The sequence below is a fragment of the Arachis stenosperma genome, chromosome 10, assembly GCF_014773155.1.
Source record: "Arachis stenosperma cultivar V10309 chromosome 10, arast.V10309.gnm1.PFL2, whole genome shotgun sequence".
Lineage (NCBI taxonomy): Eukaryota > Viridiplantae > Streptophyta > Magnoliopsida > Fabales > Fabaceae > Arachis > Arachis stenosperma.
In genome coordinates, this window is record NC_080386.1 from 37,971,536 (window position 1) to 38,043,624 (window position 72,089).

General features: G+C 35.9%; 1 protein-coding gene, 1 non-coding gene and 1 pseudogene across 2 annotated transcripts; 1 reads left to right on the forward strand and 2 right to left on the reverse strand.

Annotated features, from left to right (window-relative positions):
- Nucleotides 1-6,552: 6,552 nt before the first annotated feature.
- On the reverse strand, nucleotides 6,553-6,675 carry LOC130959331 (small nucleolar RNA snoR2/U65; annotated as a pseudogene).
- Nucleotides 6,676-23,102: 16,427 nt separating this feature from the next.
- On the reverse strand, nucleotides 23,103-23,210 carry LOC130958327 (small nucleolar RNA R71). Its single transcript, XR_009077455.1, has one exon. It is a non-coding gene; the product is annotated as a small nucleolar RNA R71 (small nucleolar RNA).
- Nucleotides 23,211-28,696: 5,486 nt separating this feature from the next.
- LOC130956985 (uncharacterized) lies at nucleotides 28,697-29,215 on the forward strand. Its single transcript, XM_057883900.1, has one exon. It carries the CDS (start codon nucleotides 28,697-28,699, stop codon nucleotides 29,213-29,215), a length of 519 nt encoding a protein of 172 aa, XP_057739883.1.
- The last annotated feature ends 42,874 nt before the right edge of the window (nucleotides 29,216-72,089 follow it).

Here is a 72,089-nt window from a genome sequence, read left to right on the forward strand (position 1 = left end):
AGAATCTAGCCACGGCTCGCGGAGTTTAAGCCGACTAGCTATATATAGACAAAAAAACAGACAGTAAAAATAGCTTATACAATTTTTGTTCTCTCAAATACAAGCCTCTAGGTAAAGCAAAATACAAAAGTGAGAGACATATACAAAATAAATTGAAAAGACTCAAATAGGTATCCGGATCCTCCGCTTCTGTCACCAACTAAACAACTCACCAAGGTGGGTTGCAACCTGTATCTGAAAAACACAACAGAAATATAGTATGAGAACCGGAGGTTCTCAGTATGGTAACAGTAGTTATAACCACCGCAAAAATGATCCACAACAAAATTTTGATTTGCACCAGTTATCCTAGCAGTTTGGAGAAGCCGCCGTTAAAGTTTTAGCAGCGCCTGATTTTGAAACAATTTAAAAACCACCGCTATTCGACTCTAAACCCATCGCAATCTGCCGGAATTCTTGTCATGGGTGTATGTATATTTCACTATAGTAAACAATGGATTTTAATTTCATGTTATTTATTATAACATAAAATATATTCAAGGGTTTAGTACAATTTTAGTCCCTAAAGTAGAGATAAAAAAATTTTTGTCCCCAGTCTTTTTTTTGAATACAAAATCGTCCCTAACAAAAAATTATAGAATTAAAAAAAAAAGAACATAAAGGCCATTAATGAAGGAAAAAGGGACCACAAAGAAGCCATTAATGGAGCACCAACAATAACAATATACAATATTCAAATTTAAGAACAACAATAGCATCATTCATTGCATTCTAATATTTTAAATTTAACAACAACATAGAAAGCAGGAAGAGGATGAGATCTGAAACCGTTTTCGGAGGAGAAGCTCGTCCATGAGTAGGCATGGTGGAGACGGCGTCGTAGAGAAGATAGAGTCGCTATCGCCACTGCTCCTTGCTGTCGCCGTTATTCATCGCGTGTTCGCCGTTATTTCTGCATTTGTTTTTGCTTCTGTTTCTTCTATTTTTATTGATGAAGAAAAAGAAGAAAAAGAAGAAAAAGAGATGTTGTGATTAAGATGAAGAAAAAGAAGATAAGGGTATTTTGGTCCAAAGGACGATTTTAAAACTACGTTGAACCTTAGGGACAATTGTGTAAGCAAAAAAGGTTGGAGACAAAAAAAAATTTCAGCTTATACTTTAGGGACCAAAATCATACTTAACCCTATATTTAATGTGTCATTATAAATTTGGTTGAATTTTTATAGAAGTTGAACAATTTATTTAATTTTTTTATAATTTGGTAGTTTGAGTTGAATAAGTCTTTATTATTTATATGATTTTAAATCAAAGATTTTAGTTTTATGGATTTATCAATTCTTCTTATGTGGATGAACTTTTGAGATATAGCTTGTTTTTTACGATATTATAATACGTCTTTTCTTTGATAGAATAAGTATAACTAGGATGCTGAAGAACACAGTGATACCTGCAAAAGACATCCTGAAACTCAAGTCAGTAAGTACTTAAGAAGTATAAGAATTTTATGACTATAGAATGTTAGTGGATAGTTTATAGATATATAAACATCATAAAATTAGTCATAGTTGAGATATTAAAGATACCTTTTATAGCCATAGGATTGATGAATGATATTAATGTTATGACTGTTTGGTCATTAAGATGGAACTAATGGTCATTAAACTCGTTGGTTACAAAGTCAGAATAAAGATAAATAAAGCTAAATTATAACTATTAATGTATAATAAAAATCGAGTTATAAAGTAACATATCACAACCCTCAAGTTTTGTTTGTCAATCATATGATCCTGACTAAGTTTAAAACATAAAAAGATTATAGCTTAGTTAAAAGATAGCATGAATAATAATAAGATGGTGAGCCCCCAAATTTAATCGGGTTATTATATCGGTACTTATTCAAAAAATAATTGAGTAGTAAGACTTATTCGATCAATACAATTGTGTGGGGGATATTTTACTGCTCGAGAATAATTTTTTATGATATGCATATATCATTTGATTATATGCGAACTAAAAAGTTCGAAGGTGTTTATCCGTTGACAAAATTAATTGTATGATTCGAGGATATATTGATCAATTGTCTTGATAATTTTTCCAACCAACAATAACTTATTAATAAATTTCTCTCTCAAAATAATTAATTATTAAAAAATTATTTTAGATTTCTTATGATATATGATAATATGAATTGAGATAATGAATATGTACAAAGTTGCAGCATATATTGAATAACGTATCATGTAAAATTAAAAGAGTTCAAACTAATATGGATGTCATATAAAATGCCAAATCGATGTACATTTGATGTGAATTAGTTCATTTGTTAATATTTAAATTTTGTTTTGCGAAACTTATATTAATTTAATAATAAAATAATAAAATAATTAGTTATTTAATGATATAATAGTTTAGCCGTTACAACACGAGGAATATTTACATGTTTGTACATATTTTATATTTAACCTTTTACATTAATCATATAGCTAGTAACATAAAATTTAATAACATGAAATGAATGGTGCAACCGTTTTATATTGTTAGAGAATGAAGAATATACGGTTAATATAATTTATTAAATGACATAGAGCTATTATGAAATTTTCGGACAATTCAAATTTGAAATTCAAGTTCATATAAAAATACATTTAAATTTATAAATGTCGTAGAAAAAAAATTAAATATTAATAATAAAATAAATAATTGAAATTGAATTAATATAATGTTGAGCAATTTCTTAGTGCCTCTTCTAAACAAGGTTTGCTTCATGATAATGCAATACTGAATTTGTCATTTTTAAGACCTCAGTAATGACTTTGTTGGCCGTATTTATGATTATCTTGTTGTAAGCATGAAATCTTGAGTTATGCATATATAAATTTATCTGATGTTGTTAGTATTAAAAGAATAATCAACAAAAAATATTTCATTAACTCAAGAAATGGAAATATTTAAATTGAACTTCAGTGAAAAACTCCCTGATCATCATATGGTGTCTATAATTTTGTAAAGGTTTCTTTTTGTTATACTATTGAAGCTCTCAAATTTGATAATAAGATTATTATACCATATATAGAAATTGATAATAAGATTATAACGTCATATAGAAATTATATGTTTGGAACTTGTCTAGGTGTGATAAATAAGTTCATATATGAGTTGAAATTGAAAAGCTGTTAGAGAGATAACTAGTAAGTAATGTTCATATTTTTTCTTTTGAAGTTGTAATTTATCAAATTTTAAAATTAATTTTTAAAATTTTTTTATAGATTTTCATATCTTGACTTTTGAGATATTCTAGCGACAATTATATGCAACACAAGAAGTAATTAAGGAACATGAAAGAAAAAAATATTATAGAATATACATTGATTTATTCAAATTTCTAGGAGTTTGAATTGCATGTTTTTGGAGCTTCGAATCTTTAATAAAAAGTATAACAAATTAAAAAATTGTATCAATAATTTTTTGTTAATCTAATTGAACCAATCAATGTTATATGACTCTGTGAAACTTAGTTTTGAGTAAAAGTTGAATAATTAAGAATTTTAGAATACATAAATTGCTAAAACGATATTACTTAAAATTGATTGATGTTTTTGAAATAGATTCAAGAATTTGAAACTAATTCAAATATTTTGAACTTCGGTGGAGCGGAAAATAAATAATTTACCCATTTTAGGTTTGGCACTAAATATTTTTGTATGGATGAACTTTTAAGATATAGTTCATCTCTTGCGATGATGTAATACACCTTTTTTTTATGTAGTGAATATAACTCAGACGTCAAAGAACACGGTGGGTGGGTACCTGCAAAGATATTCTGACACTCAAGTTCAATAAATATTTAAGAGGTATAAAAATTCTATAGATATAGAATGTTAGTGATAGTTTATAGACATATAGCTGTCATAAAACTAATCCTATGTGTATATCCCTAGTTGAGATATAAGTACTTTTTAAGGTATAGGATTGCTGAATGAAATTGATGTTATGATTATTTGGTCATTAAGATAGAAATGATGTCATTAAACTCGTCGGTTATAAAGTTAGAATTAAGATAAATAAAATCGAGTTATAGTGTAACAGATTATCAATATTTTTGCTTTTTCATATAGTGTTTTAAAAGTTAAGGTTTATGATCCAGTAGTTTAAGATATAACTAAAAGGAAAAATGACTCTAAAAGATCGTTAGAAAGATTTAATTATTAAAATGGACCTTTAATATCAAAATTATTAATAAGGATTAATGTTTATAATATTTAAGAAGAAGGACCAAATTTTTTTATAAAAAGACAAATATATCATTAATTATTTCTTTATTTATTTTTCATAATCTTTATAAATATAAGGGTTAAGTACGATTTTGATCCTTAAGGTATAGGCTGAAAATATTTTTCGTCTCCAACCTTTTTTTGCATACAAAATCGTCCGTGAGGTTTAACTTAGTTTTAAAATCATCATTTCTACCAAAATTTTAATTTTTATTACTAAATTACTCTTAACAAAAAAATTATAAATTAAAAAAAGGAAAAAAAAAACAGAACGGATAAGAGGGAAGAAGGGGGGATCACGCGAGGGGGGAGGAAAGAAGAAGGGAAAAGGGGACGAGGCTTGGAGCCACCGTCGCTGTCGGGAATCAGAACGAGAGGGAGAGAGGAGACGCGAGCCTTGTCACTGTCGAAGAGCTCGTGAAGTGAGAGAAAATGCACGGCCAGTGAGAGGAAGAGGGGTGCCTCATCGCCGTCACGCTCTGCCACTGCCGCCGCTGCTTTTGGTCCTTGCCGCTGCTTCTGGTCCTCGCCACTACTTCACATCCTCGCCCTACTCCTCGCCGCTGGGCCTGTCCAGGGATCTATTTCTGATTTATTTTACTTCTAATTTTTTTTCTTTTGATTTGATCCTCTGCTTCTGATTCTGATTCTAAATTTATTGTTCTTGTACTTCTGATTCTAATTCTGATTTCATTGTTCTTATGCTTTTGATTCGGATTCTGCTTCTTTGATCTTATTGCGCTTCCATGAGTGGTTGTTTCTGCGTTTGTTTCTGCTTTTGTTTCCACGTTTGTTTCTACGGGATAGCTCCTTTGAGGGGCCAGAGGAAGAGGAACGACGACTGTGTAAGACAGTGCCTAGGACGGCGACAATGATGACAGCGATGAGGACCATGGAGGAGACTATGAGTATGATGAGGCGCTTGCAATTCTTTTTCTAGAAGGCTTGCTGCTCTACCTCGTCTACTTTGCCATACCCCTTGACTGAGTTTATCGAATCCATTAATCAATGAATCAGTTTTTTTCTGGTTCTCTTTTTTCCTTGGTTGGTGTTTACAAGTGAAGAGTAAAAACAGGAAAAGAAAGCTATAATATCTCTGTTTCTAGAATAGGAAGAGGTATCATTGGCTCTCTGTTTCTATTTCTATTTTTGCTTGTGATGAAGAAGAAGAGATGTTGTAATGAAGAAGAAGAAAAAGAAAAAGAAAAGGGTATTTTGGTCCAAAGGGAGATTTTAAAATTACGTTAAACCTTAGGGACGATTTTGTATGCAAAAAAAGATTGGAAACGAAAACATTTTTAGTCTATACCTTAGGAACCAAAATTGTACTTAACCCTAAATATAACTTTTATTCTTCCTAAAAGTTTGGACAATTTCATAGTTATTTATTTTTCTCACTTATTTTTTTATTTATGCAGTCTTCCATCCTTTCTTTCCTCCTTCTTTTGGTCTCTTCAAAAGCACAATCTTCTTCCAGCTTAGGCTTGTGAAATTAAATTAAATACTTGGATATCAAAACAATGATGCCCTCCTCATTAGTAAGACTTAATTAATTCTAAGGAAGCCAAACATTATTTGAGTGAAAGATAAGAAGTATAGCTTTTAATTTTGGGTTTGTCTACTTGAAAATTTTTTTGTAACAAATCCCTATTATGAAGATTAAAACTTTAATTCATCTTATTATGTCAATCTTAGCTAAAAAATTGATGAAAATGTAAAGCAATAGCAATGAATTTATCCAGAAATTTGTATCTTGAAACAAGGGATTATGATTTCAACGATCTTCATCTAGTAATTTGATTTTGGCCCTAAGTGGCGGTCAAGTGACTATGAAATAAGCCTCCACTGTTGACTCTATTAAAGAGCCTCTATCCCTCTTAAACAATAATTATGTATTGACTTTATTTTAAATCTTTAATCAATAATATTTCCAACAACTTCTTAACCTAATCAAACTAATTCCAAATATTAACTCTTGTCAAGAAATTGTTACTATAACTACCAATTGATGTTTATAGTTTGATAGGTTCCCATTCTACACACTAACCAAATTAGGATTGTTAATTAAAATATTGAATATTACTAAAATTCTTTAGTTTAATAACACCAATTAATCTGATTATAGTTTTGTTAATCATCAATGAATGGAAGCCCCATTAAGCCAGAATTTGACATCAAGGATAACAATTTTTAGACGGTAATTTCAATTCGGGTTAGTCCTCATTAGCTCCATTCAAATACACAAAATATTCGAGATAAAATATATAAAAAAAAAAAGTGAGAATGTAATCGCAGAAAACGGCTCCACAGATAAAGTATCGAAATCCGCAGGTTCCTATCAAGATGCGAAAGAAGTGAAACTCTTGTTCTTGGTCCAAGCTATCAGCAACGTGGGCATTGAACATAAACCCTAAATTAAAAAAAAAAATTAGTTTACACTTTAAGTTTGAAATTCTCAAAAAACTACTTCAAATCAAACACAGCATGGATATATATCCAACTTTAAGGGAGGTTATGCCAATTTTTTTTTCAAATAATATAAATATACACATAATTTATGTTGTATTTGCTGATTTACGTGATTTAAAGTGTCTATAAATTTTATCTTTGTTATTGCATTGTTTTTGTGACTAATATTAATTGATATACTCTTTGTAGACATGACGAGAGGTAGAGGCATCACGGATTGACCTCGTGGTTGTGGTAGAGGGAGGGGTTCTACTAGTACCCCTGGAACTTCTCAGTCGTTCGCCTCTACTAGGACTACCCCTGTGACATCATAGATTCACAAGCAATAGCTACACAGGAATAGCCGTTCATTATGGTCCCTAACCCCAACTACATAGCTCCTACTGCTGCGCCGCCCCGCAACCAAGAAGTCATCTGTCTACCTCATCAGAGTGGACTTCTCTACCACCTCTATCTGCTTACTAGCGCACTATCTCGACGACGACACCTCTAGCAACAGACACCGCGGTGCTAAAATCTTCTCATAGATTCTAGCCAGATGCCCCTCCACCACCTCCTATTGTACGGATAATGATTTGGCTTAATGGAACTTCAGCGTGAGTACTATTTTAAGTCTTTTATATGCAAACTATTTAGTTAGTCAGTTTAGTTTAGTTACACTCAATTTTCTAATTTTAGTGGATTTAGGTTGTCTAGATAGATTCGATTTAGGTTAGTAGGTTTGAACTACTTATTGTATTTGATAATTCTTGATTGTTAATGGATGTTGCTGCTTAACTCATATAATGCCATATAGATGAAACTACTAATCTTAATTAATTAAACTACTTATTGTTGATTGATGTATGTTGCTGCTTATTGTTGAACTACTTCAAAAATTTTTTAGTAAACTATAAATCTTAAGTTTTTCAGTTTGTGCCAAATAACAAAGCATGTACACAGGAGTGTACTAATGTCATCAAGCTGATGTACGACTATTCCGAGGGTTACCTGAAATGTTGAGGTTGATCTCGGACGAGATTTTATGGTGTGATCGGAGCCGTCTTGTCAGACTTGTTGGAACTGGAGATGTTGCTGGTTCTTCTACCACCGGAGGGTGGTGGTACCTGCAAGAGACTCCGATGCTTAAGTCAGTATGGGCTTTAGGCAAGTTTTTTGTAGTATTGGAGTGTGTGTTATCCCTGGGTGTTCCAGTGTATTTATAGTGGTGTGGAGTGACCTTCCTCGAGATAAGTTCGTTATCTTATCTTATCTTTTGTGGGTGAGATCACCTATGTTTTGGCCAGCCGCCTTTGGGTGGGTTGTGATCCTCTGCTTTGGGCCTCCTTGGGCCTCTATGGCGATTTGGCCGAGCTCTTTAGGAAGAGGTCGGTGATGAGCCAACCTTATAAGAGGTCATTCATTTTGTCTTCGTCCAACCCAGACCATATAGCTTGACCCAGGGTATGAACAGTGCCCTTGCTTGAGCTTGGACCTTTCCATGAGATCATGCTTTCTGAGCCTCGATCTCTTTGGGGAAGTCGTGCTCAAGCATCTTGTCTGGTCCACTCCTCCGTTCGTGAGTTTTGCGTGGTTTTTTAAATGCGAAGCGAATTTTTGCTTTTTGCTCCTTTATTGCTGCGTTTGTTCCTCGAAGGGGTTACCTTCTTGGGAATATGCACGTGCTTTTGTTGCCTATTAATTGGGCTTTCATTTTGTTTTTTCGTTTCTTTTCCCTCTTTAAACTTTGTTTGAAATCAAAGAAGAGGTTTTGCTTTTTTCAGTTTCCTTCTCTCTTTTGCAAAACTTTGTTTCTCTGACCCCTTCGATTTTGCCCCTAAGCTTGCTTTTTTCTTGAAGTTTTGCTCTTGGATTGTTCGTGCATTTCATTTGCTCAGCGAAAGAAGCTTTCTTTCCTTCATCCTTTGTTTGCTCCAGCATCCAATATTGTTTCTTTCTTTGTTTTTCGGAGATTCTATCTCTCAGTGGTGGTTATTTGTAACTTGCTGCTTGCGCATTTGTCTTCCTGCCTTCTTCTCTTTTCCAAGTTGATTCTTCTATTTCATTCCTCTTTGTATTACTTTACTGTTCTGTTTTGCTTCTGATGATTGTTGCATGCTTTGTTTGTCTGAAATCTTTTTATCTTTGTTGCTTCATTTTTGTTGAAATGTCGATACTTGGGTGAACCATTTGCATTTTCTCTTTTGGGTTTTGGTGACGGGACTAGGTTTACTTTTGATTCCCTATATTCCTTCTTTTTTTGCTGCTTGCGCATTTGTCCTCCTGCCTTCTTCTCTTTTCCAAGTTGATTCTTCTATTTCATTCCTCTTTGTATTACTTTACTGTTCTGTTTTGCTTCTGATGATTGTTGCATGCTTTGTTTGTCTGAAATCTTTTTATCTTTGTTGCTTCATTTTTGTTGAAATGTCGATACTTGGGTGAACCATTTGCATTTTCTCTTTTGGATTTTGGTGATGAGACTAGGGTTTACTTTTGATTCCCTATATTCCTCCTTTGTTGTATCTGTGTTGTTGCCTCCAAGGAATGTTCCTGGGTGTTGGTGATAGTTTTCTTCTTCTTGCAAACCCTGGGATGCCCTTTTGTTTGCTATGTGTTTGCTTCACTTTTTCGTCCTGGTTTTGATCTTGCCCAAGTTGTTTGGTAGTGACACTTCTTATTTTCTTGTTGTATGTGTATGGTTCTATATCTTCACGTAGAAATATTGTTGAGATGTCTACAAAGGTCCCTGCGGGTATGGCTAACTGGTTAGATTCCATAGTCTTAATGTGTGTTACTGTAGCCGACCCTGAGTACTGTGAGAAGTTTAGGAGGTTTCATAGGATCTGTAGTGGTAGGGATGATGAGAAGAATTATGAATTGGTGTCGCCTGACCCTGAGGAGAGGGTTAGCTTCCCTCCCTTAGGTCGGAAAGAGCGTCCCTTTTTCTATCCCTATGATTACTTCTTTTCCCAGCTAAATATTACCATTCCTTTTACTTCCTTCGAAACCGAGCTCTTGTGGAACTGCAATGTGGCCCCTTTACAACTTCATCCGAACTCTTGGGCCTTTATAAAGATTTTTCAATTGTTATGTCAAGAACTAGGTGTTCATCCTTCCCAGCCCCTTTTCCTTTACCTATTTGTGCTGACCAAACCGGTAATGGCCAAGAAGAAGGCTTCTTGGATCTCCTTCCAGGCTACCCAGGGGAGAAAGGTTTTTTTCCATGTATGATGACTCATTTCGTGACTTTAAGAACTTCTACTTTAAAGTCCGAGCTGTTGAGGGAGCTCGCCCTTTTTTTCTGGATAAAAATGATGAGCCGACCTTTCCTTTATGGTGGCAAAAAGATACAGTAGTTCTCAAGTATCCTTGGAAAAGTTTAGATGAGGTAGAACAAGCTTTTGTAAATGTTTTAAAGGAGCACTGGGGGGAGCCTTCTCATCTGGACACTAAGAGATTTCTAGGAGATCCTTTCCTCCCCCGTACCGAACTAGGTAGTATCCTACTTCTTTCTTCATAGAGAAGGTTTTCTTTTATTGCTTATGATCTTGTCATTTTTCTACTGTGTGATTTTTTTCCTAGCTTTTTTTTCAGAGACGATGGCATCTTCGGAGTCGATGAAAGCTTTTCGCAAAGCAAAAAAGGCGGTGGCTGTCCAGAACTTGTCGAAGAAGACATTGGGGAATGTGTATTCAGCACAGTTGCCTCCGAAGAAGCCGGCGGCTGAGTTTCATGGTTTGAGGAAGATTATTCTGACCCCGCGAGTTCGGACAGTTCCGTCTGACCCGTCTCAGACGACCTCTAGTGCTGCCTTCTCTCCTACTTCTGCTGGTTCCCCTCCCAAAAAACAAAAGACTGTTGGGACTTATAATTTAGACGACAAAGAGTTTGATGGTATGGCCTTTGCCACAGAGTTGATTGCTCCTTATGGTCAGGTTTCGGCTGACGATGTGTCAATCCTTTACCATCTCGATTTTATATTGAGCAATAGTGTTCGGATGGCCAATCTTAACGCGGCCTTATCTCGGGATATTAAGGAATCCCCTGTTCGTGCCACTAAAGCTTTTCTAGAGGATGCCAAGGCTGATTATAACAGGGTGAAGGGTCTGAAGGACGAGCTGGATGCCAGGGTTGTTTAATTGGAGATGGATGTTGAGAAGGAGAAGTCTCAAGCTACTGAGGCAGAGGCGGTTGCTAACTTGGCCGAGGACATGGCCAAGAAAGCCAAGGAGAGCTATACCCGGACCTATGCCGAGTTGTTGGAAATGAGGGAGAGGCTTCAATCTGCTCAGAACGATTACGCCGAGCTTCAAGGCCATATGGTGAGTAGTATGACCGATATGTATGAAAATCTGAAGGCCCAGGTCCGGGTTCTTGCTCCAGACGTCGACCTCTCTCTTTTCAGCATGGACAACGTGGTGGAGGATGGCAAGATTGTTCCCCAGATGATGAGGATGAGGGTCCTCCCCCTGCGCTACCGGCCAAGGCTTCTACAGCTTCAGCTTCTACAGCCCCTTCTGCCGAGGTGGTCCCTCTCGAGCCTGACCTAGATATCTTGACTGGCTCAGATGGGGTTGTTGGAGCCATCCCTATCTCGACGATCCCTCCTTCTCCTCAGGATGCAGCTGCTGATGCGAATTCGGATCCTTTATGATTCCCTTGTTATATATTTGTTTTGATTATGTATTGGTATAGTCTGTCCTGTGGACTTGTTGAACTTTGTTGGTTTCTGTAGGTTTCTGTGGATGACCTTGCTTGACACTTAGTTGCTTCTTAGTAACTTTTGCTTTTTAATCAAAAACACATTTTGGCTTCTTGGGTTGCTTTTAAGCAGCTCTTGAGCCTTTAATGTTTTTAAGTTTGTTTTGCTTGATATGTCGATTTAGCTTTTGAGATGCCTTCGGTTTCAACCCTTGCGTGATGATTTTGACGACGCAGTCCCTTTGTGGGCTCTTTTGGCTATGTTGTCCTTATGATATGCTGTCCGGGCTTTTTAGTCGAGTCCCAATAGTTTGTAGGTACAAAACCTTTTCGGTTTGTTTGGACGACTTTTTTAGCCTTGTTTTGAGATTATGCTTTTGCTTTTGAGTAGTATCTCCTTTCAGGAGTTTTGTACCCTTTTAGCTAGGCACTTCGGCCCTGGGTTTTTCGACCTTTTGGACTTTTACTTATTCTCTTTTTTGAGGTCGTATTTGTCTCTTTGGGTCGCACCCTTTTGGTGTCGACCTGTACGCCTTTACTATACGGGCCTTTAGTCGTATTCCAACAACTTTTTAGGTAGTGTTCCGATGGGGAACCTTTTCTTTATAGTTTGTTTGGACGACTTTTTAGCCTTCTTCCGACTTGTGCTTTTGCTTTTTAAGTAATGTCTTTTTTCAAGACTTGTACCTTTCAGCTAAGCACTTCTGGCCTTGGCGAAATGTTTTTGTTCCTTTTCAGTGATCCTTTCATTGGTCCGACTTCTCTGTCGGACCTTTTTAAGTTATTTTTAGTAATCCCATTTTTAGTTAGACCTCGTCAGGTCACTTTTTCTGGGTTACTTTTTATAACTTCTTGCATTAACTTGCTTCTATCGCTTCACCTTGCCGACCTCTTTTAATCGAGCAATGAATTTTGCGTTTTACGAGCTTAGATTAATGCGTCTTGGTAGTAAACATTTTAGGGAATCTATAACTTTCATTCAAATAATAATAAGATAAAAATATAAACAAAAGTGTGTACATGTGAGTGCTTACCCTTCTAGGTCGGGCAATTTTTTAGATCTCAATCTGGTGCCTCATTAAAAAACCTTTATAGGAAAAAGAGTGCGCCTTGAACTAAGTCTTTACTATTTTCTAGCTATAGTACCTTTTTAGGTTACAGGCATGTCATGACCTTGGTAGCTCCCACACTTCGAAGTCAGCCACCCTGTAGTAACCTTTCCCCAGTACTTCTATAACTCGGTATGGTTCTTTTCAGTTGGCTACTAGCTTCTCTTTAGCTGATCAACCTGCTCCAATATCATTTCAGATTAAAACGAGATCGTTGGTGGTGAAGCCTCACTGGATTACCTTTCGATTATACCTTAAAGCCATTCGACGCTTTAGTGCTTCCTCTCTAAACCGAACTCTTTCTTGGACTTCTGGAAGTAGGTCGAGCTCTTCCCTTTGAGGTTGGAAGTTGGTATCTTCGCTGTAGAGGATCACTCTAGGGGATCCTTCTTCTACTTCTACGAGAATCATTGCCTCCATTCTGTAAGCAAGTCAGAAGGGTGATTCTCCAGTGGTAGAGTGTGGTAGAGTGTGGTGTTGTCCGAGGGTTACCTGAAACGTTGAGGTTGATCTTGGATGAGATCTTCTGATGTGATCGGAGCCACCTTGTCCGAATTGTTGGAACTGGAGATTCTGCTGGTTCTTCTATCACCGGAGGGTGGTGGTACCTGCAAGAGATTTCGATGCTTAAGTCAGTATGGGCTTTAGGAAAGTTTTTTGTAGAATTGAAGTGTGTTATTCCTGGGTGTTCCAGTGTATTTATAGTAGTGTGGAGTGACCTTCCTCGAGATAAGTTCGTTATTTTATCTTATCTTTTGTGGGTGAGATCACCTATCTTTTGGCCAGCCGCCTTTGGGTGGGCTGTGATCCTTTGCTTTGGGCCTGCTTGGGCCTCTACGCAATTTGGCTGAGCTCTTTAAGAAGAGGTCAGTGGCGAGCCAACCTTATAAGAGGTCGGTCGTTTTGTCTTCGTCCAACCCGGACCGTATAGCTCGGCCCAGGTGATAAACCCCATTTTTAGGGTTTATCTTGTATTGAATTTAGAGTATTTTGATAACCTTTTCTCGCATTTAACCTATGAATTAGCATGGTTTTGTAATCTCTCCCGTATTTGTGCTTAAGTGTAAAAACATGCTTTCTAAGCCTTATTTTGATGAATTCTAATTCATCCTTAATTCCATAAGATACCTTGATGTGTTTGCTAGTAATCTCAGGTTGAAATAGGCTAGGTATGGATCAAAGGAGCAAGGAAGGAAGCATGCAAGTGGAGAGAAGCACAAAAAAGCCAAAGAATTAATCTCGGCCAAGCACGCGCACGTGCACAAGGCGCTCGCGCGCACATTGTGGAATAAGCTAGGGACGCACACGCGTACCGTGCGTGCAAGCGTCGTAGCCCGCACGTGATTTTGTTATTGCAACATGTGCCTGGCGATTTTGGAAGGTTTCAGCAACCAACTTTGGCGCCAATTTGCATATAAGAACCAAGGATTGAAGGGGATTAACACACATTCACACCCATAGACTCATTTTACATCTTTTGTAGATATTTTTAGTTAGTTACATTTGTAGAGAGGGAGACTCCAACTTCTCTCTAGGATTCATCTTCATTTTGTCAATTCTCAACCATTCTTTGGTGAGATCTATTACAACACTCAATTTACTTTGTTCATGTTGTAGATCCTCTTCTCTAATCTCAATTAGTGTGTGTAATTGTTCAATTCTCATAGATCTTAGGTTTAACTTTGTGTTTTGGGTTCTATTAATTCATTGAAGATCTCATTTTCATTGTTGTTCATTCTTGATTGTTGTTAATCTCTTGTGTTGAATTACTTTGATTCTGAACCTTTTTCTCAATTTTACTATGTCTTTCATTCTTGCTCTCCACATGTTTGAGAAAATGCCAACTTTAGATGTGGAGTAGCATCCCCTCACTTGGCCTAGTGGTTGAGTCATTGGAGACACTTGAATAGTGGATGTCAATTGTTGATTGAGAATTGAGAATTGCTAATTGACTTAGAGTGCACTAAAGCTAGACTTCCCTAGGGTAAGACTAGGACTTGTGACTTGAGTTAATTACTTTTACTTGACTTTCCTCTATGATTAGGGGTTAACTAAGTGAAGCAACACTCCTTTGTTATCACAATTGAAGGAAGCTATAGTGATGGAACTTCCAATGTTCAACCTTGGCCAAGGCTTTTGATATTGATTGATTGTTGTTTTCTTTTATTAGCACTTTTACACCACACTCTTCAAGTCACGAAAGATCACTTAACCAATAGCATGCATCCTTGTAGCATTCCTAGGGAAGAACGACTCGGGACTAATACTCTCGGTTATAGATTGTAGAATTGTTTGATGATGGATTTTGCGTCGGTTTAGACTATACTACGATTGATTACTTGATAATTTCTATACCGGCAAAAAATCAATCATCAAAATGGCGCCGTTGCCGGGGAATGCACATGAGTGCCATGTTTATGGTTAATGTAAATATGTGAATATTGTGAATATGCTTGTCTTTTGTTTGTTTGTTAGTTTTCATTAGTTTTAGGTCTCTATTAGTTTTGTTCCTATTTGCCACTATGAATTCTCATCCTTGTGGTTTTGGATATGACTATGACTATGTTGTAGGCGATAAAAACTTGAATGATGGCTCACATTATGGGAGAGATGAATTCCTAGGAAGGGAGCCATATCCATATGAGAAATCATCATGGCAACCTTCCCCTTCAAGTTACTATGATGGTAATCCTTCCTATAATGCATATCATTCCTATGGATATGATGATTCTTATCATGGTTATACCACTCAACCACTATCATTCTATGCACCATATTCCCAAACCACATCTTATTTCCACCAATTGCCTACATATGATCCAAATCTATATCCTCCTTATGCATACCCTTGTGACGATTATGAACAAGAAACCCTTGGATCACCACCACTCCAACATCTTTACCCTCCACACCAAGTTCCCATGGATGATACACTTGGTATCATTCTTCAAGAGCAAGAAGAGCTCCAAACCGCACTCACTTGTTTCACCTCTACTCTCCAAGAATTTATGTTCCGTATAATCCCACCTTCTACCAACAACCAAGATGCCCTTCCACTGCCAAGCTTTGATGAACCTCCTTTCCAACCATATCATGATTTCTCCTTTCCGCCACAAACCTCCACGGAAAAAAATCCATATCCATCAATCCAAGAGCCAAAGGATCCTCTCAAGGAAGAAATGAATCGGCTTCAAGCAACCATCTGTCAAAAGATGGATTCTTGGGATTCATATCACAAGCAAAATGGGTTCACGGATGGTTGTGAAAAAGCAACCAAAGAGGGAGGTAGGAGGGAGACTTTAGAGTCTCAAGTTGAGCACAAGGAAATGAAGTGTGTGTTGCAACAAGCGGAGGAAATGAAGATTGTTGAAGATAAAGAAGTGGAAGAAGACCTAGAGGAGGTTGAACAAGAAGGAAGTTCCATCAACGAAAATAACTCTACATCAAGTGACAATGGTGATCTTGTTGAAGCTTCTCCCATCGAATGTGAAACCGATGTTGAGGAGGTTACGCAACCTCCAACACATGACTTGATCAATGATAAAGGTTTGGAGGAAGTTAGCAAACAAGAAGAATTTAAAGAAAGCTATCAAAAGATGGAAATCATCATGGAGAAGCCAAAGGAAGTGGAACCTACAATGTCAAGACCATTGGATACCTTCCTTGCTAAGTTGCCGTCCCAATTACAAATTGAGTGGGTAATCATCTCATCCTTTAATTTTCTTGGCCCATATCAATATGCGTTGTTAGAAACGGATGGTCAACTTAGAACTCTTTGTGGGTTAGAGAGTAAGAACGGATTAGATGTTGGTGGACAATTGGAATCAAGGTGCATAAAGGATGGAAGATCAAACTTAGAGTTTCAAAAGTGGAGTGGAGCCAAATTCAATGGAACTAGGATGATGAGTATGAGTTACAAGGAGAATTCAATAAGTTTGTCACCCTATTGGAAGCATGAAGATCAAGAAGAAAAGGAGTTGACAAATAAAGTATGGGACCCCGGAACATACATAGACCACTATCAACTTAAGGGTCTCGTTACTTACTTAGGCCCCCTTGAAGGCCTTGTACGTTTAAATTGGGATCCCGGAGGCTATTGGAAGTGCAAACACTGGTGGGGATTCGAAGAAGAGTTCAAGCATAAGCCACCCTAGCAAGGACTCCATCAAAATGTCCAACTTAAGGACTTAAACTAAAAGTGCTAGGTGGGAGACACCCCACCATGGTACACTCTTTCCACTCTCCTTCAATTCTGTTTAATAAGTGATTTGAGTTACCATTGTAGGTAGGTCTTCATTTCATAATTAGTTTGTTTGTGTACATTAATTGCTAGCATATTAACATGTATGTTGTGCTTAGTAGAAATGGAATAAATCTCAAAACCAACAAGCATTTTAGAAAGTGTGTGTTTTTTTTACTAAATAAGGAGTTATAGGCACCATGGGGAATCTTTTGGGCAATTTAGAGCTTTTAGGCATTTTTCCTGCTCAAAAAAAAAAAGGGGGTGGACGCGCGCGCACGCTATACGCGCACGCTTCCATGAGTGGATGCATCATCACCCATATTCCAGAGAGTTAGGCCTCTCCTAGGCCAGCGTTGTGCCTCAAGCCCAATTCATTCCACGCTGACGCGCACTATGTGCGTACGCGTCCATACAGCTATAGGGAAATGCACGTGTACGCACACCTGCCGCGTACGCGTCGAGCTGCTGCTGCAACTTCTGGGCCAATACCCAGAGAGTCGCGCTGGATCTGGGCCAACTTCAAGCCCCAGCCCAACTCAACTCGCGCGGACGCGTACATGCCGCGTGCGCGCCCATACGCCAAGAGAAGAAAAGGACGCGAGCGCACGCATCGCGCTTGCGCGCCCTATGGTAAACTGTCAATACACGCAGACGCGCACATGCCGCGTGCGCGCAGGTTTAGTAGCGCAACCTCCAGGCCATTTTCCAGAGAGTTAGGCCTGATCTGGGCCAACTCTAAGCCCCTAGCCCAACTCCAAGCACGCGTGCGCGCATAGTACGCGCACGCGTCCTTGCCTATTTTGATCATCCACGCTTGAGCGCATTGTACGCGCACGCGTAGGTTTCTAGATTCTTCAATGCACGCGGACGCGCAAGGTGCGCGCGCGCGTCGATTCAAAAAGATGATAACCTAATGCGCGACGCGCAGTGCGCAGTCGCGCACTTCCCCCCTTCACACCATTTCCATCTTCTTCTTCCCACTTCAGCCGCCGCTGTTGCTTCGCCGGCAGCCACCACCGCACGGCCAGCCTCTTTCTCCCTCTTTCATCACCACCCAACCCCTTCTCTCTCTCTCTCTCTCTCTCTCTCTCTTTTCTCTCTCTCTCTCTCTCCTCCACTCACTCTCTCCTCCTCGGTCGAACCTCAACCACCGCGGTAACCGTCTTCACCGCCACCATCCACGGCGGCGCGGACCTCTGCCTCTGCGCTCAGAGTTCTCCCCCGTCCATTTTCGGTCAATCCCAATTTTCCCTTCCCTTCTCAGATTCTTCTCCCGCTCCCAGGTTCCCGTTCATACTCTAGTTATTTTTAACTGTTCAATTTTGTTAGCTTTTGTAATTTTCTGTTAGTTAATTTGAATTCAGTTTGCATGTTAGGATTAGATAGAAATATCTGCTGTTAGGTAGCTAGGGCTGGATAGAGGATTCTAGGCCTGATAAGTGCTCCGTTTGTATTTATTTTCTGTTTGTTTGCTTGTCTGATAAGTGCCACTTTTGAGTTGCTCTGTGTGCAATTTGTGTTGCTAAATACTATCTCATTGCCGTTGTGCTTAATTGATGTTGTAATCATGCTGTTTGCACTATTTTGCTATCCGGGAATGTCCACTTTTAAGCCGAGATACTGCCCAATTTTCAAGAAAATTAATTCCATTTTGGTCTTTATCATAATTTTGGGCTAATTCTCGTTACTTTCGACTTCCGGGATTTGCATTAAACATTTTGAACTTGATTTCTATGACTAGCCACAACCCCTCTCTTATTGAGCCTAAATATCATCATACCACTAATTCACTTTTCTAACTTACTAATTTCTTTAACCATTTAACTGCCACTCACATTTAACCCTCTTTAACCATTCTTTCAAAAGTATGATGATAGTATCGCTTAATGAATTAGAGTTGTGACTTTATTGGACATTGCATTCTTGGTTTACTTGTTCGCTTATGCTTACTTGTTTACCAATTTACCTTTCAAGTTCAGTTCACATCATGATTGTTTATTGGCCAAATGATATCCTGAACATGCTTTCTTTGCTCCGTGCTAAATGCTTAATTGCCCATATTCTATTCTATTTTTCAGGATGTCAGATAAAGGGAAAGGAAAAGCATCATCTTCCAAAAAGAGGAAGAAAACACCAAACCCCACTTTTGCTTCACTGCTTGCCTATGCTCAAAACCCTCTAAATGACATAGATAAAGCAAACGAATTACTACCGGCTCAGGATACGATCAAATTTCCCAATCTTTACTGTGAACTCAGATTCCCAAGCTACAATTCAAAGAATCTGAATACCGAGAAGAAGCTGGTTATTCCATCGGATTTGACCGACATCATCCACCAGCGTATTGACCGGATGGGTTTGGCTTTTCTGGATAGGGAACTGAGCCGGGTGAATCGATCTTGGGTGCAGGAGTTCTACTGCAATTTCTTCCGCCATACCCTTGATTCGGTACTTGTTAGGGGGATTGAGGTACCCATCACAGAGCAGGCCATAGAGGATGCCCTTACCTGCCGGCCTAAGACCAGTGACACTGATGCATTCATGCAGGCCGAGATAGACCTTCATTGCATGACTTTTGATTTTGAGGCATTGAGGGCAGTGGTAGCTACTCCGGATGCTCCTTGGGTTATGGATGCCTGATGAGCGGATAATTTGTACGCTTTTTGGCATTGTTTTTAGTATGTTTTTGGTAGTTTTAGTTGAATTTTTATTATATTTTTATTAGTTTTTAGTTAAAATTCACTTTTCTGGACTTTACTATGAGTTTGTGTGTTTTTCTGTGATTTCAGGTATTTTCTGGCTGAAATTGAGGGACCTGAGCAAAAATCTGATTCAGAGACTGAAAAGGACTGCAGATGCTGTTGGATTCTGACCTCCCTGCACTCGAAGTGGATTTTCTGGAGCTACAGAAGCCCAATTGGCGAGCTCTCAACGGCGTTGGAAAGTAGACATCCTGGGCTTTCCAGCAATATATGATAGTCCATACTTTGCCCAAGATTTGATGGCCCAAACCGGCGTTCAAAGTCACCTACAGAATTTCCAGCGTTAAACGCCGGAACTGGCACCTAAATGGGAGTTAAACGCCCAAACTGGTATAAAAGCTGGCGTTTAACTCCAAGAAGAGTCTCTACACGAAAATGCTTCAATGCTCAGCCCAAGCACACACCAAGTGGGCCCGGAAGTGGATTTTTATGTCATTTACTCATCTCTGTACACCCTAGGCTACTAGTTTTCTATAAGTAGGACCTTTTACTATTGTATTTTCATCTTGGTTCTTCTGGTTCCCTCTCTGGGGCCGAAACCAATGATCACTTTTGTTCTTATGTATTTTCAACGGTGGAGTTTCTACACACCATAGATTAAGGTGTGGAGCTCTGCTGTACCTCGAGTATTAATGCAATTACTATTGTTCTTCTATTCAATTCCGCTTGTTCTTTGTCCAAGATATCACTTGTTCTTCAACTTGATGAAGGTGATGATTGACACTCATCATCATTCTCACTTATGAATAAGGTGACTGACAACCACTCTTGTTCTACAAGCATACGAGGCTCTAGTGAATATCTCTTGGATTCTTTAACCGGAATCTTCGTGGTATAGGCGAGAACTGATGGCGGCATTCAAGAGAATCCGGAAGGTCTAACCTTGTCTGTGGTATTCTGAGTAGGATTCAATGATTGAATGACTGTGACGTGCTTCAAACTCCTGAGGGCGGGGCGTTAGTGACAAACGCAAAAGAATCACTGGATTCTATTCCGGCCTGATTGAGAACCGACAGATGGATAGCCGTGCCGTGACAGGGTGCGTTGAACATTTCCAATGAGAGGATGGGAGGTAGCCACTGACAATGGTGAAACCCTTGCATAAGCTTGCCATGGAAAGGAGTAGGAAGGATTGGATGAAGACAGTAGGAAAGCAGAGAGACGGAAGGGAAGGCATCTTCATACGCTTATCTGAAGTTCTTACCAATGAATTACATAAGTATCTCTATCTTTATCTTTTATGTTATTTTCGTTCATCACCATATCCATTTGAGTCTGCCTGACTAAGATTTACAAGGTGACCATAGCTTGCTTCATACCAACAATCTCCGTGGGATCGACCCTTACTCACGTAAGGTATTACTTGGACGACCCAGTGCACTTGCTAGTTAGTTGTGCGAAGTTGTAGTGATCACAATTTCGCGCACCAAGTTTTTGGCGCCGTTGCCGGGGATTGTTCTTGTGTATGGACAACTGACGGTTCATCTTGTTGCTTAGATTAGGTATTTATTTTTTTTCAGAGTTCTTAAGAATGAATTCTAGTGTTTCAAGGTGATGTTCTTATCATCACCAAAGCTGATTGATCCTCATCAATTTAGCTCTTGAATGCAATGTCTTGCTAAAGCTTAGCTAGCTATGTCTAATTCCTTTAGACTAAAGCTTTAGACTAACATTGCATGATTCCTGGAATTCTCATTAAGAATTTTGATACCTTTATTTTCTTCTTTTCACTTAATTTTCGAAAAAGCACAAAAAAAAATTACAAAATCATAAAAACCAAAAATATTTTATGTTTCTTGTTTGAGTATAGAGTCTCATTTTAAGTTTGGTGTCAATAGCATGTTTCTGTTGTTCTTGCATTTTTCGAATTTATGCATGTGTCTTCATTAATCTTCAAGTTGTTCTTGATGATTTCCTTGTTTTGATCTTTGAATTCTATTGACTTGAGTGTTTTGTTGTTTCTCATATGCATTCTCATTTTGTTAAGTGTCAATAGTATACAAACTGCTAAGTTTGGTGTCTTGCATGCATTGTTATTTGATTTTAGTTGCATTTTGATTATTCCTCATTATTAAAAATCCAAAAATATTTTTAATTTGTGTCTTCTCAAGTCAATAATACAGAGAATTGAAGATTCAGAACATACTGCAGAGGAATCACACAGAAAAAGCTGGGCATTCGAAAATGCCCAGTGAAGAAGACAGACTGGCGTTTAAACGCCAGCCAGGGTGCCTGGCTGGGCGTTTAACGCCCAAAAGGGTAGTAGTTTGGGCGTTAAACGCCAGAATGTGCACCATTCTGGGTGTTTAACGCCAGGATGGCACAAGGGGGAAGATTTTGTTTTCAAATCAATTTTTTTTCAAGTTTTCAAAGTTTTTCAAAATCAAATCTTTTTCAAATCATATCTTTTCAATCAAATGTTTTCAAGATCAATTTCTTTCCTTTTTCAAAGATACTTACTAACAATTAATGATTTGATTGAACATTTCAAGTATGTTGCCTTTTCTGTTGAGAAAGGTTTAATGTTTGAATCATATCTTTTCTTGTTAGGCAAGTCATTAATTTTTAAAATCAAATCTTTTTAAAATTGTTTTCTAATCATATTTTTTTTTAAAATTATTTTCAAATCATATCTTCTCAATCACATCTTTTTAAAACCAATCATATCTTTTTAACCACATCTTTTTCAAAATAGTTTCCAATCAAAACTTTTTTATTTCTAATTTCAAAATCTTTTTCAAAAATCACTTGATTTCTTTTCCACTCTTATTTTCGAAAATCAATTAAGTGTTTTTCAAAATGTTTTCAAAATCTTTCACTTAATTTTCGAAAATTACTTCCCTTCTTCTCACATCCTTCTATTTATAGACTAACACTATTCCTTAATGCAAAATTCGAACTCCATCTTCTTTGATAAGTTCGAATTTTCTACCTCTGTCTTCCATTTTTCTTCCTCTGACACTTCAAAGAATCTCTATACTGTGACATAGAGGATTCCACATCTTCTTGTTCTCTTCTCTTTCATATGAGCAGGAGCAGAGACAAAGGCATTCTTGTTGAAGCTGACCCTGAACTTGAAAGGACCTTGAAGAGAAAGCTAAGAGAAGCCAAAGCACAACTCTCTTTAAAGGACCTGACCGAATTCTTCAAAGAAGAAGAACACATGGCAGCCGAAAACAACAACAATGCCAACAATGCAAGGAAGGTGCTGGGTGACTTTACTGCACCTACTCCCAACTTCTATGGGAGAAGCATCTCTATCCCTGCCATTAGAGCAAACAACTTTGAGCTTAAGCCTCAATTAGTTTCTCTAATACAACAGAATTGCAAGTTTCATAGACTTCCATTGGAAGATCCTCATCAGTTCTTAGCTGAGTTCTTGCAAATCTGTGACACAGTCAAGACTAATGGGGTTGACCCTGAAGTCTACAGACTTATGCTATTCCCTTTTGCTGTAAGAGACAGAGCTAGAACATGGTTGGATTCTCAACCTAAAGAAAGCCTGGACTCATGGGAAAAGCTAGTCAATGCCTTCTTGGCAAAGTTCTTTCCACCTCAAAAATTGAGTAAGCTTAGAGTGGAAGTCCAAACCTTCAGACAGAAGGATGGAGAATCCCTCTATGAAGCTTGGGAAAGATACAAACAATTAATCAGAAAATGTCCCTCTGACATGCTTTCTAAATGGAGCATCATAGGTATTTTCTATGATGGTCTCTCTGAACTATCCAAGATGTCTTTGGATAGCTCTGCTGGAGGATCTCTTCATCTGAAGAAGACGCCTACAGAAGCTCAAGAGCTCATTGAAATGGTTGCAAATAACCAATTCATGTACACTTCTGAAAGGAATCCTGTGAACAATGGGACTAGTCAGAAGAAAGGAGTTCTTGAGATTGACACTCTGAATGCCATATTGGCTCAGAATGAAATATTGACTCAACAAGTCAATTTGATTTCTCAAAGTCTGTTTGGAATGCAAAATGCACCAGGCAGTACTAAGGAAGCTTCATCTGAAGAAGAAGCTTATGATCCTGAGAACCCTTCAATGGAAGAAGTGAATTACTTAGGAAAACCCTATGGAAACACCTATAATTCTTCATGGAGAAATCACCCAAATTTCTCATGGAAGAATCAAGAGATACCTCAACAAGGTTTCAATAACAATAATGGTGGAAGAAACAGGTTTAACAATGGCAAGCCTTTTCCATCATCTTCTCAGCAACAGACAGAGAGTTCTAAGCAGAATACTGCTGACTTAGCAACAATGGTCTCTGATCTAATAAAGACCACTCAAAGTTTCATGACTGAAACAAGGTCATCCATTAGGAATTTGGAAGGACAAGTGGGTCAGCTGAGCAAGAAAATTACTGAACTCCCTCCTAGCATTCTCCCAAGTAATACAGAAGAAAATCCAAAAGGAGAGTGCAAAGCCATAAACATGGCCGAATATGGAGAGGAAAGAGAGGAGGTGGACGCCACTGAGGAAGACCTCAATGAGCGTGCACCAATCTCCTCTGAGTTCCCCAATGAGGAACCATGGGAATCTGAGGCTCAAAATGAGACCATAAAGATTCCATTGGACTTACTTCTGCCTTTCATGAGCTCTGATGAGTATTCTTCCTCTGAAGAGGATGAGTATGTCACTGAAGAGCAAGTTGCTAAATACCTTGGAGCAATCATGAAGTTAAATGACAAGTTATTTGGAAATGAGACTTGGGAAGATGAACCTCCCTTGCTCACCAAAGAACTGGATGACTTGTCTAGGCAGAAATTACCTCAAAAGAGACAAGATCCTGGGAAGTTTTCCATACCTTGTACCATAGGCACCCTGACCTTCAAAAAGGCTTTGTGTGACTTAGGGTCAAGTGTGAACCTCATGCCTCTCTCTGTAATGGAGAAGCTATGGATCCTTGAGGTACAAGCTGCAAGAATCTCACCAGAGATGGCAGACAACTCAAGGAAACAAGCTTATGGACTTGTAGAGAATGTTTTGGTTAAGATTGAAGACCATTACATCCCTACTGATTTCATAGTCCTAGAGACTGGGAAGTGCATGGATGAATCTATCATCCTTGGCAGACCCTTCCTAGCCACAGCAAAGGCTGTGATTGATGTTGATGGAGGTGAACTGATCATTCAAGCGAATGAAGAATCCTATATGTTTAAGGCTCAAGGATATCCCTCTGTCACCATGGAGAAGAAGCATGAAGAGCTTCTCTCAAATCAGAGACAAACAGAGCCCCCACAGTCAAACTCTAAGTTTGGTGTTGGGAGGCCACAACCAAACTCTAAGTTTGGTGTTGAACCCCCACATTCAAACTCTAAGTTTGGTGTTGGGAGGTTCCAACATTGCTCTGATCATTTATGAGGCTCCATGAGAGTCCTCTGTCAAGCTACTGACATTAAAGAAGCGCTTGTTGGGAGGCAACCCAATGTTTTATAATTAACTATTTCCTTTTGTTATTTTATCTTTTTTGTAGGTTGATGATCATAAGAAGTCACAAAATCAATGAAAAAAGCAAAAACAGAATGAAAAACAGGAAGAAAAACAGCACACCCTGGAGGAAGAACTCACTGGCGTTTAAACGCCAGTGAGGCTAGCAGTTGGGCGTTTAACGCCCAGTCTGGCACCATTCTGGGCGTTTAACGCCAGAAAGGGGCACCAGACTGGCGTTAAACGCCAAAAAAGGGTAAGAACCTGGCGTTAAACACCAGGAATGGGCACTAGCCCGGCGTTTAACGCCAGAAATGCCTCAAAACGTGATTTTGAGTGCCATTTGGTGCAGGGATGACTTTTCCTTGACACCTCAGGATCTGTGGACCCCACAGGATCCCCAAACAACCCCACCACTCTCTCTTCTTCTTCACCCATTCACCAATCACCTCAACATCTCTTTCTCTTCACCACTCACATCCATCCTTCATAAAACACCACTTCTTCCCCTCTTTTGGCCTAACCACAAAGCCATCTCCCTCTCCTCCATTTCTTCTTCTTCTACTCTTTTCTTTCTTCTTTTGCTTGAGGACGAGCAAACCTTTTAAGTTTGGTGTGGTAAAAGCATTGCTTTTTGTTTTTCCATAACCATTTATGGCATCCAAGCCGGTTCAACTGAGAAGGCATGACCTCAAGCCCATCACTAAGAAGAAGATGGAGCAAACAAGAGACCCCTCTCATCATGAGATCCCTGAGATATCTCAAGGGATGCACTTTCCTCCACAAGACTATTGGGAGCAACTGAACACCTCCCTAGGAGAATTAAGTTCCAACATGGGACAACTAAGGGTGGAGCACCAAGAACATGCCATCCTCCTCCATGAAATTAGAGAAGATCAAAGGATCATGAGAGAGGAGCAACAAAGACAAGGAAAAGACATTGAGGAGCTCAAGCACTCCATAGGATCTTCAAGAGAAAGAAAGAGCCGCCATCACTAAGGTGGACCCGTTCTTTAATCTCCTTGTTCTTTATTTTCTGTTTTTCGAATTTTAGTGCTTTATGTTTATCCATGTTTGTGTCTTATGATCATTAGTGTCTTAGTGTCTATGCCTTAAAGCTATGAATATGAATCCATCACCTTTCTTAAATGAAAACTGTTTTTATCACAAAAGAACAAGAAGTACAGGATTTCAAATTCATCTTTAAAACTAGCTTAATTAGTTTGATGTGGTGACAATACTTGTTGTTTTCTGAATGTATGCTTAAACAGTGCATATGTCTTTTGAATTTGTGGTTCATGAATGTTAAAATTGTTGGCTCTTGAAAGAATGATGAAAAAGGAGACATGTTACTGAGGATCTGAAAAATCATAAAAATGATTCTTGAAGCAAGAAAAAGCAGTGAAAAAAAAAAGAGAAAAAGAAGGAGAAAAACGAAAAAAAAAGGGAGAAAGAGAAAAAGAAAGAAAAAAAAAAGAAATAAAGTTGTGATCCAAGGCAATAAGAGTGTGCTTAAGAACCCTGGACACCTCTAATTGGGGACTTTAGCAAAGCTGAGTCACAATCTGAAAAGGTTCACCCAATTATGTGTCTGTGGCATGTATGTATCCGGTGGTAATACTGGAAGACAGAGTGCTTTGGGCCACGGCCAAGACTCAATAAGTAGCTGTGTTCAAGAATCATCATACTTAACTAGGAGAATCAATAACACTATCTGGATTCGGAGTTCCTAAAGAAGCCAATCATTCTGAATTTCAAAGGATAAAGTGAGATGCCAAAACTGTTCGGAGGCAAAAAGCTACTAGTCCCGCTCATCTAATTTGGAGCTTAGTTTCATTGATAATTTGGAGTCTATAGTATATTCTCTTCTTTTTATCTTATTTGATTTTCAGTTGCTTGAGGACAAGCAACAATTTAAGTTTGGTGTTGTGATGAGCGGATAATTTGTACGCTTTTTGGCATTGTTTTTAGTATGTTTTTGGTAGTTTTAGTTGAGTTTTTATTATATTTTTATTAGTTTTTAGTTAAAATTCACTTTTCTGGACTTTACTATGAGTTTGTGTATTTTTCTGTGATTTCAGGTATTTTCTGGCTGAAATTGAGGGACCTGAGCAAAAATCTGATTCAGAGACTGAAAAGGACTGCAGATGCTGTTGGATTCTGACCTCCCTGCACTCGAAGTGGATTTTCTGGAGCTACAGAAGCCCAATTGGCGCGCTTTCAACGGCGTTGGAAAGTAGACATCCTGGGCTTTCCAGCAATATATGATAGTCCATACTTTGCCCAAGATTTGATGGCCCAAACCGGCGTTCAAAGTCACCTACAGAATTTCCAGCGTTAAACGCCAGAACTGGCACCTAAATGGGAGTTAAACGCCCAAACTGGTATAAAAGCTGGCGTTTAACTCCAAGAAGAGTCTCTACACGAAAATGCTTCAATGCTCAGCCCAAGCACACACCAAGTGGGCCCGGAAGTGGATTTTTATGTCATTTACTCATCTCTGTACACCCTAGGCTACTAGTTTTCTATAAGTAGGACCTTTTACTATTGTATTTTCATCTTGGTTCTTCTGGTTCCCTCTCTGGGGCCGAAACCAATGATCACTTTTGTTCTTATGTATTTTCAACGGTGGAGTTTCTACACACCATAGATTAAGGTGTGGAGCTCTGCTGTACCTCGAGTATTAATGCAATTACTATTGTTCTTCTATTCAATTCCGCTTGTTCTTTGTCCAAGATATCACTTGTTCTTCAACTTGATGAAGGTGATGATTGACACTCATCATCATTCTCACTTATGAACAAGGTGACTGACAACCACTCTTGTTCTACAAGCATACGAGGCTCTAGTGAATATCTCTTGGATTCTTTAACCGGAATCTTCGTGGTATAGGCGAGAACTGATGGCGGCATTCAAGAGAATCCGGAAGGTCTAACCTTGTCTGTGGTATTCTGAGTAGGATTCAATGATTGAATGACTGTGACGTGCTTCAAACTCCTGAGGGCGGGGCGTTAGTAACAGACGCAAAAGAATCACTGGATTCTATTCCGGCCTGATTGAGAACCGACAGATGGATAGCCGTGCCGTGACAGGGTGCGTTGAACATTTCCAATGAGAGGATGGGAGGTAGCCACTGACAACGGTGAAACCCTTGCATAAGCTTGCCATGGAAAGGAGTAGGAAGGATTGGATGAAGACAGTAGGAAAGCAGAGAGACGGAAGGGAAGGCATCTTCATACGCTTATCTGAAGTTCTTACCAATGAATTACATAAGTATCTCTATCTTTATCTTTTATGTTATTTTCGTTCATCACCATATCCATTTGAGTCTGCCTGACTAAGATTTACAAGGTGACCATAGCTTGCTTCATACCAACAATCTCCGTGGGATCGACCCTTACTCACGTAAGGTATTACTTGGACGACCCAGTGCACTTGCTGGTTAGTTGTGCGAAGTTGTAGTGATCACAATTTCGCGCACCAATGCCGATAACACGGCACCCAAGGGGATGCACTTTAGTTATCTGAGCCGAGAGGCCAAGACTTGGCAGCAGATATTCGCTCATTACGTCATGCCTACGACTCACTTCACAGAGATCCCAGTTGCTATGTTGATCTTGATCAGCTGTGTGATGGAGGGGAAAGAGGTTTATTACCCCCAGCTGATCAGGCGGTTCATGTGAAGAGCCCACATCCAAGGTCTCTTTCCTTTTTCGGTCTTGGTCACTCAGATGATTCAGCGGGCCGGAGTTCCGTGGCACCAGGATGATGTATCACCACCTCCACCGCTCCCTCAGAAGGAGCCAGTTACTATTCCGTGGGGATCTTGGGTGCACGAGAGGCCCGCCTCGCGCCGCCGATCTCGAGCCAGAGCAGCAGTTGAGGGAGCTGGACCCTCTTCTTCATCAGCCCCTGCAGGGGCATCTACCGCAGCCGCACCTCAGCCGATTTACATGTTAGTTCAGCGTCTCTTCCAGTACATGGAGCGCAGCCAGCGCCAGATCATGCGTTGCCTGGATCGGATTGACCAGATGTTTGTGGCCCAGGGCCTTGAGCTGCCCCCTCTACCAGAGTCTTCCGGTTCCGATGAGGAGACCCATGAGGAGGAGCATGCAGATTTACAGACTGAGGGTATTCATGCGGATGAGCCAGCACATATAGAGGCACCACCTCAGACACAGGAGTCTCAACCGGTACCACAGCCACAGCCAGAGCCTATCGGTGTACCTATCCCTGATCCTCAGGATTAGCATCGAGGACGATGCTTGATCTTAAGTGTGGGGAGGTAGCCGGTGGCATCATTAGATACCGGTGAACATTTTGGCCATTTTTCTAGCTATCTTATTTTGCATACCCTTTGTATATATTTGATGTATTTTGAGTTTACTTTTGGATATCTTTACTGCTTATTTTGGATTTTAGATATTTTGATACTTTTGGATATTTTTAGATGTTTTGGATGATAGATTCCATACTTTAGTTGGATTTGTCTTTATGCATTTTGCATATCTTCTTTCGTATATTTTTCTTTTTAGTTTGTGGTTGTGATTAGAAATCATGTTTTAAGTGAAACTTTGTCACCCTTTTTGTATAAGAAATTGGTTTTAAGTGAAAAAAGAAAGGGTAAACTAGGGAAAATTTTTGAATTTTTCAATCACAACAATGCTTAGTCAAATATTGAAATTTCCCAAGAATTTTTAATTATAGGGCATAGGGCACCAACCTAATTGATTGAAGAAGCTATATCTCTATGCAACTTGCTTGAATTCATACTTTGTGAAGCATGTATTGAATTAAGAACACAAGCTTGTGAGACTTGAGCCTATTGATGTGGTTACATTTTATAACCACTTATTTTCCATTCTTGTGTGAAATTGCTCTCTTTCTATGATTGTGCTCCTTGATTTGCTTGATTCTATATGTCCATTTATTTCTTGTATTCATGCATTTGTATGATTGAGGCCATTATTTCATTAGCCACTTACCCAAATAGCCTACCTTTTACTCTCCATTGTTAGCAAATTTTGAGCCTATGCTTAACCAACTTATTCTCATTTTAGCACATTACAAGCCCAAGGCGGAAAACCAATGAAAAGTCCTTGTTTGGATCTTTGATTAGCCTAGGCTAGTGAGAGTGTTTATTATTCAAAGTTGGTGAGGCTTGGGAACATTGGATGGGATAAAAAGGGTAGTACACTTTCATGTTTAGGAATTGGGTACATACTCATGTATTGGTTAAATGTATAGACCGTATGCAGTGATGTTCTTGTATATAGTTTGAAAAGAAAAAAAAGAAAAAAAAAAGAGAAAAGAAAAGAAAAAAATGTATATATAAAAAGAAAGAAAAATGAAAAGAGAAGAAAAAAAAATAATAATAATAAAAGGGGACAAAATGCCCCAAGGTGAAGTTCAATAAAAAGGAATCAATGCATAAGTGTTATGAACTAAAGAATAGAATGCATGAGTATGTAAGAAAAAGTGAAGAATGGGTAGTTAGAATAGTTTGAATTTGTATAGGTCATTACATAGTTAGGTGGGGAAGTCTATGCTAATCAAAGATTCAAATCCTAGTCCACTTAACCATAAATGATCCTACCTTGACCCTAACCCCATTACAACCTAAATGAAAGACCTCATGATGAATGTATGCATGCATTGAATAAGTGTTGATTGTTAGAAGAAAATCAAATTTTGAAAAGCATGATTAGAAGGGAATTGCGTGAATTAACCCATAAACACTTGAGTGAATAAAGCGGATACACATCCGGTGAGGGTTCAAAAGTTCAATTACATGGGTTCACTCATATTATTTATATTCTTGCAAGTTTGAACTCTTTTTAAATAATTCAATACAATTGTGGTTTGGACTTAATTCCTATTGCCTAGCTCTTGTGCTTACACATGCTCTCTTGGAAATTGATATGTTTGAACTAAGCATTTGCATTTACTTTAGGTAATTGCATTTAGATAGGACTCATATAGTTTAGTCACATTCAATAAATGTCATACTCCTTAGTTCCTTCTTATTTTAGCATGAGGACATGCTAAGGCTTAAGTGTGGGGAGGTTGATAAACCCTATTTTTAGGGTTTATCTTGTATTGAATTTAGAGTATTTTGATAACCTTTTCTCGCATTTAACCTATGAATTGGCATGGTTTTGTAATCTTTCCCGTATTTGTGCTTAAGTGTAAAAACATGCTTTCTAAGCCTTATTTTGATGAATTCTAATTCATCCTTGATTCCATAAGATGCCTTGATGTGTTTGCTAGTAATCTCAGGTTGAAATAGGCTAGGTATGGATCAAAGGAGCAAGGAAGGAAGCATGCAAGTGGAGAGAAGCACAAAAAAGCCAAAGAATTAATCTCGGCCAAGCACGCGCACGTGCACAAGGCGCTCGCGCGCACATTGTGGAATAAGCTAGGGACGCGCACGCGTACCGTGCGTGCAAGCGTCGTAGCCCGCACGTGATTTTGTTATTGCAACATGTGCCTGGCGATTTTGGAAGGTTTCAGCAACCAACTTTGGCGCCAATTTGCATATAAGAACCAAGGATTGAAGGGGATTAACACACATTCACACCCATAGACTCATTTTACATCTTTTGTAGATATTTTTAGTTAGTTACATTTGTAGAGAGGGAGACTCCAACTTCTCTCTAGGATTCATCTTCATTTTGTCAATTCTCAACCATTCTTTGGTGAGATCTATTACAACACTCAATTTACTTTGTTCATGTTGTAGATCCTCTTCTCTAATCTCAATTAGTGTGTGTAATTGTTCAATTCTCATAGATCTTAGGTTTAACTTTGTGTTTTGGGTTCTATTAATTCATTGAAGATCTCATTTTCATTGTTGTTCATTCTTGATTGTTGTTAATCTCTTGTGTTGAATTACTTTGATTCTGAACCTTTTTCTCAATTTTACTATGTCTTTCATTCTTGCTCTCCACATGTTTGAGAAAATGCCAACTTTAGATGTGGAGTAGCATCCCCTCACTTGGCCTAGTGGTTGAGTCATTGGAGACACTTGAATAGTGGATGTCAATTGTTGATTGAGAATTGAGAATTGCTAATTGACTTAGAGTGCACTAAAGCTAGACTTCCCTAGGGTAAGACTAGGACTTGTGACTTGAGTTAATTACTTTTACTTGACTTCCCTCTATGATTAGGGATTAACTAAGTGAAGCAACAATCCTTTGTTATCACAATTGAAGGAAGCTATAGTGATGGAACTTCCAATGTTCAACCTTGGCCAAGGCTTTTGATATTGATTGATTGTTGTTTTCTTTTCTTAGCACTTTTACACCACACTCCTCAAGTCACGAAAGATCACTTAACCAATAGCATGCATCCTTGTAGCATTCCTAGGGAAGAACGACTCGGGACTAATACTCTCGGTTATAGATTGTAGAATTGTTTGATGATGGATTTTGCGTCGGTTTAGACTATACTACGATTGATTACTCGATAATTTCTATACCGGCAAAAAATCAATCATCACCAGGGTATGAACAACGACCATTAATGGCCGAGCTACAAGAAGATCTCAGCTGAGACCAGAGAGCGATGATTTCAGAAGTGGGCTAGCTCAACATATTCATTTTTTAGTTAGTTTATATCTTCTATTTTTTTTGATTATGTATTTAATTTTGATTAACTAGTGCAAAATGTTCTTTCTGCAGGAGAAATTTATATGGAACAAGACTCACGATTTCATAGTCAAGAAGATCTTTGACCATCGAATGGCTAGGCAGCTTTAACAGAAGTTGGAGGATGTACGTGAGCACTGTAACCACCTCACCATTTGGCTTCACCCGGACATTAAGAAGGCATTGTACGTCCATTAGGAGACTGATGAGGGGTTCAAGCATCACCGTCTCATGAACGTAGCTAATAGAGCATCGACCAGGTCATCGAAGTATACTGGTGGGTCAGCGACTTTCATGAAGACAAAAGTCAGGCTGGTAAGTAACTTGTTTCATTTTGTTATTAAGTTCGTTTAGTCTTAATATAATGTCAATTATTACTTGACTTAACATGTGATTTTAAAATGTGTAGTCCAAGTTGTTGGATCATGAGGTGACGATGGTGGAGACCTTCAAGTATACTCACAGGTTGAAGGATAACAAGGAGAGATTGGCTGATCAGCGAGCCGCATATCATTATGTGAGTAAACATTATGTGATATACCATTTTTTAATTAACTGCAACCCTAATCATAAAATGTGTTACACAGGAGTCCTACACACAGAGATTGGAGGTCGCAATCCAACAATCTCAGCTTACTAGAGACGACAGCAACAACTCCGCTGCATCAATCACCAATCCTGATAATGTTTTGCGCAAGGCCGCATCTGAGCCACAACAGAATCGTGTATAGGGGATGGAAATGTTCTTTGTCAACAACTTTCGCATATCCACATTGAGACATTCATCCGTCTCTGTCACTAGTCGGTTCATCGATCCCGATAAAAGCATCGATGTGAGGGAGCAGGTGCTGTTCCTCACCCGGACCTTCACCAACAAGCTCAGCAGCTGTGGGAGTCTAAGGAGAGGTATCAGGTGATCCTCTCACGCATGACAGACATAAATGACCTTAGGCTGGTGTGGAGGTGGGAGCTGGAGCGGGTTCAGCAGATGGAGTGCCACATGGCGTCGGCTGCCGCCTCAGCAGCAGGACCAACGGAACGTCGATGACAATGATGACAACGACTATCAGGATCTTTAGTAACTAGAGTTTTTTCTATACATTATTTGATTGTATCACATTCTCTATTATTTTACTTTTTATTTTATTTATACACTTGATAATTTAATATATTTAACTTCTATTATTTAGAATTTGACTAATAATTGTGTAAAAAATAATTTTAAATACAAAATTTGGGTTTAAAGAACTGTAATTGTTACCATTATAATATTATTAATTTGAAAATGAAATTGTGTTTTGATGAAAATTGAGGTTGATTTTATAAATAAATACATTTAGAAGTATTTTGAGTAAAAAGTAAGTGTTTGGGGATGAGCGGGTATTTTTATAAAAATTCAGAGTTACTTTTGTAAATATTAATAAACAAAGAGCTAATTAGTAGTTTTCTAAAAATGTTGGGTTAAAAGTAAAATAATTAAAAGTTTGAGGTTTAAAACATAATTAATAAAAGTTTAGAAGTAAAGCTTAAAAGAGTTAAGTCTTCAAGAAAGTTATAAATACTATTTATTTCTTAAATTATTTTATTTGTATTAAAAGAAAATTATTATTATTATTATTATTATTATTATTATTATTATTATTATTATTATTATTATTATTATTAATTTATCAAGAATATTATTTAGTAAAGATATTATTATTATCGATATTATCAATGGTAAGATAGAACAGAATAAAAAAGAATACTCTTTTTAAAAGATTTAGAGTCAAAAAGTTAACTTAAGAATCTTATGATTCTCTTTGCATAAAATACTTAGTTGATAATGAGAGAAAAATGTGAAGATAGTTTGAAATATTAAGGATAAATAAGTAAAATACTGAAAAAAAAAGAGAAGATAAATCAATACGTGTGATTATGGGAAGGTCATGAGAAGGTGACGATAGTATGGTAATGGTGCCGAAGGATAAATGTTAACAAGCCCTGGGCTTTGTATGTGAATGATTGTGCGAGAACTGCTCGTAAATATGGAATGGCTTCCAGGAGAAGGGGTCACATGCTTTAGCTGAAGAATCAGCACCTGTAAGTACTTACAGAGGTCATGTTTGACATACTTCAACTGGAGAATCAGTGCCTGCAAGAAGTAGAAACTTGCAGAGGTTATGTCGCTGAAATGCCTTATTCGACTTGCGAGTTGGATTGCGTCGAGTGCGGGTCGAAACAGAAAAATGAGCTCATTACCTGTGATAGGACTAGACATGCATCATCCTTGCTGCACACTTGCATTTTACCTGATAATATGAAATTGTTTGTGATTGTCTTCTTGTGTTTGTGCATTCCTTAATGGTATTCTAAATTGTAGTGACAGGATATTTCTCTGTGATTATTGTATATTTGGCTGTGAATTAATTGAACTGTGATAATTTTGACTTAATTAACTACCCCCGACCCTAGTAAGAACCCCCACAGTTCTTACCCTTTCTTTCCTTCCCCGTCAGACGGAGACGGGCATTCTGTTCTATGAGATGGACCCTACCTACGTATATGAGGATCTTGTACAGCATAGGTTTTACATAGTTGCTGCAGAGATTAGGACTCATATGTACATTATGTGCGACCACCCTTTCCGTCATCTTATTAACACTCATCTCTTTAACCTCGATATACCTTATGAGTTCTTATTGCATTGGCTACATCCTGATGCTCTGTTTCACCCGTTCCATGACAGACTTGTACCTCATCAGCACCATGATCAGCTTGAGGATCAGGTGGTCCCTAGGCCTGAGCCCATGGAAGAGCATGTACCAGAGCTTATACCTGAGTGGGATATTCCTGCAGAGCAGATCTCAGTGTCTTCATCTAAGCCCTCATCTGAGGAGCTGCACACCAGCTCCATTAGTTGACTGACGAGTGTGGGACAAAGCAGTAGTACGAGTGCTAGGACCCCTCCTGAGCTTATTGAGATTTCTGATGATGAGGACGAGACTCCTGAGGAGTGTTTAGATGTGATTGAGATTTTCTCTGATTACGATAGTTGATGCTTGGGAGCTGAGGATGTGGCTTTTAGGAGTTTTTTGTGTTAGTCTAGCTTTTGTGTTTAGTTTCTCACTTTTGATTGGACTCATTGAGAGAGTAGAATGTATATAGTTGACTATGCTGATTTTTGGGCACCAGCTTAGGGGCTTCCTACCAGGGCTCGGAGTGTTGATTATTTATATAGTAACAAGATGTGAAGGGTTGTACACTAACATAAGACTTGTATGAAAGTATATGTGTGTGTTTGTGTGTGTGTGTGTGTGTGTGTGTGTGTGTAAATAGTATATATGATGTATATCCAAGGTTCTGAAAACCGAACCGATCATCGAATCGTTCTAGTCACTGATTCACTGGTTTACTGGTCTAACCGGTCCAATCGTAGTTTAACCGAAAAAAAATATTTTGTAATAAAATAATTTTAAAATTATAAATACACCCTAAAAAATACAAACATCAACATATTATTCAAACTTTAATGGTATTATCTATATCATTTGTTGACTAAGATTTATCATTTGTTGACTAAGATTAAATTATTATTTGTTGACTAAGATTAAATTATTATTGCAAAATAACATGATACTCATAATTTATATGGAAAAATAAGATAGTAAATCAAAAACAAAAATTTTCACCATATCACTATTGAAAAACGCATGTATTCACCTTAAACAGTCATAATGCAACATAATTTGTGAAGTTAAGATAGTCATAATGCAACGTAATTTGTGAAGCTACACACTCTTAAGACCCAAAATAATTTGTGAAGCTACATACTCTTAAGACCCAACGGAATGAAGTGAGGAGCTGCTGACTGCGACGGACGGCGATGAGGCTAGGGAACAAAATTTTCAGCACAATTTTAACTAAGAAACTAAAATCTCCTAATCATTCAAATCAATGATTCAATCCAAAGCAGAGAACAACACAACATTTGGTGAAAGAAAACAGGGTTTGGAGAACGAAAATTGTTCTGAGCAAAAAAATTGTTCTGAGCAAAAAAATGAAGAACAGAGAACGAAAATTAAAAAAATTAAGACATTGCCTTCGAGGAAAAAGTTGTGTGCCTGCGATTGGTGAGAAGGAACAAGATTTGGAGACATGGAGAACGCCGAAAGGACGAAGAGAGAAGCCCCTGAGTGCGATGGGCAGCGGCTGCGGCCCACTCCTTGCGGCGGTGGTGGAGGCTAGGGTTGAGGGCAGTTCTGCTTTTTGAAGGAAGGAGATTGGCGAAGGGGCTGGGGGCACAAGGGACAATGGAAGACGAAATAGTGGCCCCTGAGCATAATGGACGGTGGCGCTGAGACTCTCCTTGCAGTTGTGGGTGAGACTGTAACCTAGGGTAGAGAATTGAGAGAGGAGAGAGTCTGAGGAATGGGGCTAGAGGGAGAGTGGGTGACTGAGATAGGAAAGAAGAGGAATTTTTTATCCCTAAAGCTAAAAACATCAAACGACGATGTTTTTTCAAAATCGGCCGGGCTCGGATTTGGTCCGACCGATCGGTTCTCGGCCGGTTCAATGGTTTAAATGCGGTTTTTTAATTTAAGCAGTTTCTATCGTTAACCAAACTATATTAGCTTTCAGTTTGCAGTTGGACCGGTCCGACTGGCCGGTCTGGTCCGATTTTCAGAACATTGATATTATCTCTATCTCTGATGGTTGTGTTATTATATCGTACTTATTTAATTATTTCAATTTTTCTGAAAATTTGATCGTGCGCTAATACAATTATAGGCTTAATAATAAATACTTAGTTAACTTTTAAAAAATCAAGGTAGTAACGCTTGATTTTCTGTATGATTATGACGTACTGAAAATTGAATCGTTACAATAGATCATCCAATAGTTTGATATATTTGACCAAATATATTTGACTAACCATCTAAAGTTTTATAATGTCATCTTTATATAAAGATGTTATCGTATAAATATTTTTCTATTTAAATGCAATCCATAAATAAATCATATGACAAACATTATATACTATTAATTAGGTTGTATTTGTATAGACCAATATTCAACAATTATATACTGTACCCTCAAAAGTAAAATACATTCTCAAGGGTACAGAATATAATTTTTTATTATTATTGTTTTGCTAATTATTTAAAATTAAACTTTTATTATTTTAAAAAATAATTTCTTACTATTGAAACATTTAATTATTTATAAATATCATTATCTAATTTTATTTTTTAAATTGAATTCAAATATAATATAATATAATATAATTTATTAGTAATTTTTCTTTTATTGGTGCCAGTGATTTTTTTGTTATGTCTATGCATGACGCAGACATAAACGGTGGTATTCATAAACAAATGTCCAATTGTTACAAATATGATCATGTATGAAATTCAACTGCAATACAGAACAATCGTACCTTACAAAATACTAATTTTATTTGGTTTCTAGCTCTATAGTTCTTGTCACCCTTAAAAGCATATGTGATCACATATTCGAATTTTGCAACTATTATTCTTGTTTGATGCCTTCTTTGTTCTGCTCTAATGCATGGTTAAATGAACTAAATGTCTTGGTTCAAATTAGCAGCTCTCATACATGTGTCTTTATATAAAGTTCAAACGGAAGATGACAGAAACAAAGAATTATTAATGTGGGCGAGTCCCTGGTAATTTCTAAAACAATAGGCGCATAAAGTGAGTTTTTTTTTTTTTTTTTATTGGCTATCGTGTAGACTCAACATCTTTTTCCCTCTTGCCAAATTTCAAAGGTATATTTGGCCTGAATAAAAGAGTTTGCATACACGGAACTTATTCATACAATGATTTTCACTTTTTATTTTTGTCTTTTATCAGTTAATTATAGATAAAAAAATTTTCAATTTAATTTTTGTTAATTATTTAGAAAATACAAATTTTTAAAATATAAAATATTTTAAAAATAAATATTACAAATTAACTATTAATAATGGACTAATTGAAAATTTTTTAATATATAAACAAAATTATAAATTTTAAACTATAAAAGTTTAGTTAAAATTTAATTTTAATAAAACTATATAGAAATAATCATAATTAATAAGTATTTTAATAAAGTGTTGGAGACTGAATTTTGTCTCAATGTGTCATCCGGTCCAACGGAAACAATATATCAACGCAAAACAGGAAATGCATGTGGGCTGGGTGTGGGTGGTCAGTGGTGTGGCACATTTCTAGATTGTTATATTATTTGATGGGAGCTATTAAATAAAGATGTATAAAATATTTATTTTTAAAATATTTTTTAGTAATTAAAATTTAACACATATAATTAATTAAATTGTGTTATTTTTATCAAAATTAAACTAGACAAATTAATTTAATCAAAAAAATAATAGATCAAATTTTAAACTAATCTAAATTAATATTATTTTTTATAAAAAATGATTATAATACCCTTATTATAGAAAATGACTAAAATACTCTTATTATCTATAACAATATATGATTTGGATCCTCTAAAATTTGAATTTCACTTTAGAGAATAAAGTATAATCTTCTACTATTGAATAGTTTTTCTTTCATATTTATTCTTGGTCCTACCTATAAAATCAATGGTGAGAGATCACATTTTATTCTCTAAAGTGAAATTCAAACTTTAAAAGATCCAAATCCAACAATATATAATAGTAAAATAAGTTTTGGTGTCCAAATTTTTTTTCAATTTTGTCATTTATTAACTATCCTACTATATGTCAGTTATTTCACGTTAAAAAATTTCTACTACCCATCTTCTCTCTTATCACTCTTATCACATGTTCTCTTTTATTTCATACATCCACATAACTTTTATAATTATCTCTTTCTCCCCTTATTCTCTCATTTCACATTACTGTTACTACATAGAAAAACTTCCTTTGTTTCTTATCCATCTTCTCATGCATCATTCTCACTTCGTAAAATCTAATATAATTTGCCTTCCCGTCATTAAATAAAAGTATAAACATATGTTTACATAGTTGTTTTGATTAATTATAGTTGACAACATATCTATGGAAGATTCACGTGGAAGTTGTCGATCAATTTGGCAAGATTATGTTAGAGACGAAGATAAAACATGAGCGACAGAGACGTGACAGATATCGAAAGAGTATTAGACGAGGAAAATAAATTGATGTCCAACGAATATGACAACACTATTAAAAGATATCAGGTACTCTAAGTTATATTTTCAATTAATAAATTTATGTTATTAGTTTATCATTTAATTTGAATTATTTTTTACAATATATCTATGTTACTGAACTTTTTAGTACTATTTATATATAATTTATGTACTGAATGTATTCTTAAATCCTCAAAATACAGTATATTTTCGTACTAATAATAAATTTTCTAAATATTTAGATACTCATAATAACAACAGAGCAGGTCCAAGTAACATATTGAATGGTGATAATATGGGTCATAATTCTGTATATTTATTTAATTAAAAATAATTTATTTTTTCTTAGGTTTTGATTTAATAAATTTTTTATTATTGTCCTAAATAATATTGTTATAGATATTATTATATTATCTTAATGTACTTTAAATACTAATAAAATCAATTATTGGATAATTTAATAATTTTCGAATATAATAATATAAGAATATAAAATTTTTTCACGGTATCATTATAAAAAATTATATTAGATATATTTTTAATAATATATATTTGTTATTAAATTTTTTCATTCTATGACAAAAATTTAGTTGATAATTTTGGTATATTTTTTTGACTTTTTTTTCATACAATTTAGTTTATCATTTAATTTAAATTATTTCTACAATATATCTATGTTAATATTTTTTAGTATCATTTATCTATAATTTATCTATTGAATCTACTCTTAAATTTTCAATATACATTATTTTTATACTAATAATAAATTTTCTAATTATTCAGATACTTATAATAAGACTAATCCAAGTAACATACCGAATGGTAATAATATTGGTAGAAATTTTTAATATTTATTTAATTAATAATAATTTATTTTTTCTTAAATTTTGATTCAATAAATTTTTTATTGATGTCCTAAATAATATTATTAAAGATATTATTATATTATCTTAATGTACTTTAAATATTTATAATGTCAATAATTGGGTAATTTAATAATTTTTTAATATAATGTTATAAGAATCTAAATTTATTCTGTATCATTATAAGAAAATTATATTATATATATGTTTAATAATATATTTGTTATTAAATTTTTTCATTGTATAATAAAAAAAATTTAATTGATAATTCTAGTATTTTTTTTTGTGTTTTTTTCTACAATGTTATATATTAAAAGTGGCAATTCTTTCGCCATATATATTTAAACCGATTAATTTATTATTTTTAATATAATTATTATGCTACCATTTTAATGTAATTTTTATATTTATAAGTTATTTATCTCTAAAGTATAATTATACACCATAAAAAATAATTATTAAATCTGTAGAGAATTTAAAATATACTATTTTCAGTGGTCCAAGTAATATTCTAGAATTTTAAATTTTATATTTTTTTAATATTCTATAATTCTTTTTAACTTTTTTGTTTAATATACAAAAAAAGTTCAAATACTTTTAATAAATATATATAATATTATAAATTATAAATGATCATTTTTTCACTTAATAAATTTAAACGGTTATACTTGAATCATTTTTTAAATGATATCTTTTCTAAATGCCATTTGAACTCTAACTAATTGACATTTAAATTATTATTAACATACTACTATTTTATATTTTTAATAATCTCTTAGTACCTATAATATATATGTAATTTAAATGTTAGTCATATAGAATAAATACAATGATTTATTTTTCAAAATATTGTCTTCGTAATGGTAATAATTAAAATATTCCAAAAAATAAATTAAAAATTATAATATCATGTAAGCAGAATATAAAGTAGAATTAATTACTTTTTATAAAATATTTAAATAATTTATTTTCGTACACAACAATTTTATAATTACTTATAATTGTTCAAATACGAAATATTGCACATTCTTTTAATGCACTAAATTATGATAAAAAAATTTAATACAAAAATATTAAAAAATTCTTATTATTTAAATATTATTATATTATTCTGCTAACATAGTATGTACTCTTAGTATACTCTGATTTAAAATGAATTATACACCAAAAATTCTTAGTATGCACCAATTTTTTTCATATTAATTCAAAATGAATTTTTAATGTGTTCTTTTTAAATACAGAAATTCATGAAAATAGATCTGATCAAAGCAGCAGACGTGAAGATAATATAACTTTTCAGTATTTTATTTTTTTCTTTAAGTTTAATATCATGATGCATTTTTAATAGATAAATGAATTTTAAAAAATTATTATTTTATCTTTATATGTTAATATATTAATGTATTCACAGTAGACATTAAGTGTGAGCATAATTAATTTTAAAAATTTTATTTATTTAAAATCATTACAAGTGTTAGAGAATCATTAGAATTATTTATTTAAAATCATTAATTCTAAATGGTATTTTGACTCTGGTTGTTTCAATCATATGTCTCCTCTGCGTCACCTTTTTTCGTCGTTGTCTCCCACTACAAATGCACCTTCTGTCAACACTGCTAATGGTTCCCTCTTGCATGCAACACATCACGGGATTATTTCACAGTCCAATATTCATCTTCCTGATGCTTATTTTATTCCAAAACTAAATTTTAATCTTATCTCTGTCGGTCAACTTGTTGAACTCGGTTTTGATGTCATCTTTTCTATTTCTGGTTGTCGTGTGCAGGATCGTCGGATGGGAAAGATCATCGGGACTGGCTGTAAGGTCGGACGCTTATTTGAGCTCGAGAACCTTCATGTTCCCTCTACAAATCTCTGTGCTGTTTCCTCTCCACCTACTCTTCACCTGTGGCACCGTCGCCTTGCCCATAGCTCCTTAGGAAAATTGCGTCCTCTTATCTCTACGGGTGTTTTAGGTCAAGTTCAAAATGAGTCTTTAGATTACATTTCTTGTTGCACAGCAAAACAACCTGCGTTATCCTTTAATAATAATTCCTCTATTGCTTGCTCTCCTTTTTATCTTATTCATTCTGATGTTTGGGGCCCCGCTCCTACCGCTTCTATAGGAGGGGCTCGATATTTTGTCGTCTTTATTGATGATTATTCACGTTTTACTTGGGTTTATTTGATGACTAATCGTTGTGAATTGCCTCAGATTTACATTAACTTTGCCACTATGGTTCGAATTCAGTTTTCAAAGGTCATTAAAATTTTCAGACGTGATAATGCTATGGAATATCGTGACTCCAAACTTTTAAATTTTCTCACTGAACAGGGTACTTTGTCCGAGTTTTCTTGTCCTGGTACCTCTCAACAAAATGGCAGAGCTGAGCGTAAACACCGTCATATTCTTGACTCTGTCCGTGCGATGCTTATTTCCTCTTCCTGTCCTGAGCGTGCTTGGGTGAAGCTGTTCTCACTGCTGTTCATGCTATCAATAGACTCCCTTCTTCTGTTCTTGGTAACACTACTCCCTTTGAGCGTCTTTATCGTACTTCTCCCGATTACAGTTCCCTCCGTGTTTTTGGTTGTGTCTGCTTTGTCCTTCTTCAACCTCATGAACACAATAAGCTTGAACCTAGGGCTCGCATGTGTTGTTTTCTTGGTTATGCTTCTGAACATAAGGGTTATCATTGTTGGGATCCTATCTCTCGCCGTATTCGTATATCTCGTCATGTTGTCTTCTGGGAGCATCACATGTTCTCTAGTTTTTCCTCTTTTGAGTCCATTCCTTCTACTCCGTCACCATTTTTTACTAACCCAAATGTTGATCTTTTCCCTAGTGATGATACTACAGGGTCTATCCCAACTCCACCCCTCGAGGCTCCTGCTTCACCGCCTTCTCCATCTCCTGATGACTCCAGACCGGACGGCGATCCCACTCATACCGTCATGCCTCCTCCTCCCACTCGTTCTTCTCGGGTAAGAAATCCACCTCCTCATCTTCTTGATTATCATTGCTTTTCTACTATTCTTCATCAACATGAACCTAAGTCATTCAAAGAAGCCTCCACAAATCCAAATTGGCAAAAAGCAATGCAGGAAGAAATACAAGCTCTTGAACAAGCACATACTTGGGATTTGGTTGATCCTCCTTCTGATCAGGAAGTTGTGGGCAGTAGATGGGTATACAAGATCAAGACTCGCTCTGATGGCTCTATTGACCGTTATAAGGCTCGCTTGGTTGCTCAAGGTTGCACGCAAGAGTATGGTATTGATTATGAAGAGACTTTTGCTCCTGTTGCTCGCCTTACATCTGTTAGAGCTCTCCTTGCCATTGCTGCAGTTAAAAAATGGTCTCTCAGTCAGATGGATGTGAAGAATGCATTTCTTAATGGGGACTTGAAACAGAAAGTCTATATGAAACCACCTCCGGGATATCCTTGTCCTTCTCGTAAGGTTTGTCTCCTTCGCAAGGCGCTCTATGGACTTAAGCAAGCCCCTCGTGAATGGTTTGACAAGTTCAGCTCTACCATATGCGATCTTGGTTTCACTTCTAGTCCTCATGAGAATGCTCTCTTCATTCGTAAAAGCGAACGAGGAGTTGTCCTTCTACTTTTATATGTTGATGACATGATCATTACTGGAGATGATGTTGACGGTATCTCTGAACTGAAGACCTCACTTCACCATACCTTTGAGATGAAAGATCTTGGTTCTCTCAGCTATTTTCTTGGTCTCGAGGTCATCTCCACAGATGATGGCATCTATCTCTCTCAGGTTAAGTATGCTTCAGATCTTCTTGCTCGCGTTGGGATTACAGATAGTCGCACTGAGTCTACTCCTATTGAGCCTAATGTTCAATTTACTCCTATGGATGGCACTGCTTTGGATAATCCGACTCTCTATCGACAGTTAGTTGGTGGTCTCGTCTACTTGACTGTCACCCGACCAGACATTGCCTATCCAGTTCATGTTCTCAGCCAGTTCTTGTCAGCTCCTCGTACTACTCACTATGCGGCAGTTCTGCGCATTCTTCGCTACGTCAAAGGCACTCTATTTCATGGCCTTTATTTTTCTGCCCATTCCTCTTTGACACTTCAGGCATACTCCGATGCTGATTAGGCTGGTGATCCCACTGATCGTCGTTCCACTACTGGTTACTGTTTGTTCCTTGGCGACGCTCTCATTTCTTGGCGTGCTAAGAAGCAAACCTTCACCGCTCGGTCAAGCACAGAAGCTGAATACCGTGCCCTCGCTGACACCACTGCTGAGGTTCTCTCGGTTCGTTGGCTTCTCAAAGATCTGGGTGCTCCTCAGTCCTCTCCTACTGATGTTTTTTGTGATAACCGCAGTGCTATTCAGATTGCCCATAATGATGTGTTTCATGAACGCACCAAACACATTGAGATTGATTGTCATTTTGTTCGGCAACGAATTCTCATTAATGCTATTCGTCTCATTGCTGTTGGAACACTGGATCAGACTGCTGATATCTTCACGAAAGCTCATCATCCGACTCATTTCCAGACTTTGTTATCCAAACTCAAGCTGGTATCCTTAGCTCCCACTTGAGTTTGAGGGGGGATGTTAGAGAATCATTAGAATTAATTAGTATCGTATTAGTATCGTTTATATTTATAGCATATCTGTATATTAATTGTAAGATTCTATGTCTTTATTACGTTGATTCATCTAGCACCTATAAATACCCCTTGTATATTGTACATTTCATCAAGCTGAATAATACACTTTTCAGATTCCTTTCCTCAGTCTCTTGTTTCTAACAACAAGAACCAATATGAAAAATAATAACAATACCTAACAAAAAATTTAAATCTATATACAAAAAATTTTATAAAAACCAAAATGATACTTAAAATATTTATTTACCAATTAAAATGAAAAATATGTAAACTTTAATGAAAACGAAAATATAGTTAATTCAAAAGAGTTTATATTTTGTTGAATCGTTTTAATATAATTCACACAAAAATCACAAATAAAATAATTAAATCAAATAAATTTTAGGTAATAAAATAAATAGTAAAAATTAAAATGATAAATCTAGATGAAAGGATACAAAATTAAAATTATTAGAAGTAAAAGAACAAATAAAATACGAACCAATATTATCGTCATGCATTGTATTACTTCGATCAGTAATACCTAAATATTTAAAAATATGAAACAAAACATACAAACTAAAAAATTCAAGCGAAAGCCAAAATTGTCATAACGTATATAAGATAATTAACTAAAAAATGCTATAAAACAATAGATGCAACTGAGAATTTTATACCAAAAAAATTATGATATATAAAGATAGCATTCTTAAAAAATTTTTTATGTATTTCATACTCAAAATATATTGTATTGACTATTTCATATAAAAAAATAGTCCATAACAGACACAATATTAACATATAAACAAAAATATATAATAAAATAATAAAATAATAAACATTTAAAATAATATAATGTTGTTATAGATCGTATGTGATTTTAATTTGGTTATAATAGTTTTGAATAAAAAAATTTAAAAAAAATATTAGAAAAAAGAATAAAACTATTTTAATTCGCAATAAATAATATTTTCTTATAATTAGAAGAATAAAAGAATTTATTTAACGAATAAAAAAAATCTTTATAAAGAATAAAATAAAATATTTTATAATTAAGGTTGTTAAATATTTTTGTATAACAAAGTTTGAAAAAAATAAAGTCAAACAACATCACAATATTATATAGTGTAACATAGTTAAAACAAAATATTTTTAAACATCATTTAAATATTTAATAGTTACTTATCTCTTTTTTTATGATCATTATAATGAAAGTTATTCTTTGTTTTTATAATCAACAAAGTACTATTTTTTAAGTTGTTACAAAATTTATCATTTTTTGTTTTCCATTATGAATGTAACCAATATATATAAATTTAATACGAATACATAAATTAGACAAAATGTTCGAGCATCCCACAATTGTGTTTGAAATTTTCAAGAAGATGCAACAATACTTCGAACTCCACTACTAATCTCAAGGACATGTCATTACTATAGCGTCTATTTCATCATGAAACATTCGAGATGTGTTGTAATGGGGAAAAAGTCTCTCTTCTTCAAGTAAATGCTCCTCAGGAATTCAAATCTTCCTGAACCCCTCTGTAGAAGGAAATCATTTTAGAAAACATATTCGTGGATACAATCATGTATTTTCCTTCACTTTGTGTGGTGTGCACATAGAGGAACAACTAGCTATAACAGGCCGTGGTATATATATATATTTCGTATTCAAGGCTCAATATATCAAAGTATAAGGGGATTTTATCTGGATCAGGGCATGCGACCACGTTTTTTGCAACTGTACATATATGATACTGAGCATGAGTTGTAGAATAGGATGCTGGAGAACACATAACTACATAAAATATTGGTTCTCAAGTTACAACAATTGCTACACCGGTATAATCCTTTTCTCCATGTGTTTCGCTAGCTTGCACAACGGTCAGATGTACATAAATATAGTTTGGTCATTAGAGAGCAACTTGCTAATCAGCCACAATATAGTCTTCCAACTACGTCGCAGGTAGCAGCTATAATTGTTGGTGATGACATTGAAACAATAATTCATGGACGAGATATTAAGGTGCAAACTCATGCTGGTAGCCTACGAAGGATTCAGAAATTCGTTGGCTATTACGATCTACTACAATATCCTCTTCTTTTTCCATTTGGAACTCATGGATAGGATATCAATACTCGAAGGCAAAATGGGGGAACCGAACATATTATAGCTATATGCTCCAGGTACAAATTTCCATTTTCTATGCAGTATAGACTTCTGAAATTTCTGCAAAAAAATTGTTCAATGTATTTAACCTTTTTTCCAAAATCTTAAAAATTTATAGATCTGCCCCGATGATCATTCCACCGTATTGCAAGCAGGGTGACTTCTACAATAGTATGTTGTAGATAACTATGTAAAAATTGAAACAAAAAAATTAAGGTGGGTTCGAAATAGACAGAAGAAATTATGGGCTGAATTACACCAAGACTTACAAGATGCCTTGCACACAGGAGAAACCAATGCAGGTAAATATTGTTGGATCTAATGGCTATTTCGTAAATCATTAAGAATTACCCCAAAATAATTATTGAAACTAACAATATTTTTCTTTATATTTGTCTTTAAAAAATGTTAGAAAGAAAAGAACAATATTACCATCGTCGTTCATTGGTAGCCGTCGAGACATGACCCAGCGATATGATGATGGAATGGCTATTGTTTTTAAAGAAGACAAGCCAGATATTTTCCTCACAATGACATGCAATCTATCTTGGATTGAAATAACTTCAGAACTCAACCAAGTTGAAACTCCACAGGATTGTCCAGATCTAACAACAAGAGTACTGCATATTGCCCTCAAACAGATGGTCAGTCAGAGAGAACAATCCAAACCTTGGAGGATATGCTTAGGGCTTGTGTTTGGACCAGCCGACAAGCTGGGATTGGTATATGCTACTAGTGGAGTTTGCTTATAATAATAGTTACCATGTAAGCATCGGAATGGCTCCATATGAGGCTCTGTATAGGAGGAAATGTCAGTTTCTACTATGTTGGTATGAAGCTGAAGAAAGGAGCTTATTAGGGCCTGAGATGATAGCTGAGACCACAGAACAAATAAAGAAGATCCGTAGCCGAATCTTGTAGCTTAGAGCCATCAGAAGAGCTATGCTTATCAAAGGCGAAAGCCTTTAGAAATTGAAGAAGGAGAGCATGTGTTTCTGAAGGTTACTCCAACGACAAGAGTAGGAATAGCAATTAAAGCGAAGAAACTGAATCCCTGTTACATCGGACCATTCGAAATCTTGAAGAGGACTGGGCTGGTGGCTTATAGAATTGCCTTACCACCACATCTTTTGAACCTGCACGACGTATTCCACGTGTCGCAGCTTCGAAAGTATACTCATGATGCAAGTCATGTTCTGGAGCCAGAATCAGTTCAAGTGAGAGAGGATCTGACGCTTCCAATAATCCCAGTTAGGATCGATGACACCAGCATCAAACGTTTGCGCAGAAAAGAAGTATCATTGGTGAAAGTGGCTTGGAGTCGGGCTGGTATTGAAGAGCATACTTCGGAGCTTGAATCAGATATACAGAAGGACTACCCACACCTCTTTTTGGGTAACTGAATCTGAATTTTGAGAAATAAATTTTTAATTAGGTGGGTAGAATGTAAATCATGTAGAATTAGCAAATAATTAATCAAAAAATTAAATTTTAATATAAAAAATTTGAAATGTGAATTTTATATTAAAATAGGATAGAGCGAATTAAAACAAGAATTTTGATGCTAATTTCAAAGAATTTGGCCTAAGATTGGGCCGAACGGGCCGAATCGGTCGAACTGGGCCCAAATGGGCTCTAGGCCCAACCCTTCAGCCCAAGTGACTTTAAGGGATGTCTCCCTTCTTCCTGCATTCAGCAAGTCATGCTGAAATACACAAGGAGGAGGAGGAAGAAATTCCAAACCCTTGATCAAAAATTCAAACCACCACAACTTCTTGCTCCGAGCTCCTATCGTCGCACCATTTGCAGCCACGCGACCACCGCGTTGAGCTCTACGAATCTACCGAAACAATTTCATAAATAAGCCACTTTATCACCATAGTCTCTCTATCCTTTTTCTATTTTCGAAATGTATTAAAGTGGTGGTGAGGTTTTGCTTCCTTAATGTTATAGAACCCGATTAGCTTGAGGAAAACATTCACTCTTACTTATATGACACTTAGGTAAGGTGAGGATACTAGAACTCTAGCTAATTCCTTGAATTGGTGTATTGGGTATTGAATTTGGGTATATGTGTGTGATATATATATATATATATATATATATTGGAGCTTGAATTGTGAGCTTAGGAACTTGGTAGAGGTTGGGTGATGTTGCCTTGCTGATTTTGGACCTCTTGGAGCTGCGTTCGGTGTATTAGTGGGTTACTTTGGGTAATACGTGAAAATCGGCCAAGATGTGGTTTAAGTTGTATGTATTAAATATATAATGTTCTGTGAATAATTAGGCTAGATGACCATAGGATAGGTTGGAATGTGAGAAAATGTTCCATGCTTAGCACCTGTGATAAATATGATTATATGAATTAAGTGTATATTGGATGGTTGCTACTTATACTGATGACAACATGTTAATTGATGAATTGGTGATGGATGATGTGATGATATGATTATATGTGGATTGAGTGAGTTGTTGATAATATTGTTGATGCAAAACGAGGAATTGAGGTTTGAAATTGTGTAATTATGAAGTATGGTAGAAGGTGGTGTGATGTGAAGAATGTAGTGTTGTGTTGATATGCTATGATATAATATTGTGCTGAATCTAGGTGTAAAATTATGGATATGAGTTTAGGTTCCAGTAAAATTGAGGTTTGAAGCCTTTTGTGTAAAATTGATTTTTGGCCGAACTTCGGCGAGTCATAACTTGGCTTCTGAACCCCTAAAAGGTTTCAAACTTGTTTCATATGAAAATTGGATCCGTGAAGTTTACACCATTCAAAGAACGGATGAAAAATGTTTTAAAACAAAAACATTATGCGCGTCAGAAGTTCGGAGGGTAAAATTGAAAATCCTACATTTTCAGCATTTTACTGATTCTGCACAGCTTGCATACGCGACCACTGTACGCGACGCGACCAAACTCTTCGGGTTTGGCTACTTGCATACATGAGCAGTGTGTTTGTGTACGCGAACACTGATTTTTAAGGGGTTGCGTACGCGACCACCTGCACGTGACGTGACCAACCCTTTTGGGTTGGGATCCTCGCGTACGCGAGGAAGGTGCTTCTGTACGCGACCAAGGATTTTTGCACGCCCACGCATACGCGTGACCTCTCAGTAAATGCACCTCCACGCGTATGCGTGGCCCACGCGTGCGCGTGGCCCCTGTTTCAGCAAAAATGGATTTTGTGTTTTTAAGTAAAATTTTAAACTTCTAAACCTCTATTTTCATTCTTTTAGCCCCAAAACATAGTAGTAACTCTAGTAGAAAGATGGAGTTAGGAAATTAAGGTAACTTGGGAATGAAGTAAAGTGGGAAAAGTGATGAATTAAATATGGAAATGTGTATATTTGGAGTGTATATGGTACCATGGTTATATGATATGATTATGCAAAGATTACGATGATTATGAATATTATTTGGCTTATACACTCAATTGATCTAAGATACAAGTTTTCCTGGGTAAAGTACCGTGGCTTGCCACCACGTGTACCAGGTTGAGACTTGATACTCTGTTGACCCTACGACTTAAGTTTGACCGGGCACTTATAAATTCCCGGGGATGTTGACCTCCATTGAGCAATTTTATATATTTGAGAAAAAGCTATGCATAGACTCTTGGGGATGCGCATCAAGGGACAGTCCATGGTTTAGCAGCCGGACTTGTCGGGTTGGCATGATAATCGACAGATGAGCCTCATCAGCCATAGGACAGGTATACATCATGTGCATATTATTTGCGTTGTTTGCTGTGCATTATTTAATTTGGAATATATTATGTTAACTGTTGTATTTGCTACTTGCACTATCTCTTTTTCCTACCTATGCTTGCATTTTTCTGGTAGTCTATCTTTGTAAACTCACCGGAAATGGAGGAACAAAGGAAAAGTGGAAATGCTTAGTGTGAAGATTAAGTTTAAACTAGGCTTAGAACTTCCTAGATGACCACCCTTTTTATGGTTTCTGTTTAGTACTTTAAGCTTTACAATCTGAGTGTCGGCGTTCTAGGATTGTCTCTGGCATTCCCAGGACCTTATATCTTATGTGCGTGGCACCTTCACCATGCTAAGAACCTTCGGTTCTCACCCCATACTATGTTGTGTTTTTCAAATGCAAGTTGAGAGGCACCTCGCTAGGCATCTGAAGCTTCTACAGCAGAATGGATATTTTGGGATTTTTCTTTTGATCATTTTGATATATGTATTTGTATGGATTCTCCTCATAGATGCTTGTGTTACTTTGGATAATTAGGGTTTTATGTATGTGTCATTTTGGGACTTTGGGATATGTGTGTGTGTATATATATATATATATGTAAATATTCTCCGGTCAGCCTTAGCTTCGCAGGCTGAGTTAGGAGCTTGTTATTTTGTATCCCTTGATCCTCTACTCATACCTTTGGTGTGAATATGTTAGTGGACTTTAGATTTCTTCGTACGCAAGTAATCCATATTTCTGTGCATTGCGCTTTTTATTTTGAAATTTTGTTTTACCGTTTTTCAAGGCTCCTAATATACTATCTCTTTTTCATTATTATTATTATGTATATTTTATTTTAGAGGTTGTAATACCACACCACTTCTATTTTACGGCTTAAGCGTAAAACCCTGTGTGGTAAGGTATTACCGGTAGGAACCCTATTGTTCCATTTGCCACACCTACGCCCACATCCACGTCCACGGCCACGGTTTCGACCAATATTTTGATGGTGATTTCTTTTATGTTCACAAAATGCCGTATTCACTTCAAGAAAAGCGGTTGAGCCAGTAGGACGGACTTCATGGTTTTTCATTAATAATTTATTATTTTATTCTGCCAATAGAAGACAACCTATTATATCAGAATACCTTTTGAAACCCTTTTCACAGTACTGTTGTTGCAACATCACGTTGAAAGCATGGAATGTGGAATAAGTTTTTCCCATTAAGTCCTCATCTATGAAATTTTGGCCACACAATTTCAGTTGAGAACTTATTTTGAAAAGTGTAAAATTACATTCACATACTATTTTAAAATCTTGCAGCCTTAAGTGTATCCACTCATAACGAGTTTTAAGCAACAATACAATCTTTTGGTATTCATATCTCTCTTTCAAATTTTTCCATAGCTCTTATGGATCTTTTACAGTCAAGTATTTTACTTTCAACCCCTCATGGAGATGATGACGCAGAAAAATTAGTGCCTTAGCCTTATCTTCGCTTGACGATTGTATCTCTTTCTTTATGGTATCTCTAAACTTTTTGGAGACCAAGTGGGTTTCAGCATCAAGCGCCCATTCTAAATAATTTTTACCGGCTAAATTAAGAGCGGCAAATTCAAGCTTTTGCAAATTTGACATGATAGCTCTATAAATAAAAGCAAATAAATAATTAAGAATAATAATATTAATAATACATATAAAAAGAAAGGAAGATAAGTAAAATGATTATAAACAAATAAATAAATAAATAAATTTGCTTCAGGAAATTGATAAAATATATTATTCCTTTTAAGATAGTAAAAATAATTTAAATAAACTATTAAAGTTATATATTCATTTCTGAGAATGTAAATAAAATTGTGATATTAGTACTACGGGTGTTATATCTTCACTTAAAGGAATAATTATGGTTATCATTCACTTTGGAAAATGATTATGTTTATAATTAATTATTATTCACTTCGAAAAATAATTTTGTATATGATTAATTATCATTCACTTCAGAAAATAATATTAATATTAAATAGAATGTTATATTTATATAAAAAATAAATAATATAAATAAATTAAATAAGAATAATAATATAACAAACTAAAGAAAAAAAACTATCAAAGAAAGAAAGAAAAAATTGCGTACAAAAATGAAGAAAGGAAAAAAATGGCGTTACGTATATGATATTACATGATATGTATATATGAATTTATATGAATTTAAAACAAAAGCATATGCATATATGGATTAAAACAAAGAAAAAAAGAAAAATATATTTATGAAAGAAAAATAATAAAATAGTTAAATATGTGGTATATATATATATATATATATAAATTGACAATGATATTTAAAAAAATAAAGTGAGTAATAAGAAAAAGATAATTACTTAGTCGAATAGTAGAATTTGTACTGATAACGTATTATGAAAATAAGGATTAGGGTTTGAGAGAAGGAAGAGAGAGAATAGGACGAGAGAATGATAGGTAATTTTATTATTAATTGTATACATTAGAGAATACGAAAGGAGCTATTTATAGCCAAAGGTCCAACTCTTAGCTAAGGGCCCACCTTTTAGTCAAGAATCCAACGTCTCGTTAGGGCATTAACAATAAATATATTTATAACACTTTTAATTATTTATTATTTATTTATTTAAGATGATCATAATCATTTATATTATCAAATGTTTAGATTACGTTACTTTTTTTTTAAAGTAAATGAACAACTTTAAAGGAATCAAATCCTTACTATGAAAATCTAAAAAAATTATCCACATGTATAAATTTTATGTGTTTAACTTAGATTAATGACACCAAACGTTTACCAATACGTCTAAGCATTTCAACTGAAATTGTGTCAATTATAACACTAGTAAAAAGTGGTATAATTTTGTTCCATTTTAATAACATGAATTAGTTGCTATAATTTACGGTTAATAACTAGTTTCTTTTACTTGCTATGTCATTAGACCACTCAACAAGTTAATTCTTAATAATTCATGTTTATTTTTTGTTGTTGGTTTGTTGTTAAAAAAACTATTTAATTTTTAATTAATAATAATATTTTTTAAATTTAATATTTTTAGATTAATCTAATTTTTGTTTTTTTTAAAGAGGTGAACCAATTTTAGCTAAAAAAATTAGTTAAAAAATATAATTTTTAATTACTTTATATAATTTAATATATAAATATATTTATTATTTAAATATGATGTTATATTAATAAAAAATAAAGTTGTCTATTATAAATTTTAATTCATTTGATAAACATTTTAAATATTGGAATTCAATTCAATTCTATAATTTCACTAATTTATTCTAAATATTAGAATTTAATTCAATTCTATACTATTAAAAATTTTTAAACAGAATGTAACAGATCAAATTAATCTTTTTTAATAAATAAAAAACCAACTGTACTATATAATACCAAATAAAATTAATTATTAAATTAATTATCTGTATATAATATATATTATAATATAAAATATACATGTTAAAAGTGTATAAAATAATATATACATATATTTAAATATATAATAATTAATTATTGACAGATTTTTATATAAAAATTATTTTTGTACTGTTAAGGAAATGGGATGTCTGATAGACGAAAAAAAAAAAGAAGTAATCATGTACATTTAACAGTAAAGACACACAAAAACTTATCTAAGTATAATTTTTGTATGACAAAAATATTTTTATTTATGGATAAATAATTTTTAATATTTTAAAATTTTATGAGCAGAAATTATAGTTTATTTATCTTTTTTAAATATAAAATTATTTTTATTTGTTCATAAATATATTTCTCATCATTCTAAAATTATAAATAGAAATAGTGTTCTCTAAAATTATACTAAAAATCTATATTTTTGGATCATCTTGATGGATCACAACATTATTCCCATAATTTTATTTTAATTCTTATAAACTTTTGGGCTTGATATTTTTTTTCTTCAAAACATGTGTATTTCAGTTCCGTTTCTTTTCAAGGAAAAAAAGGTTTTAATTTAACTAATTAACAACAAAAAAGTACAAACTTTTTCATTTTTTTTAAAGGATCATCATACTCATATTTTAAATATAGACATGGGCATTTAAAATTGAGGGCAGCAAAAGAATGTAATAGTTCATCATATATTGTTGTCAATATTGATTAGTTATATAACTGAGTAGATTCATATAATTATGTCTAAAAGAAAATACATAGGGAGCTAATTTTGGATTAGTCAATATATTTGTCAACTTTTTTTTATTGTCAATTTTTTCTCCTTAACTTGCATCCTTTTTAATTCACAAAAAATACGTTTATCGTTTTTAAAGTTTAAATTTAAGATTTAGACTTTAAAATTTAAGATAGTTGATAGCAATGATAAACGAATAACGGTAATAAAGGATGAAATCATGATGATATTAAAAGTGATATTGAAAGGAAATCAAAAAAAAAAAGGGAGAAGGAAAATAGCAAATGTAAAGTTAAAAAAGAATTTTCAAAAGAATTTGACTTCAATTAGCTACCAGAAAATGATTTCTAGTTAGATTCTTTCTAAAAAATTAAAACAGGAAAAGCTAAGACATTATTTGCCAACAAAAACTGTGACATCAAAGCTTAGGACATTAAAAGAAACAATATATATTTTCTTTTCCCAAAGACTATAGATGTTAGGACCAATATTATGAAAGAAACTATCAAAATCACATTGAAGAGGGAAGACCCTATCATCCAATGATATGTTAGGGGAGGTCCCTATAAAATCATACATGTAAATGTCAAAAGTTCCTAGTGTATAGCAAGTGGTGACTTATATTTTAATTGTGAGATATGTTTCCTTGTTGCCGTGGTAGCTGTGTTTGTTATTATGACTTATGGCTGGCATATGATACACGAGCTATGTTGGAGAAAGTAACAGAGTTATGAGGTAGTTATTGCTTTGGTCCTTCACCATAATAAGCATCACTTTGTTGCTGTCGATCTCTATGTGCAACTACCTAAGGTTATAATAATTATCATAATTATTATTTGAGAGAGTATAAAGAACTAATTATTTTAAGAATTTATCTAACATGTGTCTTCGGCCACATGATAAGTTTATCATTAATAAAAAATTTTAAATATTTTTATTTAATAAATATAAAATAAATACATTAAAAATTTAAATTTTTATATTTTTAATAAAAAATATTTACTTTGTAAATTTAATATGTGTCTTTAAGACACAAAATAAATAAATTTTTATTTTAATTAGTTAATATTAGTTTTTTTATTTTAAAATTTTTATTTTTTTAGATTTTAAAATTTATAATTTAAAATTTAAGATTAGAATTTAGAGTAAAGTTTAAAATTTAATATAAATAAAATAATTAAAAAAAATTAACAGATGTTAGTAAAAAAGTTGACTCTGTTACTATTATTATTATTATTATCAAGTCATGAGTCAGCTATCAATTTATTGTACATCTAACTCCAAAAAATAATAATAATAAATTAATGATAAAAGACGTATTTTATTTGAGATCTTTTTCTAGATCCAGATAGTCATGACCAATATTAAAAGCCAAATTGATATAACGTCATTTGTGTTACTTAGCTATATTTCATGAATTTTCCCTAAATCCACATAGTAATTCCCATTATTAAAAAGCAAACTGATATGACCTCATTTATGTTATTTAGATCTGTTTCATACTATAAAGTACACACTTTTACTCAGTAGTCGTATTTGTATATCAAATACATTTTAGATACAATATTTGTTTTGACAAGTGTGTTTTTTATATCAAAAAATTAAAAAATAATTCTTTAGATATGGATATATCTAAATATTATCATGTGTCAATAATAAATAGAAAATTGTTTATCGGTATAGAATTTTTCAATTAAAATCTCGTTGTAAGTATAGTTCTAAACCAACAAACAATTCTTCAATTAAAAATTTATTTGTCACAAATACAAACTCGATAAAAATAAACCAAAGTATTTAAATTTCGGGTCGTCTCTCAAAAATTGCAGAAAAGTGTGCTTAATTATTGGTTATGACAAGATATATTTTAGGATTTTTGGATAAGGGACAAGAAATATAAATTGCAAGAAAGTAAATGAAAACTTAAATGATAAAGAGGTCTTGGCAAGGGTTGATAGTTAAGGATCTTTATCTTTGTTACTAACCACAATATGATAACTGCAAGGATCAATCCCATTAAGTCACCCTCTAACAAGTGGAGGAAAGTCAAATGGGCTTTATCAATCCCAATCCATAAGTCCTAGCCACTCACTAATTGAATTAGTAAAAGCTAGAGTTAATGGATACCCATCATCAATCACTTGGACATTAGCAACTCAAGTTTATCTAAGTTACCATCCCAAGGCAAGAGTATAAAAATTTAGACTAAAATCCAACCAAGCATTTTATCAAACACTTGGAAGGCATAAAAAGAAAGTAATATAAAATTGCAAAAAATAGAAATCTACAACTACCAATTGCAAGAAAACAATAATAACAAGGCAATTAAACAATAAGAAACATGAAACATAAATTGTATTAAAGGAAAATGAAAAGGGAACAAGAGTGCAAGAATATGAGAATAACAAAATAAAGGAAATAACAAATAAAGCTAAGAGATCAAAGATGTAGGAACAAGAAATGGTAAAGAAAACTAAATCAAAGCAAGAATTAAAAGCTAGATCTAAGAGAAATTAATCCTAAGAACCCTAACCTAATTCTAGAGAGAAGAGGGAACTTCTCTCTCTAGAAAACTAACTAAAGGCTCATCATAACTACACTAAGTGTTCCCCCTTGTCCAATCTTCAATTATGCATGAAATAGTCTCTGGAATCCATTGGAATTGGGACTGGGAAGCTCAGAAATCGCCCCCAACATTTTCACTTTAATGAAGTTACGTGCGAGCAGTGACGCGTACGCATGGGTCACGTGTACGCATTGCTTGACATTTTACCATCTACGCGTGCGCGTCTGTTGCGCGTACGCGTCGATAAATGCACTCCAAATCCTTGTTTTTCCATGAGTTCTTCATTTTGCATGTTTTTCTCTTCACTCCTTTGATCCATTTCTAGCCCTTTTCAACCTGAATTCACTAACAAACACATCAAGGCATCTAGTGGAATCAAATGTGAATTAAAATTACCAATTTTAAGGTCTAAAATGCATGTTTTTACACTTAAGCACAAATCAAGGGAGAATGATAAAACTATGCTATGTCATTGAATAAATGTGAGAATAGGTGATAAAATCTCCTAAATTAAGCACAAGATAAACCACAAAATTGGGGTTTATCAGTCAATATGTCCAACTTTATTTTAATTTACACTCTTAAAATGAGTTTAGAAATAGCATATATTATTATTCATCAAAACAAAATTATTTCAAGTATTTTATATAATTAAAATAATAGACATTATTAGTTAAAATATTGATACAATTTATCTAAAAAATATTTTATAATATATATTGTGTCTCCATATCTTACAAAAAATTAAAATTCGTGTTTATATAATCGATATCGTATCGTATTCTATATCCATATCGGTGTTCATAATTCATTAATTTCATATAAAGTCTTCCTCTAAATATAGAGCCATTCTCATGATTGAAGACCAAATTGATATGACCTAATTTATGTCATCTAAAAATATTTTATTTAACATTTTTTTAATTTATCTTATAACACCCTAATATTTCTAAATTAGAATTAAGCTTTGGATTTTTTTCTATTATAAAATAAAAAATCTTTATTTTTCAAAATAAATTATCCGAACTTTAATTTTTAGAATATAATTTTTTTTCATTTGAAGCAAATTCGCCGTATCCTCAACAAATTTCCACCCAATTCCTCCATAAATATTCACATTGGTTGAGGATGAATGTAACACCTTAACTATCAAAATGTCACATTTCCGGCTGCGCCACTCTGATAGGTCGGGTATTACGATGACTCTTATAATATTTAATACTAAAATATGAGCCTGTTTAAAACTTAAACCAAAATTTTCAAAACCATACATTCATACTTATGATATAAATTACCATACTCACACGATATATATATATATATATATATATATATATATATATATATATATATATATTAATTTACAAGCATTTCATATCAAAATCCTACCCCTCTTACAAAACTTTCAAAGTCAAAGGCGAGGGAAACATAAATACTAAAACAATAACAGAAAAGAAATAAGATCTTCCGAACTTCGTCATCCGTAACTTGAAAAAGAAAAGACATGTAGGGGAGTGAGAACATCATCCTCGAAAGGGTTCTCACTACAGGGTTGCAGAATTACTATAACAGGACACGCGAGATAAAATTGTTACAGTGATTAATAACTGCCTTATGCATCTTTTTAAAAACAAAGGTTTACTAAAAAAATATGGAATCTTTTTTGAAAGAGGAAACTATTCATTTCTTAAAAATTCAAAAGTTTGAACCAGATTAGTTTTTCATATTTTTTTTAAACCAGAAACATCAACCAGACATGGCCTTCGGCCCACCTCATGATTAACCACGGCCCTAGGCCCAAACAATCTAAACAACAACCAGTCACCACAGTCCAACGGAATCTCAATCGTAAACACAAGTAGGAAAGTTCAAGCACAGACAAACAATTACTTCAAGTAGAACAATGAGCAGTTAACCACAATTAATCACAAAGGCAAACCAAGTACAATATGCACACCTGAACAATGTCACATAGATGCATATGATGAATGCCTGCCCTAGTGGCTGATGAGTCTCATCTGTCGGTTATAAAGCCAATCCGACAAGTCCTAGTTGCTAACCATTGGACTATCTCTCTGGCGTGCATCCCCAACTCGAGTTATTCACAATCATAATCATAATCACACAACACCCACACTGGTGTTTATTCACGGGGACGAGCTCATTCGGAACTTTCACAGTGTCCGGCCACACTTACGACATAGGGTCAGCAGAGTATCGAGTCTCAACCTGGAGTACGTGGTGGCTAGCCACTGCTTCTACCCAGGAAAACACGTATCTCAGATAATTGGAAGTGCAACAATCACTATATCAACTCAATAACCATCCATATTCATACTCAGCCATCCGGCTCATAACATATTCCACAATCAGCCATAATTCATTATCATATACAGTTATTCTAGCTCATAACATAATAGCACTTCCACCATCCAACATTATCAAACTCATAAAATCATAATTCAAGCCATAAATTACTTTTTCTCAATTCACTTTACTTTGAAATTAAAAATCAATTCTTTTCAGCCTTGGCTTTACAATTCCCATTCCTCAAATCATTTTAGGCTCATAAGCCACTCTTACTCCAAGTAGCTTCCCTTTTCAAAACAAAGCCACCATCGGCATCCTCTTTCCAAAACTTCCAAAATCATGACAAATTAAAGATCTCCTCTGAAATATTCAAAATCATCCATCCGATAACAGGACTTTGTAACCAAAGTTCCTCGACAGAGTCTCAAGTCTTTAGGGGAGAATAACATAATTCATTTCCTCAAATTTGTTTAAAATCTGTAAAACCTTAATTTTCTTGATTTGAATAAATAAAAATAAGAATAGAATTTAAGCCAAACCAAGTCGTGTAATCAGTTACTCCAACCACATTTTCAAAATTCTTTCTTTTACTTAAACTAAAACTAATTCCAATCCCATGCTGAAAATCTGAAACATTTCCAACGGCTCGGAAATCACTTTAGTTTTTCTAAACCAGAACTTTAAAGGATACTTTAAACTTTTCCCAAAACATTGTAAAAATAAGGTTTATCAATCAAGATTCAAGTTCTTTCAAAACTACTGGAATTCCTCCAACTTAACTCCTCAAGTTAATTTCAAAGACATAAACGTTTTCACCTTTAAAACAACTTAAGACACAAGCTCCTTCTAAATGTCTTGCACCTAAAGGTACAATACTTTTCTTAAGAAACAAAGCTGAATTTTAGTTCTCTTTTCAATAATTAATTTCAAAACACAATTCTTCACCTTTGTAAATAGTTCAAGTAAAATAGTACAAGTCTTAGACTCATAACTCTCCAAATAACATTTTGAATAGAATCTTGGATTTTCGCAGAAATTTCGACAGCACCTCCCCTAAAACATGGACTCTACCACCCTTTCCGAGTCTCATCCAAATCATTCCACAACCCTCTTTAAAGGGTTCAAAACCAAATCAGCTCAAAATCCAACTAAATTCAAAGATACATTCCATTTTCATATTTCAAGAAAACCAAATCAAACTCAAGTCAATTTCCAAAGGATTAAACTTGATTTCAAAGCTTTAAAGAAGCGACTTTAAAGAAACATTTCAAAACCGTTCGTTTCACAAAACCAAATAATAATTGGATCAACCAAGCATTCATATTCATCCAAAACAACTAACATTACATAAGACTTATACAATCACTCAAGTGTACATTTTTACCACATAATATCCGTATATAATAATTCCAATTTATAAAATATGTTTTTCTGAAAAGGCCCCTACCTCGATAAGCAAAACCATAACCCGAACGTGTCAACTAAAATCTTTTTGCTCAGCCCGCAATTAACCGCAACTGAAACCTGAGCTCCGATTGCTTTCTCAATAGCAGAAATAACCTCAGCCACAGCATGCAAACTCCTTTTCTAATTCCTAAAAACATTAATGTTGCGGAAATCTTAAAACACATAACGGGAAGGCTAATACCGAGGATTCTGAGATAGAGACACTGAAATAGAAGGAACGGGCAGTAGCCACAGCAACACTTATGCGACATGCAACATCAGTACTAAAACCTACATTAACAAACCTCAAAGTCCTTAATCAAACATAACAGAACACTAACACAGGGGTCTTCAAAACGTAAATACTTACTGTAATAAGAAAACGAAGCAGCGGCGGTCTCTGAACCGGCTTGGCAGCAACCCCGAGAGCCATCCCAAGTGGCAGCGACGACCAAACTCCGGCAACGGTAACTGAAACCAACATGCAGGGATTGTAACATTTTCGAGAACTCAAGAGAAACGAAAACCAATACTTGAAACCTTACTGGCAGTGGATCTTAGTGGCAGCAGAGGCATTCCTGGCGGTAGAGGCTCGGCCAGAAGCTTTTACAGTGGTTTCGAAAGTCATAGAACCACTCCCGGCGGTTAGAAACACAGAGATACAGCTTTCTTCTTCGGTAGAGACACCTGCGGCGGCAACCTCCGTGTCTTCTCTCTCTCGCTCGAGCTCCTTGGTGCACGAAATCACAATCACACTTTTGCAATTCCGCACAACTAACCAGCAAGTGCACTTCGTCCAAGTAATACCTTACGTGAGTACGGGTTGATCCCACGGAGATTGTCGGCTTGAAGCAAGCTATGGTTATCTTGTAACTCTTAGTCAAGATATCAATAATTCTCAGATTTAATTGTAAAAAGTAAAAGAACATGAAATAAATACTTGTTTTGCAGTAATGGAGAACAGGTTGAGGTTTTGAAAATGCTATATCTTCTGAATCTCTACTTTCCTACTGTCTTCTTCTTCATGCACGCAATGCTCCTTCCATGGCAAGCTGTATGTTGGGTTTCACCGTTGTCAATGGCTACCTCCCATCCTCTCAGTGAAAATGTTCAACGCACGCTGTCACCATACGACTAATCATCTGTCGGTTCTCGATCATGTCGGAATAGAATCCAGTGATTCTTTTGCGTCTGTCACTAACGCCCAACACTCGCGAGTTTGAAGCTTGTCACAGTCATTTAATCCTCGAATCCTACTCGAAATACCACAGACAAGGTTTAGACTTTCCGGATTCTCAAGAATGGCCGCCAATGGGTTCTAGCTTATACCACAAAGATTCTGCTTAAGGAATCCAAGAGATACACACTCAAACGAAGGTAGAACGCAGGTGGTTGTCAGACACACGTTCATAGATGAGAATGGTGATGAGTGTCACGGATCATCACATTCATCAGGTTGAAGAACAAGTGGTATTTTAGAATAGAAGCAAGCGTGATTGAATGAAAAACAGTAGTAATTGCATTAATCCATCAAGACACAGCAGAGCTCCTCACCCCCAACCATGGGGTTTAGAGACTCATGCCGTAGAAGATATAATATGAAACGTGTAATGTGTCATGAGAGATGAAGATACAATAGCAAAAAATCCTATTTATAGTGAACTAGTGACCTAGGGTTTACAAGAATGAGTAAATGACGTAAAAATCCACTTCCGGGGTCCACTTGGTGTGTGCTTGGGCTGAGCATTGAAGCTTTCATGTGTAGAGACTTTTCCTGGAGTCCAACTTTTGTGCCAGTTCCGGCGTTAAACACCGGGAATTTTGAAGCTGATTTGAAACGCTAATTTAGGCCATTAATTCTTGGGCAAAGTATAGACTATTATATATTGCTGAAAAGCCCAGGATGTCTACTTTTCAATGCAATTAAGAGCGCACCAATTGGGCATCTATAGCTCCAGAAAATCCACTTCGAGTGCAGGGAGGTCAGAATCCAACAGCATCTGCAGTCCTTTTTCAGCCTCTGAATCAGATTTTTGCTCAGGTCCCTCAATTTCAGCCAAAAAATAACTGAAATCACAGAAAAACACACAAACTCATAGTAAAGTCCAGAAAAGTGAATTCGGAAGCTGATTTGGAACGCCAATTTGGGCCATTAATTCTTGGGCAAAGTATAGACTATTATATATTGCTGAAAAGCCCAGGATGTCTACTTTCCAACGCAATTGATAGCGCGCCAATTGGGCTTCTGTAGCTCCAGAAAATCTACTTCGAGTGCAGAGAGGTCAGAATCAAACAGCATCTGCAGTCCTTTTTCAGCCTCTGAATCAGATTTTTGCTCAGGTCCCTCAATTTTAGCCAAAAAATACCTGAAATCACAGAAAAACACACAAACTCATAGTAAAGTCCAGAAAAGTGAATTTTAATTAAAAACTAAAAAAATATAATAAAAATTAACTAAAATGTACTAAAAACATACTAAAAACAGTGCCAAAAAGCGTATAAATTATCCGCTCATCACAACACCAAACTTAAATTGTTGCTTGTCCCCAAGCAACTGAAAATCAAATAGGATAAAAAGAAGAGAACATACTATAGACTCCAAAATATCAATGAAACTTAGCTCTAATTAGATGAGCGGGACTAGTAGCTTTTTGCCTCTGAATAGTTTTGGCATCTCACTTTATCCTTTGAAGTTTAGAATGATTGGCATCTATAGGAACTCAGAATTCAGATAGTGTTATTGATTCTCCTAGTTAAGTATGTTGATTCTTGAACACAGCTACTTTATGAGTCTTGGCCGTGGCCCAAAGCACTCTGTTTTCCAGTATTATCATCGGATACATACATGCCACAGACATATAACTGGGTGAACCTTTTCAGATTGTGACTCAGCTTTGCTAGAGTCCCCAATTAGAGGTGTCCAGGGTTCTTAAGCACACTCTTTTTGCTTTGGATCACGACTTTAACTGCTCAGTCTCAAGCTTTTTACTTGACACCTTCACGCCACAAGCACATGGTTAGGGACATCTTGGTTTAGCCGCTTAGGCCAGGATTTAATTCCTTTAGGCCCTCCTATCCACTGATGCTCAAAGCCTTGGATCCTTTTTAGTATCCTTGCCTTTTGGTTTTAAGGGCTATTGGCTTTTTCTGCTTGCTCTCTTTTTTTTCTTTTTTTTTGTATTCACTGCTTTTTCTTGCTTCAAGAATCAATTTGATGATTTTTCAGATCCTCAATAACATTTCTCCTTTTCCATCGTTCTTTCAAGAGCCAACAAATTTAACATTCTTTAAACAACAAATTCAAAAGACATATGCACTGTTCAAGCATTCATTCAGAAAACAAAAAGTATTGTCACCACATCAAACTAATTCAACTAGTTTCAAAGATGAATTCGAAATCCTGTACTTCTTGTTCTTTTGTGATTAAAGCATTTTTTCATTTAAGAGAGGTGATGGATTCATAGGACATTCATAGCTTTAAGACATGAACTTTAAATTTTATTAATCATGGAATAAGAATAAGACTCAAAAATAAATATAAGATAAGACCAATAGTAATAGAAAACAGAAAATTAAAAACAGAAATTTAAATGACTCTAAAATAGATTCCTAATGATAAAGGTTATCACAGAGTTAGGACTCAACAACCTTGATTTTGAGAAGAGGATGCTCCCTCAACTTGTGGGGTGTTTGACCCTTCAAGGGAGAGCTTCTGGCGCTTCAGCTCCTGTAGCTCACGCCCCTGCTTCTCTTGTTCCTTCAGCAATTTGCAGAGCATGCAGTTTTGATTCTGCTGTTCTTCCTTAACTTGTTCCATAGCTTCTTGTAGCTTGGCAACAGATGCTTCTAGGCGGGCCCAGTAATCAATTTCAGGAAGTTTAGGAAGGAATTCATGCGCCCTCCTTTTGATAGAGTTATCTTGCATTTGTCCTTCCATTGACTTCTTGGTGATTGGATGTTCAATTGGGATGAATTTATCTACTCCCATCCTCACCCCAGCATCTTTACATAGCAAAGTGATTAAGCTTGGGTAAGCCAGTTTGGCTTCAGTGGAGTTCTTGTTTGCAATTGTGTAAATCTCACAAGAAATCAGATGATGAATCTCCACTTCTTTTTCCAGCATAATGCAATGAATCATCACTGCTCTCTTGACAGTGACCTCAGAACGGTTACTAGTGGGCAATATAGAATGCCCAATGAAGTCTAGCCAACCTCTTGCAAGTGGTTTGAGATCTCCCCTCTTGAGTTGGTTTGGGACACCTTTTGAATTGGTTATCCACTTAGTTCCAGGGAGGCATATGTCCTCTAGAACTTGATCCAACCCCTTATCTGCTCTCACCATTCTCCTATTAAAGGATTCAGGATCATCTTGTAGTTGAGGCAGTTTGAAGACCTCTCTTATTTTGTCCAGATGGAAGTAAATAGTTCTCCCTCTGACCATGGTTCTGTAGGTATGGAAAGCAGTTCCAGTCATTCGCTGCTTATCTGTCAGCCACAGATTTGAGTAGAATTCCTGAACCATGTTTCTTCCAACCTTTGTCTCAGGATTGGCTAAAATTTCCCATCCTCTATTTCGAATTTGCTCTTGGACCTCCGGATATTCGTCTTCTTTCAGATCGAATTTAACTTCCGAGATCACTGACCTTAGACCCATTATTTTGTGGTAATGGTCTGCATGTTCTTTGGTTAAGAACCTCTCTTGACTCCAAAGATTCTTTGGAGTATTCTCTTTCTTGCCTCTTGAATTGGTTTGTTTTCCTTTGGGAGCCATGGTCTTGATGAGCCTTAGCTTAGTGATCACGGAAAAGCACACCAAACTTAGAGGTTTGCTTGCCCTCAAGCAAAAGAAAGGAAAGGGGAGAGAGAGAGGAGGAGGAGAAGCAAATTTGAATGGTGAAGAAAGGGGGATGACCGAATGTGTATTTATAAGGGAGGGGGAGGGATTTCGAAAGTTTTGAAAGAGATTTGAGAAGATATGGAAAGAATTTGAGAAAATACTTGAGTTTTTTGAAGAAGATTTGGAACGAATTTGAAAGAGATTTGAGAAATAATTTAGAAAATTGTTGGATTTTTGAAATTTGAGGGTGAATGATGAAAATTTGTAACATGTTTATGTAGAAAATTATGGGTCAAAACATGAAAGTGTGAAAAAAATTTGAAGTGGAAAGCAAAATCTCCTTCCCCTGCCTTTCTGGCGTTAAACGCCCAGAATGGTATCCATTCTGGCGTTTAACGCCCAATTGTTGGCCATTATGGGTGTTTAACGCCCAACCAGGCACCCTGGCTGGCGTTAAACGCTAGAAACCCCTTTATCACTGGGCGTTTTGCTGAACGCTCAAGATGCTGCAATTCTAGCGTTAAACACCCAGAATGGTAGCCATTCTGGCGTTTAATGCCCAAAATGGTGCCTTTACTGGCATTAAATGCCCAGGGTGCCCTTTACTGGCATTTTCTTGCCAGCAAGCTCCTTTTCTCTGCTTTTTTCACTGAATCCTTCTGTAACTCTGTGAATTCCTTCAATTTCGATGATCAACCTTGAAGAATATATATCAAACTTTTATTAAGTAAAACAAATAACCTGCTAATGACTTGGTTGCCTCCCAGCAAGCGCTTCTTTATTGTCTTTAGCTGGACCTTTACTGAGACTCATTCAAGCCTCAGTTTTGAGCATTCCTGCTCAAAATTGCTTTCAAGATAATGTTTGATCCTCTGTCCATTAACAATGAACTTTTTGTCAGAATCAATATCCTGAAGCTCAACAATTCCATATGGTGACACTTCTGTAATCACATACGGGCCCCTCTATCAGGATTTCAGTTTTCCTGGGAATAGTCTGAGCCTAGAGTTGAAGAGCATAACTTTTTGTCCTGGCTCAAAGACTCTGGATGACAATTTCTTGTCATGCCACTTTTTTGCCTTTTCCTTATAAATTTTTGCATTTTCAAAGGCACTGAGTCTGAATTCCTCTAGCTCATTTTGCTAGAGCAATCTTTTTTCACCAGCTAACTTAGCATCCAGGTTTAGGAATCTGGTTGCCCAGTAGGCTTTATGTTCCAGTTCCACGGGCAGATGACATGCCTTGCCATACACAAGTTGGTATGGAGAGGTTCCTATAGGAGTCTTAAATGCTGTTCTGTATGCCCACAGAGCATCATCCAAGCTCTTTGCCCAATCCTTTCTACGGGCAATTACAGTCCGTTCCAGAATTCTTTTTAGCTCTCTATTAGAGACTTCAGCTTGCCCATTTGTCTGTGGATGATACGGAGTTGCTACTTTGTGGCTAATTTCATATCGGACCATAGCAGAGTACAGCTGTTAATTGCAGAAATGAGTGCCCCCAATCACTGATTAGTACTGTGGGAACACCAAACTTGCTGAAGATGTGTTTCTGGAGGAATTTCAGCACGGTCTTGGTATCATTATTGGGTGTGGCAATTGCTTCTACCCATTTAGATACATAGTCTACTGCCACCAGAATATAAGTGTTTTAGTATGATGGTAGGAAGGGACCCATGAAATCAATACCCCATACATCAAACAATTCAATCTCTAAGATCCCTTGTTGAGGCATGGCGTAACCATGAGGCAAGTTACCAGCTCTTTGGCAACTGTCACAGTTACGAACAAACTATCGGGCATCCTTATAGAGAGTAGACCAGTAGAAGCCACATTGGAGGACCTTAGTGGCTGTTCGCTCACTTCCGAAATGTCCCCCATACTGTGATCCATGGCAATGCCATAGGATCCTTTGTGCTTTCTCTCTAGGTACACATCTGCGGATCATTCCGTCTGCACATCTCTTAAAGAGATATGGCTCATCCCATAGGTAGTACTTGGCATCTGAAATTAATTTTTTTCTTTGCACCCTGCTGTACTCCTGGGGTATGAACCTCACAGCTTTATAGTTTGCAATGTCTGCAAACCATGGTGCTTCCTGAATGGCAAAGAGTTGCTCATCTGGAAAGGTCTCAGAGATCTCAGTAGAGGGGAGGGACACCCCAGCTACTGGTTCTATCCGGAACAAGTGATCAGCTACCTGGTTTTCTGTCCCTTTTCTGTCTCTTATTTCTATATCAAACTCTTGCAGAAGCAACACCCATCTTATGAGCCTGGGTTTTGAATCCTGCTTTGTGAGTAAGTATTTAAGAGCAGCATGGTCAGTGTACACAATCACTTTTGACCCTACTAAATAGGATCTAAACTTGTCAATGGCATAAACCACTGCAAGTAGCTCTTTTTCTGTGGTTGTGTAATTCTTCTGTGCGTCATTTAGAACACGGCTAGCATAATAAATGACGTGCAGAAGCTTGTTGTGCCTCTGTCCCAACACTGCACCAATAGCATGGTCACTGGCATCACACATTAGTTCGAATGGTAATGTTCAGTCTGGTGCAGAGATGACTAGTGCTGTGACCAGCTTGGCTTTCAGGGTCTCAAATGCCTGCAGACACTCTATGTCAAACACAAATGGTGTGTCAGCAGCTAGCAGGTTGCTTAGAGGTTTTGCAATTTTTGAAAAATCCTTTATAAACCTTCTGTAGAATCCTGCATGCCCTAGAAAGCTTCTGATTGCCTTAACATTGGCAGGTGGTGGTAATTTTTTAATTACTTCTACCTTTGCTTGATCCACCTCTATTTCCTTGCTTGAAATTTTGTGCCCAAGGACAATTCCTTCAGTTACCATAAAGTGACATTTCTCCCAGTTTAAGACCAGGTTAGTCTCTTGGCACCTTTTCAGGACAAGTGCTAGATGATCAAGACAGGAGCTGAATGAGTCTCCAAATACTGAGAAGTCATCCATGAAGACTTTCAGGAACTTCTCTACCATATCAGAGAAGATGAAAAGCATACACCTCTGAAAAGTTGCAGCTGCATTGCATAGACCAAAAGGCATTCTTCTGTAAGTAAATACGCCAGAAGGACAGGTAAATGCTGTTTTCTCTTGATCTTGAGGGTCCACTGCAATTTGATTGTAGCCTGAATAGCCATCCAAAAAGCAGTAATAATCATGACCCGCTAGTCTTTCTAGCATCTGGTCTATAAATGGTAAAGGAAAATAATCCTTTCTGGTGGCTGTATTGAGCCTTCTGTAGTCAATACACATACGCCACCCTGTAACTGTTCTTGTAGGAACCAGTTCATTCTTTTCATTATGAACCACTATCATGCCTCCCTTATTGGGGACAACTTGAACAGGGCTCACCCAGGGGCTATCAGAAATAGGATAAATAATCCCAGCCTCTAGTAACTTAGTGACCTCTTTCTGCACCACCTCCTTCATAGCTGGATTTAGCTGCCTTTGTGGTTGAACCACTGGCTTGGCATTATCTTCCAATAGGATCTTGTGCATGCATCTTGCTGGGCTAATGCCCTTAAGATCACTTATGGACCATCCAAGAGCTGTCTTGTGTGTCCTTAGCACTTGAATTAGTGCTTCCTCTTCCTGTGAATTTAAAGCAGAGCTTATGATCACTGGAAAAGTGTCACCTTCTCCCAGAAATGCATACTTCAGGGATGGTAGTAGTGGTTTGAGCTCAGGTTTGGGAGGCTTATCCTCTTCCTGAGGAATTTTTAGAGGTTCTTTTATTTCCTCTGGTTCCTCCTGATCAGGCTGAACATCTTTAAAGATGTCCTCTAGCTCTGATTCGAGACTCTCAGTCATATTGATCTCTTCCACCAAAGAGTCAATAATATCAGCGCTCATGCAGTCACTTGATGTGTCTGGATGCTGCATAGCTTTGACAGCATTCAACTTGAACTCATCCTCATTGACTCTCAGGGTCACTTCCCCTTTTTGTACATCAATAAGAGTGCGTCCAGTCGCTAGGAAAGGTCTTCCTAGGATGAGAGTTGCACTCTTGTGCTCCTCCATTTCCAGCACTACAAAGTCAGTGGGAAAGGCAAATGGCCCAACCTTGACAATCATGTCTTCAATTATGCCTGATGGGTATTTAATGGAGCCATCGGCAAATTGGAGACATATCCGGGTTGGTTTGACTTCTTCAGTCAACCCAAGCTTTCTGATAGTGGTTGCAGGTATCAGGTTGATACTTGCTCCAAGGTCACATAGGGCTATCTTGGTACAAGCACCTTCTAATGTGCATGGTATCATAAAGCTTCCTGGATCTTGAAGCTTCTCTGGTAAGCTTTTCCTTCAGTGAGAAACACCTTTTTAGTTTCTCTCTAATCTTTCTTATGACTTAAGATCTCTTTCATGAACATAACATAAGAGGGTATTTGCTCAAGTGCCTCTGCAAATGGAATCTTTATTTCAAGAGTCCTGAGATAGTCTGCAAAGCGGGCAAATTGTTTATCCTGTTCTGCTTGGCGGAGTTTCTGAGGATAAGGCATCTTGGCTTTATATTCTTCAACCTTAGTTGCTGCAGGTTTATTCCCTACAGAGGTGGTTGGAGAAGCCTTCTTAGAGGGGTTACTATCAGCACTCTCAGGTGTCTGATTCTTTATTGGCGTTTGAACGCCAGGACTGGGTGCAGGTGACAAACCCCAATTTGACGGTTTGTTTTGTATTGAATCTAGAGCACTTTGATAGCCTTTTGTCACATTTAGCCTAGGAATTAGCATGATTTTGCTATCTCTCCCGTATTTGTGCTTAAGTGTAAAAAACATGCTTTTTAAGCCTTATTTTGATGAATCCTATTTCCTCTTTGATTCCATAAGATGCCTTGATATGTTTGTTAGTAATCTCAGGATGAAATAGGCTAGGCATGGATCAAAGGAAGCAAGGAAGGAAGCATACAAGTGGAGAGAAGCATAAAAAGTCAAAGAAGCAAGTCAGCCATGCACGCGCACACGCACAAGGCGCTCGCGCGCACATTGCGAAACAGGCCAAGGACGCGCACGCGTACCATGCGCGCACGCGCCGATGATGGCACATGACCTCACTAATGCAACATGTGCCTGGCGATTTGAGGGGGTTTCTGAACCCATTTTTGGCGCCAAATTGCTAAGAGAAAGGAATAAAAGGATGAAGGATTAAGGGAAAAGGGGGACTTTTAGATACTTTAGATACTTTTGATCATTAGCTTAGTTTTAAGAGTAAGAGTTAGTTTTAGAGAGAGAAGCTCTCACTTCTCTCTAGGATTAGGAATTAGGGTTAGATTAGGATCTCATAGTTCTAGGTTTAATTCAAGTCTCCTTCTACTTCTACCTTCAAGTGGTGATTGCTACACTTTGGTTCTTCTTTCTATCCCTATCCTCTTGTTGTAATTTCTCTTATTTTGTTTCTAGGTTTTGTAATTGAGATACTATTGTTCTTTTGTTTTCTTCCAATAATGCAATTTGAAGTAATTCATGATAATTGTGATTTCCTTGATTGTTGTTGTTAATTCTTTGTATTCAATTGTTGTTAGAATTCTTTCTTGTTGTGATTTACTATACTTTCCTTTTGTGCCTTCCAAGTGTTTGATGAAATGCTTGGAAGAATGTTAGACTAGAATTTTATGTTCTTGGC

Excerpts from the sequence above, each read along its gene's own strand:
- LOC130956985 (XM_057883900.1), top strand. The coding sequence starts at position 28,697 with ATGATTCAGCGGGCCGGAGTTCCGTGGCACCAGGATGATGTATCACCA.